Source organism: Lithobates pipiens, unplaced genomic scaffold (genome assembly GCF_037356315.1).
Source record: "Lithobates pipiens isolate NorthernLeopardFrog02 unplaced genomic scaffold, aLitPip1_a1.2 Scaffold_30, whole genome shotgun sequence".
Classification (NCBI taxonomy): domain Eukaryota; kingdom Metazoa; phylum Chordata; class Amphibia; order Anura; family Ranidae; genus Lithobates; species Lithobates pipiens.
The window spans coordinates 39,315,762-39,387,850 of NW_027507791.1; the positions used below are offsets into that span (position 1 = coordinate 39,315,762).

Consider the following 72,089-nt stretch of genomic DNA (forward strand, 5'->3'; position numbering starts at 1 on the left):
AAGCATAGGCACAACAGCAGAACAACAGTGAAGCAAGCTACAGTTCAACTTAACTTTTTCATAATAATCTGCTGCTATTGTGTTAGTGTTGTGAACTTGATAGTGATACTAGTGTTGCTAGTTTTGTGATAGCCTCAGAGGCTGCCCGTGTTGTGGGGGGGGGGGGGGGGGTTTATTATTATAGATTCTATATTTTAGATTGAGATTCTATATACCCTATCTTGTTACCTGTCTGATCAGTGATCACTATCACCAGTCCATTTTCTGTTTGAACTATATACATTCAACATGAACGACAAAGATTCGACAAAGCAGCGAAAAACATACAAACGTCGAATCTTTGGCTTATGGTGTCTGTAGAAAGTTCTAAGAAGATCCGACAGAGCAGCTAAACTATACGGAGTCGTACAGTTTAGCTGCTCCGTCAAATCTTCTTTGAACATTCGACGGACACCATAAGCCTTCAATTACAGATTCAACCTTAATTATTTTGGATTTTCGAACGAATGCATTTTTTTCATGAAAAAGTAAATAAATAAAAACGAATTTCGGGAGTAACTAAATAAATTTATTTTTCGGATGAAAAGGAAATTCCGAAACAAAATATTTCAGTGTGCACATGTCTAGTAAGCACAGCCTTTTTCAGCCCTTAGCTAGGAACTCCTTTCTTTCCTGCGTACTGTATTAGTTTATTTTTTACTGTTTATTGAAGGAACTTTTAAGGAACTGGGGGCTTTAAGATCAAAATGTATTTCCACATGCAAACCCCCACCCCCCAAAACATCCATTGTATTTGCCAGTCTGGAACAAATTACAATGGACTCTCTTCTCCATTGTCTTGATGGTCTAACAGTGCCTGTGGATCTTCTAAAGTCAGCAAGTTGTCAAACTATCTATACAGACTGGGTCTCAGGAGGTATTTATTTTCCATACAGTGATATTAGAGACAGAACATGTACAGATCAGAGGCTAATTCAGTTCATTAAGCTCACCGTGTATCCGCATTATCTGGATATAGAGCCCATCACTCATCTTCTTCACAGTGCCGGACGCCGTCCTCACTTCACAGGTATATTTCCCAGAATCCTCCAGCTGAGATGACGGCACTCTGTATGTATCAGATACATCGTATCCCCGCACAGTCCGTCCATCTCTGTAGAAGGCAAAGTGCAGCTCTGTGCCGCCTCTGAGCGGATCCAGTCTGATGTCACATCTCACCGTCATCTCATCTCCTTCTATTACCCAATAAGCAGTTATTTTTATTTCCGGATGGGAGAAGAGCTCTGGAAGAGGAAATTGTTAGAAATGATAAATTATGGGAATACATTATTTATTCTCTAAATGTTGATAATCACACAATGCTGTGCAGTTGGCCTTTTGTATCCACCACAATAATACACGTCATTAGAGAACCCAGTAAGGACAGCTTTGTCACAAGTCATTTATTCTATTTGTTTGTATATTTAAATGGTGAGTGGTAAACCGAGACACGGGAGGAAGCCAACACAATCATACAAATTTCAATCGGGCAATCTACCGAATGATAACGGGGCTCAGAGCTCCAGTGCTGTAAGGGAGTCCCCCTGTATAAAGTATTAAAGTGGTTGTAAACCCTTCCATATACCCAGTGAAGGGACTGGTCTCAGGTGATACACAGAGATGAAACAAATCCTCCTACATAAGTTGTAAATGTTTAATGCGAACTTCTCTTCTCTACAGCTGTTCAAAGTCCAGAATTTATAAAGCTTGTAGAGCAATAAAAAGGGGGGTGGAGCTGAAGATACATCAGTGAGGAGAGCTCTGAGAGCTGATTGGAGGGAAAGGACACACCCCCTTCACATAGGATCAGAGCTGAGGCTGTCAATCAGCATGGATCATCACACATTGGATGTTGGCAGATCTGAGAGTATTTGGGTTTTCTGCTCATACAAGAAGACCCGATCAAATGCTGGATGTGCTCCACTGATATGCTGATAAAAATGAGGACATTTGGAAGCGAATGAGGAAGGTGGTGATTAACCTCCTTAGCGGTAATCCCGAGTCTGGCTCGGGTTGGAATTTTAATTACAATAGCGGGAACCCCGAGCCAGACTCGGGCTTGCACCGCTCGATGCAGGGGAGGACACAGGTAACGTTACTTACCTTGTCCCCTGGATCCAGCGATGTCCTCCGCGCTGTGTGATCGAGCCGTCCTGCGCTCGATTCACAGTGCCAAATGCCGCCGAGCTCCGTTCCCTGCGACGTAAAAGACACAAAACACACACAACACTGTAATCTTACAGATTACAGTGCTGTAGTAAAAAATACACACCCCCTTTGTCCCTAGTGGTTTGTGCAATGCCCTGCATGCACTTTTATATTATAAATACAGTTTTTTACTGCTTGGAATTTGGAGATTGTCCATAGCAACCAAAACATGTCCCTTTTTCATTTTTTTTTGGATTTGATTACATTATTGAATAATTTTTAGTATTCTTTATTATATTATAAACTTTATCATACCCGGGATGTCTGCTAGACTCTGGTTTGAAGAGATTTCAGAGCGTTATTCCTAAGAATTACAGGACTACAAAATAAAAGCCAGATTTCCATGCAAAATAATTGTACCGCTTTCAGCACCTTATTCCAGACTGAATCATACCGCCAGGGAGGTTAAAGGGGCTGTAAAGGTACATTTTTAAAAAAATTTTAAGGCTGTGTTCACACCTGTGAATTTGATGTGAGTTTCGACGCATTCAATTCACATGATAGGAGATTGTGACCGTCTCCCTATGGAGCCGGTTCACATATCTCCATTGTGGTTGCATAGGAACGCTGTGCATCTTTTACTCCATTTCACGGCCAAATTCCGGCAAAAATTTTACCCTGATTCATACCTGAAACAGAGATGAGGGACGCATCAGACCCCCTGCTGCGAGCCGCATCCGTTGGAGGTGGGAACCCAGCCTTACATAACAAACACATCTATACTTGCCTACTCTGTGCAATGAAATCACACATAGCAGGGGTGGGAACCTCCGCCCGCCGGCGCTCCTGGTCCCTCTTCTCTGGTCAGTGCCCCCCATAAGAAGCTGCTTCCCATGGGGGGCACTTGTGTGTGATCACACCTGAGTCCTTTGATACCAACGGTTCCTGGTGCCCCAGAAAGGCCAACGAGACTTGGAAGTGAGGGGGGAAAAGATTTGCAGACGTGCACAGCTCTGAGGGCTCAGGAAATTAAAGGGGGGCTAAGGATCCTGTGTTTTCTGCTGTATGGAGGAGCACTGTTATCCCAGCTCCCTCCTCACTGACACTTCTCCTATCTGGGCTTGTATCGGGTGTGGGTACAATGTTCATGGGGGGCAGCCTGGGGGGCACAGAGAGCTTTCCAACCCCTTACTACTCCTGTAAGATTGGAGGGGGGCTGTTAGTGCTAGGAAGGGAAGGGTAATGGGGGGATTTGTGCTAGGAGGAGGAATGGGGGATGTATGTATTAAGGGGCTGAATTTGGAAATTTGTGCTAGGAGAATTGGGGAGCAGGGATTTGTGCTGGGAAGGGAGATTTGGAGAGGGTTGTGCTAAGAGGACAGATTTAGGGGATTTGTGCTAGGTGTGGGGATTTTTGGGAGAGGATTTGTACTAGGAGGAGAATTTGGAGGGGGGTTTACATCTAGGAGGGGGCTTTGGGGGAGAAGATTTGAGCTAGGAGGGGAATTTTGGGGAAGAACATATACCAGGAGGGGCATGGGGGGGGTATTTTGGGGAGAGGATTTGTGCTAGGAGGGGGTTTTGGTGGAAGGATTTACACTAGTAGTGGGGATTTGGGGAGAGGGAGTTTACACTAGGAGGGGGGATGTGGGGGAGAGGATTTGTGCTAAGAGGGGGGTTTGTGGGAGAAGATCTGTGTTAGGAGGGGTGATTTGGAGGAGAGGATTTGTGCTAGGAGGGGGGATTTGGATTGGGGAATTTTTGCATCTTTGTTTGGGGAGCATTTTAACTTTCAGAAGGAATTTATGTTTGGGGTGAGCGTATTGATTAGAGCTGTTTTTTTGGGGGGCAAGGCGGCACTTCAGAATTCTCTGCCTATGGGCTCCTGAGATGTAAATTGGGGCCAGTAGATGGAAGAATAACACATGGAGGGGGTGAAGATTCAAGAAATGGGGGGTGATATCTAAAGTGATTCCAAAGCTTCATTTTTTTATGAAATAATAAACATGTGATACTTACCTGATCTGTAATAATCTCTCTCCTCCTCTTCTGGGGTCCCCTGCTGGCGCTCTCGGCTCCTCCTCCCTTCTGAGTACCCCCATAACAAGCTGTGTACTATGGAGGGGTTCATGTGATTACACCCCCACTGTCCATAGACACACACCCCACTCCCTCCTCACAGAATTGGATTGGCTGCAGCAGGAGCCAATGGCTGCCTCTGTGTGCTGTGATTGGAGGAAGAGAGGAGAGAGGAGTGCTGGTGGGGTCAGTGCTGGATAGAGAGAGGTGACAGGTAAGTGTTTGGGGGGAAGCACAGAAGGGAACGTTCTTTTACCTGAATGCCGAGAATGGAAATCTTTAGTCTTTACAACCAATTTTCTTCTTTTTATTTCTGCAACAGAATCACTTCACAGATCATATTATTTCTGGGAGTTCACCTTCCTCTGGATCTACTAATATTTCTAAGAATACAGTTTATATACGACATTCATTTACCTTTCACAGAGATAAAGGATTCATCTGAGTCCTCTATCACAATTGACTCATCATAACGTAATTGTATTTGTTTAGTACATTTGTACCGTCCAGACTGACTCCTCGTTATATTAGGAATATGGAATGTGGAGTCGGATTCTGATGATTTTATCTCCTGATCATCCTTGTAGAATTTTGGGTTTATTGCCTTAAAATATTTCATATGATGACATCTCAGAGTCAGGGGGTCTCCTTCATAGATGGCAGATGGAGGTCTCTGCAGGAGGACAAGATCTGAAATGTAATAAAATGATACTTTAGGTTGTTCTATTCACACCCAACAATCTGTAATGATGGAGATGAGATGGACGACTCACGTTCTGTAACATTTAGGAAGACGGGATCACTGATATCACCACCGATGGTCTGGCACTGGTAATCTCCTCTGCCCTCCTCTATTGAAGATCTAATGATATGAAGTCTCTGTTGATCTCCAGGTATTGGTCTCTTATCTTTGTACCAGTGATAGGTCCGGGGCTCCTCTGGTACAGTAGACGGCACATCACATGTTAGAGTCACATTGTCATAGAATATTATATTCCCCCAGTTGGGTGTGAAGGTCACCATAGGTTTGATGGCCCCTCCTATAGAAGAAAAGAGATCACACAGAACACATAGAGAGCACAGTGTGCAGCAAAACACAGAGAGGTGAACACATCTTGTATGAGAAAAATAAATTCTCTATAGAAATGGGAATGTTTGTAGTCCTGGGCACAGAGATTTCCTCGCACGTTGGTAGATCTTTATTTTAAACAATGAAAACGTCTCCTCTTAAAGTGATATTAAAGGCACATATTTTTTTTTTTTATCAATTGTATTTTTATTGAAAATTTTCAGAGAGAATATACAGAGGGAAGTATAACAACAAATGATTGTCAGTGTCAACAATGTTACAGACCATAGGCCAAAGAGCAAGAAAAGAAAAATAAGCAGAAAATAAACAGAAAATAAACACAGTAATATAATGGTCAGGCAATATCAAGTCACAGGCTCAGTTAAAGCAATAATGCATCTGGCAACGGGGGGGACGGGGGGGAAGAGTCAGGAGGGGGGGGTGTAGGAGAGAGTCCAATGGGTGGGTAGGCCAGATAGCTACGTGTCTGCAAGAAAAGCATAGCCAACCACTGGATCTGGGGTACGCTCATTTCCGGGAGGAGCCTATACCAGACTGAGGCATCCTCGGGGAGAGACATATACTGGCGAGGGGGGGGGGTAAGGAAAGACATCAGGTAATCCTTAAGGGGGGGCTGTAGGGAGTCCCGGATTAAGTTGGGAATGGTCCCATAAGTCCCAAACTTGGGAAAAGCTAGGCAAAGTATCATGAATAACAGCGGTAAGGTGCTCCATCCTACAGATCTGTTCCAGCGTTTGCAATATCTGTGGGAGTGTTGGCGGGGACTGCGACAGCCATCTGACTGGTATGGCCCGTCTTGCTGCCAATAGAATATAGCCTAAGAGTTTCTGAACATTGGCAGGCAGGTCGGGAAAGAGTAAGCCTAACAGAAAGTGGATTGGGGTTAGAGGAAGGATGGTGTCGGACAGTTCTTGCAAATATACATGGACCGAGGACAAAAAAGGTTTAATGACCGAACATTCCCAGAAGATGTGAAAAAGAGATCCAATAGCCTTCCGACATCTCCAGCAGAGTGGGGAAGCCCGGGGATCGTATTTATGTAGGAGCTGTGGGGTCCTGTACCAAAACATCAGGATTTTATATATTGTCTCTTTCTGTTCTACACATCGAGACGATTTAGAGGCAGTCTCCCAAATTTTCAGCCACTGGGGGGTGGTAATGGTCTAGCCAAGAAGCCGAGACCACTTACGCATATAGAGGTGACCTGGGCCAGAAAGAGAGGGAGAGGCCTGTAAATACTTGTAAATCTCAGAGATGAGTCTCGTTTGGTGTGGACCTTGGGAGCAGAGAAGTTCAAAAGGGGTAGGGTTATTCAAGGTAAGGGTGGGGTTTTTGGAGCTAAAGTAATGTCTGATTTGAAGATAGGAGTAAAAAAACCCTTGGGGACCTGAAATTTACGTTGAATGTCAGCGAAGGATAGAAGCGAATGCGTAAGTGGATGTACCAGGTTACGAAGTTGGAAAACGCCCGCACGTGTCCAAGGGAGCATGTGTGGGTAAGACAGGCTGTCCGGGATGTCAGGGTTGAACAATACGTTTAATAATGGCGAGCACAGAGAGGTCAGGGAGAAACGTTGGGCACATTTCTTCCAAATAGAAAGGGTAAAGAGCATGGGGCGGAGAGAAAGGTTCCTAAGTTGATGTATGGAGGTTTCCAATTCTGCCCAAATCAGCGAGCAGGGGTGGACCGGGGTAGTAATGCTCATTTCAATGTCAGACCACACACTGGATGACATTCTATGGGACCATACTATGACCGGTTTCAAGTGTGTAGCATAATAATATTTAACCACTTGCTTACTGGGCACTTAAACCCCCCTCAGTCCCAGACCAATTTTCAGCTTTCAGCGCTGATGCACTTTGAGTGACAATTACGCGGTCATACAACACTGTACCCAAATGAAATTTTTATCATTTTTTTCCCACAAATAGAGCTTTCTTTTGGTGGTATTTAGTTACAGCTCGGAGTTTTATTTTTTGCTAAACAAACAAAAAAAGATGCAAAAAAAAAAAAAAAAAAAATCATGTTTTAATAGTTTGTTATAAAATTTTGCAAACGGGTCATTTTTCTCCTTCATTGAAGTGCGCTGATTAGGCGGCACTGATAGGCTGCATTGGTGGGCACTGATGGGCTGCATTGGTGGGCACTGATGGGCTGCATTGGTGGGCTCTGATAGGCTGCACTGGTGGGCACTGATAGGCATAGTTAAGGCGGCACTAATAGGCACAGATAAGGCGGCACCGATGGGCACAGATAAGGCGGCACTGATGGGCAAAGATGGGCACAGATAAGATGGCACGGATGGGTGGCACGGATAAGTGGCACGGATGGGTGGCACGGATGGGCACTGATAGGTACCACAGATAGATGGGACTGATGGGCACTGATAGGTGGCACTGATAGGTGGCTCTGATAGGTGGCACCTCTGGGCACTGATGGGCGGCACTGCTGGGCACTGATGGGCGGCACTGCTGGGCACTGATGGGCGGCACTGGGGTGCAGCACCTTTGAGGCAGATTTTGGGTGGCACTGTGGGTGGCACTGTGGGTGGCACTGTGGGCACTGCTGGGTGGCACTGTGGGCACTATGGGCACTGCTGGGTGGCACTGACAGGGGGGCACTTACTTTATTTCAGGATGGCACTGCGGGTGGCAGGTGTGCACTGGCAGGGGGCAGGTGTCCGTTTGAATTGCTGGCCGTGATCGGGACTGATGTCCCGAACACGGCCGCCGGCGATCGGCTTTTTTTTTTTCTCCTCGCGCTGTCAGCGCGAGGAGGAATACTAGCCGATTACCGGCTCCGTTTTATCACATGATCAGCTGTCATTGGCTGACAGCTGATCACGTGATAAGGGGTCGGGATCGACCCCTTACACGGATCGGTGATCAGGCGAGTCTCACGGACTCGCCGATCACAGAGCGCGCCGCGCGCGCCCCTCAGGGGGCGCGCAGGCCGCTCGTAACCGGGACCACGTCAATAGACGTAGTCCCGGAAATGTGGGTCCGCGCTGTTGCCGTAATTTTGCAATAGCGCGGATCCCAAGTGGTTAAGGAGGTCCGGGGCCCCCAGTCCACCTCTAGCTCTGGGAGTGAGCACTACGGACTAGCTATCCTGTGGGCCTTCATATTTTTTAAATAACAAACACGTTATATTTACTTGCTCTGTGTAATAGTTTTGCAGAATCCAGATCCTCCTCTTCTCAGGTCCCTTCCAGGCACCCCTGGCCCCTCCCTCCTGCCAAGTGCCCCATAGCAAGAAGCTTCCTATGGGGGCATCCAAGCAGGCCTGTTCCCAAGCCGCGGTTCTGTGTCCATTCACACATGTAGCACAGCTCTACCCCACCCCCACTCTCTCCTAATTGGCTCATTGGCTATGACTGACAGTAACAGGAGCCAATGGCTCAGCCAATGAGGAGGAAGAAACCTGGGAGAGCAGCTGCTCTCATGTACATTGCTGGATCGGGATAGAGTAAGTATTGTAGGTCTGATTGGGGAGGGGGACTGCTACATGCTGAAAGTTTTTAAAGTTCATGCATAGAAGGCATTAAGGTAAAAAACCTTGAGGATTAACTTTCCCTGCCTGAGCCATTTAAAAAAAAAAAAAGCTGACACCTAAACATTTTATTACCTTAGAGCAAGGAATGCTTTAAGGTAAAAAAATGTTTAGACTTTACAACCACTTTAAAAAAAAAAAAAGGTTACCCTAACCTTTCATATTCCTGATATGTTCCTGCTGTAGCATGTACTTGTATGAGGAAGTCTCCTGCTCCCTTTGTATTGCTTTCTTTATGTGAAATCCCTGGTGATCCTACCAGTCCCTCTGCTTTCCTATAACAAACTGAACACACTAAAGAGGAGAGCAAAGCATGGTCAGTTCCCTAGCTGTGCTGGGAACCAGTGGCAGCTGGCAGTATATTTTTTTGGGGGGGCACAAACCATGCACTCATATCCAGCCCCCTCAGTCAGTCAGTCATCAGCCCCACAGTTACCCAATCTAGGTCGCGGGCAGCGCCTCCTCTGGGTGGCAGGCAGTGACTTCCACTGCATCTCCTCCTCTTAATTGGTGGCCATTAGGATCACTTCTCCTCTCAGCCAATTGGGTGACAGGTCTCAGGGCCCGTAACCTGATTGGCCAGGGGGTGAATCAGGAAGACAGCAATGAATATTCATTTGCAAATGTCACACAACTGGGTGGGCTCGGGGCACAGTGCTCTGCACCCCAAGCCCATCCTTTTTTGAAGCCCTTTTAGAGCCTCAAGCTCTAATCATTTAATTCCAAAAAAAAGAAAACCCCGATTGGAATCCATGTGACCGGTGCCCTGCATGTAGATTAGGGGCTGGGCCCATGGATTAGAGGGGCAGCGCCCTGTACCCTGTATGGATGGACCACCACTGCTGGAATCTCAGCCTGCTCTGGGTTAGGGGGTGACGTCACATCCGGTTGAGCACATGACGAGTCTCCGGAGAGGACGGTGGGGCGGTTTCTCTACACACATAGAGGATGATTGGGCCGGTGGAGCTGACTGTGGCTGCATACAGGCCGATCGAGCTGATGCTGGTCTGGGCACTTTAGAAATTCTATCAAATTTGAACTTTAAAAAATTTTGTTGAATTTAAGTTCAACCCAAATTAAAATCTCAGCACTGTGGACCTTCCCAACAAGCATTTCTGTGATATATTCAAACAAAAGTTTAAGTGTAATTGTGTGCAAATTTTGGCTTACCCGCGCTGATTTTGAAAACTTCTTGAAAATGGTAATTAATGACCCAAACCCCTTCACATAGATCACTCAGAAAACTTTAGGCTCACATGGATTTTTTTTTATATTATTAGTGATATTTATGGTATCGGTTTTAGTTCTGTACTCACCAGATTTTCCCATGTTTAAAGCTGAAAATAAAAAATACACGATTTAGGAAATATCATGTACAGTATATGTCATTATGTGTTTTTGTCATTTTGTTCTCTTCCAATTTCAGTGAAAATGTATACAATTCTAACAAGAATATTGTTATGATCCAGATTTTCTCAAGTCAGAAGAACATTGGAACTGTCACTCTTTCTTCACAAATACAATTTAAAAAACGAAAGCATGGTTTGGTGAGGTTGGATTAAGCAATCAGACCTTATGTAGCCACTCCACAATAGTGTAGGCATCAAATGCCCTCATATTCACCCCATAAGCCCCCTTATAACAGTGATTGGGCATATTACCCTTCAGATCCTCCCATGCTTCCATCGTAACCTTCTTACCAAGACTCGTCTTTTATGCCTTATGCATCCACCATCCAACCCACCACCATCACTTATATGAAGCTCTTTTTTTATCATCAACTTCCTCTTCACCCTTGTTCGGTTCAAATCAAACTTTGAAGTATGTATTCACCTTGTCCCCAAACCAGGCACCCTCATTCAGCTCCCCTAAGGAGGGATCAGACCCCTACCTCTCAAAAGCTGTATAAGTTAACCTGAGTGGTGGAGATACAAGGCTGGGATCTACTAGGAAAATATGAAATGAGACAAGGGCCACTCAGCAGAAGAATGAGGACACATACCCCCGTGATTGGGAGCCTTCTAGCCTGTGTGACAAGACCATGGACAGAGCTTACAATCAATAGTTATAAAGCAGCACTAGTCAACAGATACAAATATAATAAGTGTATCTTGTGTAGAACCTTCAACAGGTTCAAAGAAATGAGATGATTTGTGTATTCCACATAATCTCAAAGAAAAGACACTCTACCAATACTCACATAATGTAAAGAATAAAAAACGTTCTACTTACACAGGAACATGATGGCGAGGAAGACAGACATGGTAGCTGGTACCTGAAAGTTATGACTGCCTTTCTGAGAATCAGAAGTTTTGACCATCTTCTCACTTCCTGAGTGTTATTTATAGACATTTTACCAGAGTTAAAAACCAATCTCGACAAAGTAGGTAGAAAAAGTAGGTAGAAACAGTATAGCGGATCAGATGTCATTTCTGGTTTATATGATATGATAGTCTAAACAAAACTCATAATACATTTTAGGGAGGACAATGCTGGCCTTGTACCCGGTAGAGTTGGGCTGAACACCCCCTCCTCCGGTTAACACCAAAACTCCCAAACAGAAAAAAGTTCTGACCCGAACAGAAAACCCTATTAAAGTCTATGAGACCCGAACTTGAAAAATCAAAAGTCCCCATTTTCAAAGCGAGTATGGGGGCCTGGGTACTGCCCTGGGGGACATGTATCAATGCAAATTTTAATGAGGAGAAATTATTTAAATGATGCTTACAGTGCAACAATAAAACAAAAAAATCCTTTAAATATAGTGTCTTCGGGGTCCCCTTAGTCTGCCTGTAAAGTGGCGCATCTGTGCCATGTATAGAAATGAAATTTCTAAAGAAAAAAAAAGCACATGAAATGACATTTAAATTGGCAGCAATACAATACCATTGCTGGCAATAGAAAATTTTTTAAAATGTAAAAAAAAATGTTGACAATTCCGCTGCCCGCCCCCACCGCCGGACCCCAAAGATAAATAGAAAAATGCTCCACGGTCAACTAAGCCAAACCGCCTGACTACATTTACTAACTTCATATTTATTCAATCAAATTTTTTAACACCCCAGCTGGTAGGGATGAGTTGAGTTACTTTTGCAAACAGTTTTTCAGCAAAGTTACACATTTTCCTAAAATTTTCTATGCAAAGGCTGTCAATTATGTTCATTTTGCTGCTTAAGTGAAAGTTGAATTTTACTGAAAATGTATTTAGAGGGTATTTTTGGGGAGGGTGATGTTTAGTTTTATTTTTTATTTTTGGTGCATTTGATCACATCTTGTCGGTCTAAATTGTTTTATTTTCTTAAACTATAGAGGCAAATAAGGGGGCGATTTTTGATGCAGGAATAAGTTCAGAAATTGCTGTCATTGACAGTTAAAGGGTTAAGGCTCACTTTGGATATTTACCATTATAGAGTTGGGCTAAACCAAAAAAAGAGAGCAAGAAAATTGTAATTAAAAAATGAAAGAAAGGAAGTCCAAATGTGATAAAATAGTTCTTCAGAAATAAATACACCACCCGTCACCAGAAATGGTACGTGATCCTTAGAGAATGCCTTCACCTTACACAATGCTTGCTTACCAGCTTGTGTTGACCTCCTATTACAGAAGGTCAATATGGCTTGTGGCTCAAAACCCAGCCAGGGCCTCTATCCATCCAAAGGGACTTAGGTTGAAGTAAGACCTGAGGGTCTTTTTGACCCCAGATCTCACATTTAAGAGGTTCTGTCATGCTTTCTTTCTATTACAAGGGACGTTTACATTCCTTGTAAATAGGAATGAAAGTGACCCATTTTTTTTTTTTTTTTTTTGAAAGGCTAGTGTAAAAATAAGAAATAAAAAGTAAAATAAATAAGATATTTTTTTTTCTTTTAACCACTTGCTTACTGGGCACTTAAACCCCCCTCAGTCCCAGACCAATTTTTAGCTTTCAGCGCTGATGCACTTTGAATGACAATTGCGCGGGCATACAACACTGTACCCAAATGAAATTTTTATCATTTTTTTTCCACAAATAGAGCTTTCTTTTGGTGGTATTTAGTTACAGCTCGGAGTTTTATTTTTTGCTAAACAAACAAAAAAAGATGCAAAAAAAAAAAAAAAAAAAATCATGTTTTAATAGTTTGTTATAAAATTTTGCAAACGGGTCATTTTTCTCCTTCATTGAAGTGCGCTGATTAGGCGGCACTGATGGCTGCATTGGTGGGCACTGATGGGCTGCATTGGTGGGCACTGATGGGCTGCATTGGTGGGCACTGATGGGCTGCACTGGTGGGCACTGATAGGCATAGTTAAGGCGGCACTAATAGGCACAGATAAGGCGGCACCGATGGGCACAGATAAGGCGGCACTGATGGGCAAAGATGGGCACAGATAAGATGGCATGGATGGGTGGCACGGATAAGTGGCACGGATGGGTGGCACGGATGGGCACTGATAGGTACCACTGATAGATGGGACTGATGGGCACTGATAGGTGGCACTGATAGGTGGCTCTGATAGGTGGCACTGCTGGGCACTGATGGGCGGCACTGCTGGGCACTGATGGGCGGCACTGCTGGGCACTGATGGGCGGCACTGGGTCGCAGCACCTTTGAGGCAGATTGTGGGCACTGTGGGTGGCACTGTTGGTGGCACTACTGGATGGCACTGTGGGTGGCATTGTGGGTGGCACTGTAGGTGGCACTGTGGGCACTATGGGCACTGATGGGGGGCACTGATGGGGGGCACTTACTTTTATTCAGGATGGCACGGCGGTGGGCAGGTGGGCACTGGCAGGGGGCAGGTGGTCAGCTGTATTGCTGGCCGTGATCGGGACTGATGTCCCGATCATGGCCGCCGGTGATCAGCTTTTTTTTTCTCTCCTCGCGCTGTCAGCGCGAGGAGGAATAATAGCCGATTACCGGCTCCGTTCTATCACATGATCAGCTGTCATTGGCTGACAGCTGATCACGTGATAAGGGGTCGGGATCGACCCCTTGCACGGATCGGTGATCAGGCGAGTCTCACGGACTCGCCGATCACAGAGCGCGCCGCGCGCGCCCCTCAGGGGGCGCGCAGGCCGCTCGTATCCGGGACGACGTCAATAGACGCCGTCCCGGAAATGTAGGTCCGCGCTGATGCCGTCATTTGGCAATAGCGCGGATCTGTAGTGGTTAAAGTACCCCATCCCGCCAAGCTTGCGCGCAGGAGTGAACACATAATTAAGTTGCGCCTACATATGAAACCGGTGTTCAAACCACACATGTGAGGTATCACCACGATTGTTAGAGCGAGAGCAATAATTATAGCACTAGACCTCCTCTGTAACTCCAAACTGGTAACCTGTAATGTCGCTCGTGGAGATTTTTAATGGTTAAAGTTTGTCGCCATTCCACGAGCGGCCATAAATTTAAAGATTGACATGTTGGGTATCGATTTACTCGGCGTAACATTATCTTTCACAATATTAAAAAAAATGGGATAACTTTGAGAAATGAAAATTAGCATACAATTTTATCTGCTGGCTTAAAAATAAGAATACAATATATTTATATATAATAATTCATTTTTACCTGACCATTATTAAAAAAAAGACAATATATACAAAACCCACTTCATACTTTTTTTTAGTTTTCAGAACTTTGAATAAACAACATAATCAGTAAAGTGTGACATTTGTGTTTTGCAGCTTAGTTTATTTTTTCAAAGAAAACCACTTTATTTCCTTCCTGACAAAGAGTCCTCAAGGTGAGCTCAGTGACCTCTTTTACTTTGTCGACACCTCACTATATTCAGCGTATAAACTCCTTAGTTTAATCTTTATATTTTTTCAAAATTAATATCAAGTTTTTGGGGAATGTAAAGAAAAAGGTGAGGGGGGGAGACAACGTATAGCCCCCCCCCCCTTTCTTCATGGGATCTGAGGCAGCGACAGTTGTTTTTAAATCTATTCAAAAAGTTTTGAAAAGGGGGCAATTTCATTTGACAGCAAAAAGTATCCAATAAAAACAAATAAATTGTAAATTGAATATAGGATAGGTCAGTTAAGCCATGCATTCCACCAATGAATGATTGAGAGTAGCAGGGCAACCCTATAAATATGGGCTATTAGCTATAGACCGTTGACATAAGAAATTGAAGATGACAGCTTCCCCCCCCCCGCTTCCTTGTCGCAGCTTTTTTACGTGGTAAAGCTTTATCTTATTGGGGTAAATTTGTTTTGCTTATTCAGAAGATAGATTATTATTCGGCCTGAGCTGTAGTGGCTAGGTTGTTATACTTCTAATTGATGTTATATAAAGAATTTTAATATGGATTCAGTAAAAGTTTATAGATTGTAACTTTTTTAATTTTATAAAGCAATAAAATAGCCACGGCCTAAAATATTTATCCAATAAAATATTATTACAAATTATAAATTGCTTGTCTGAATTGAATTTTATATATATATATATATATATATATATATATATATATATATATTACAAAAAATATTTTCTTAATTCTCCCAAAAAATTTGACAAAAAATGTAAAGAAATCAAAAAAATCTCCATGCCTCTTACTAAATACCTTGGACTGTCTACTTTTCAAATAAAGGGTAATTTGGGGATATTTGCACAGTCCTGGCATTTTTGGGCCTCAAGAAATAAGATCAGTACATCAGGAGTAGAAATGCCTGCTGTCTTCTATCCCATATTAATTTGTTGAAAATTGATGAATTTCCTTTAAATTCAACCAAGACATTTTCCATGTTTTATTGAGGTCCTCAGATTCCTAGAAGTTCTTCTTCTTCTCTACCACTTGTTGTGGAAGTAGGTGAAACATACGGCAGCCGATAATACAAATACAGAGATCACCAGGCGTATAATATTCTACATCGTGTAATCTGAGGAGAGAACCAGAGATGGAAGTTATATGATTTTTAGAACATAGTGTGTGATTGTGCACTGTTCCAAATTCATATAATGTTTATATGAAGGGTCTGGATCAGCTTCCATCTTATTGGACAGAAGCAACGATGTTGTTTTATGTTCTAATGGTCCTCCCGTAGGAGGAGAGAGGTGACATAGAAAGTAACAAAACTGAACTGGGAGATAAGCGCATCACCTGCTGAAGAGGAGCGTAAGTTGGTGAATGAATAAGGGAAGTAAATAAAGACTAAGGGAAAGAGAATAAGGGAAGAGAGGAAAGGAATAAGGGAAAGGAATAAAGAGTAATAGAAAGAGAATAAGGGAAGGGAGTAAAGATTAAGTTAAATATAATAAGGGAAGTAAATAAAGACTAATGGAAAGAGAATAATGGAAGAGAGGAAAGGAATAAGGGAAAGGAATAAAGAGTAATAGAAAGAGAATAAGGGAAGGGAGTAAAGACTATGGGAAAGAGTATAAGGGAAGCAAGAAAGAATATATGAAAAGGAATAAGGAAAGGAAATAAAGACTACGAGCTAATCTTCAAACAGGTAAACAACATTATAGCTCAATAAGCAAACAATGACGATGGTAGATCAGAACAATCCCCCCCTACACTGGAGAGATCTCGCGATGGACTATCCATCCTTTCTCCCTTCTTTCAAAATTTATCTTAACCCTCATCTGTTCCCTCCATTTTTCTTTTTTTTATTATCAACAGTCATCAACCTACAGCTTCACCCCCTCCTCTACAGATTTATTACCAGTTAGGAGAGCTAAATTGGCCATTGTATAGAACATTCTGTTTGTACTTTTTATTCCCCCGACCAACCCTCCTAACCCAATTATACACACTCTGGGCTTACTTCATAGTACCTTCCCCATTCCTCACCCCCTCTCTCCCTGTTTTTCTTTATTCCACCAAATACCCTCTTTCATACCTATTGGTTTGGGATTGACCCAGATATTTGATGTTCATTATCAGTTGCTTGATACAAAAAGCCTTCTTTGGCTTTGGGCACTGATAGCCCAGAGGCAGGCAAACTGTTGTACCCGTTACATCCCCCCAACAAATTGTTAGTAGACTTGTGCACAGTGGAAAATTTCATTTCGTTTCAGTTCGCTGTCATTCAAAAAATACATAATTTTGTTCTGTTACATTCCTATATGCACTATACCCTTAGTAAATGGGGTTTTGGCCCTCATTTTTTACAATGGATTTCAGCACTGTACCATAAACCCAAAGCTTACATTAAATACGAAGGCTACAAATTTTAGACATTCAACATAGAGAGAGGTACACGTCAAGGATTCCCACTTTCTCCACTGTCGTTCGCTCTACTTATTGAGCCTTCGGCACAAAGAATAATAATGAAGCCTTCTATAGAACTGGGAGCATATCATCACAAATGATGCTTATTTGCAGATGACACCCTTATATTTTTGTCTTTGCCTCAAGTTTCTGCTCCTAACCTTATGGTTATGTTAAAAAAATACTCAATCATTTCAGGTCTTACGGATAATATTCAAAAATCTACAGCATTGAACATCTCGCTAACTACTGCTGAAAAATTAGTTGTACAGGAGTCATTACCCTTTAAATTGGCTACACATAGTATCCCTTGTTAAAAAAGGAAGAAAAAATCTCGCCCTACCCCTCTCTTCTTATCTCAGTGCTAGTGAGTGGCAGATGATTTCAACACAGGTAATGATATGGCGAACGCCGAGATCATTCCGATCTCCATAGAAGCACACTCGGTTCCTTTAGCCTTTGGGAAAGAGTGAATAGTTTCAAGCTCACATAATAACAAACTTGAGCTATATGACCCCTTTTGAAAAGGCACAGTGTCATTTGCATTTTGTTGAGTTTTTTAAATAAATGGTGAAACAGAGTTATACTATGTGGAGTCTCTCTTCCTATGTCCATGGATTTCAGAGGTTTTTTATAAAGACATCTGGATCAAACACATTGCAGGATGCTGATTGAGGCCTGATAACCTTCGGGTAACCTCCCTGGGGGGAGTGTGGAGCACGTGGTGGAAGAAAGAATTTTTGGTGATAGGTACACTCATCAATTATCAGCATTAAAACTCCATCTGTGTACACTAGAGACTGTAGACTCACCATTATCCACATATCTATCTGTTGTAACCATTCTTTCGTACTTGGAAGTAACCATATACTAGCCTGTCAGTTTGTTTATTAACAAATGTCCTTACAAATATGTAAACATTCCATCAATTTTGAGCTTTGGAAATTTCAGATGAACTTAAGTTTGATCCGAATTCAAATCGAAGCTCTATGGCCTTTCCCCACAAGTATTTCTGTGATACATTCAAATAAATATTTAATCTCAATTATGTGCAAAATGTAGCTAAAGCCCCGTACACACTATCAGATTGTCTGCTGAGTTTTTCCTTCAGATTTACCAAAACCATATAATATGAGGTCAAACCTTAGGAGTTTCAATGTGTATGCAATCAGGCAGGCCCTTTTACTACATGGTTTTGGTAAATCTGAAGGAAAAACTCAGCAGACAATCTGATAGTGTGTACGGGGCTTAACCGGCACAATAGTAACCCACACTGTTTTTGTATAGACCTTTACAGCTGCATTAAAGCAAAGCTATTGGCAAAATGATATTCAATGACCCAAACTCATTTCTCAGAAAACTTTAAGATCACATTTTATTATATATATATATATATTATTATTTATTATATTATATTATTATTGCATTGCATTTATGGCATATTATCAAGTATCGGCTCTGTACTCATCAGATTTCCCCACGTTTAAAGCTGAAAAGCCATAATGCACTTGTTAGAAACTATCATGTAAAGTACATGTCATTAAAACATATATATTTTCTTTATAAAAGGGATGTTTTTAGGATCCCAATTTTCTCGGGTCTCGAGAAGATTGGACCTGTGACTCTCACTTAATGTAGGTAAAAAAAGAAGACATGGAAAAAATGAAACCTATGGCTTCAGAAGACTGAATTGAACCATCAGACCATATGTTGACACACTCTGCCATTGTGTAAGCATCAATTGTCCTTATAGTCATCCCAAAAGCCCCCTTACACAATAATTATAAATGTTCATTTGCCCATCATTTTTCCATGTATCCATCATGACCCTTTACCAAGCTTCTTCTATTATGCTTCATGCAACCTCCAGACAACCCACCACCACCTTTATGAAGCTTATTTCAATCAGTAGCTAGACCTTTCCCCATCCTCCTTATGCAGTTCCAGTCATCAGACTCTACTATGTATGTTATCCATAAGCCTCTGAAATATGCATCCACCAGAATCCCCCTTTACTCAGATTCCTGATGTAGTGACTCCCAAATTCCCCATGAGCTGTGTGCTGTTAGTCGAAGGGTGGAATTACAATTCTGGGATATACTGTGAAAGAGAATATAACGTAAAACCATATCTTAATGATGTGAGACAAGGGGCGCTGAGCAGTAGACCCAGGATACATACCCCGGTACCCAACCCTACATTGCCCCAAATTTTAACTACATTTTTCTTCCTAGATATGACATTCAGCTGCCTTCATCATTGACTTTGGCAATTCAAATGAAACTCTTCTGAAAATCACAAATGTTGTTCTGACTTATCTAGGTAAATAGGAACCTTCCAGCCTGAGTGACAAGACCACAAGATAGCGTACAATCAATACTCATAACACAGCACTAGTCAGATGCTCCTCTCTGGGAAGTGTGATCCACCAGAAATGAGCAGATTATGTTAAAAAATTGTGACATAACATACTTCTTATGAAGCAGGACAGCTGGTACTTGGCATCCTTAGTGGATAGGATAGAAGAAAAGAAAGAAGAAGGAGAAGTTAAAGGAGAAGGAGAAAAAAAGAATAATAATAAGAGGGGTCATCATACTTTGTCCACAACAGATGTAAATAGAAGGAGTGTGTTTTATATAGAGCCTCCAACAGGTTGATAGTAATGAGTTGTTTTATTTGTTTCACACAAAGGAAAGACACTCAATCGATATAAAGATAATATTAAGTATAAATATGTTTCTACTTACACAGAAATACGATGGTGAGGAAGATCGACTAGACATGTGCATTTCATTTCATTCCGATTCGAAATTCGGATGAATTTTCATTATTTGAACATTTGGATGCATCCGAATTACCGAATTACAATGCTAACGAATTAAAACGAAATTCAAATCAAATTCGAAAAATGGCATTTTGTGACCCGACTTTGGGGCCATGTATCTCGGGGCCACTTATAGCTAGGAACCCCACATTTGGCATGCAAACACAGTAGAACTAGCACTACAACATAACCAAATTCCGAAATTCGAATTTAGTATATAATGATTTCGATTTTAATAGAATATAAAAGAATAGACTAGAAAAACAATAGAACAGAACAGAATAAAATATAATATATTCTATTCTGTTCTGTTCTATCGTTTTTCTAGTCTATTTTCTATTTTATTATAATCTTTTCTATCCAAATTTAAAATTAATTAATTAAAAATTTTGAATTCATACTATTCGAAATTCTAATTTATTCTATTTGAAATTTGAATTTCAGAAGATGGTTGTATATTCTTTCTATTTTATTCTATTACATTTTTTTTTCTATTCTGTTCTAATCTTTTCTATTTGAATTAGAAATTTTGGAAGATGGTTAGTTAGTTACTTATATATATCTGTCACATCAACTTCTCATACTTGCAGTGTACAGTGCAAAACAACACACACATCTTATTTCATTTATATTACTTTTCTTCAGAAGAGAATGACATTTTCTGACCTGAAATGGGGCCACGTATCTCAGGGCCGCTTATAGCTAGGAACCCCAAATTTGGTATATCAACACAGTAGAAATAGCACTAGAACATATCCGGGGGTTCTAGTACCAAGTGACCCCGGGTTACGGCGCCCCAAATTCGGGTCACAAAATGTCATCCTCTGCTGCAGAAAAGTGCTTGATATTTTGCGACCCGAATTTGGGGCCCCATAACGCGGGGTCACTTGGAGCTAGAAACCCTAAATTTGGATATGTTGTAGTGCTATTTCTACTATGTTTGTATACCATATTTGGGGTTCCTAGCTATAAGTGGCCCCGAGATACGTGGCCCCAAAGTCGGGTCGCAAAATGTCATTCTCTTCTGCAGAAAAGTAATATAAATGTTTTGCACTGTACACTGCAAGTATGAGAAGTTGATGTGACAGATGTATAGAAGTAACTAACCATCTTCCAAAATTTCTAATTCAAATCGAAAAGATTAGAACAGAATAGAAAAAAAAAATGTATAGAATAAAATAGAAAGAATATACAACCATCTTCTGAAATTCTAATTTCAAATAGAATAAATTAGAATTTCGGATAGTATGAATTCAAAATTTTTAATTAATTAATTTTAAATTTGGATAGAAAAGATTATAATAAAATAAAAAATAGACTAGAAAAACGATAGAACAGAACAGAATAGAATATATTATATTTTATTCTGTTCTGTTCTATTGTTTTTCTAGTCTATTCTTTTATATTCTATTAAAATCAAAATCATTATATACTAAATTCGAATTTCGGAAGATGGTTTCATATACAGTATATATATATTTCCGACATTTGAACTTCGAATTTGAATAGAAAAGATTAGAATAGAAATAGAGAATAGACTAGAACAACAGAACAGAATAGAATATAGATACTATCTATTTCATTTTAATTTTTTTTGCAGATTACCATTTGTTTTAATAGGATCTCCTGCAGACTATTAGCATCTATTTCATTTTTTTCATACTATTCGAAATTCAAATTTATTCTATTTAAATTTGAATTTCAGAAGATGGTTGTCTATTCTTTCTATTTTATTCTATTGAATATTTTTTTTTCTATTCTGTTCTAATCTTTTCGATTTGAATTAGAAATTTTGGAAGATGGTTAGTTACTTACTTATATATATCTGTCACATCAACTTCTCATACTTGCAGTGTACAGTGCAAAAAAACACACACATCTTAGTTCATTATATTCATGGTATCAATGAAGTTGTCAGCATGCCTGATTGAAGATGTCGATCTCAAGGCAAGTGCATATGCTGTATGTCATTGTCCACTTGCCAAAAGTTGTGTATTGTATTTGTCCACTTGCCACGTGACCTGCCACAAGTTGTGTATTGTCCACTTGCCACGACACCTGCCACGAGTGCCACGTGACCTGCCACGAGTGCCACATGGCCTGACATGAGTGCCACGTGACCGGCCATGAGTGCCACGTGACCTGACAGACACGAGTGCCATGTGGCCGGTCACGAGTGCCACGTGACCTGACACGAATGCCACGTGACCTGACACAAGTGCCACATGACCGGCCACGAGTGCTACGTGACTTGACATGAGTGCTATGTGACCGGCCACAAGTGCCATGTGACCAAGTTGTGGATTGTCCACTTGCCACGTCACCTGCCACCAAGCGACCCCAGATATGGGCAATATGAAAGTACTTTTCTGCAGCAGAGAATGACATTTTGCGAGCCGAATTTGGGGCCACATATCTCGAGGTCACTTATAGCTAGAAACACCAAATTTGGTATGCAAACAAAATAGAACAACATATACAAATTTGGTGTTTCTAGCACCAAGTGATCCCGAGATACGTGGCTCCAAAGTTGGGTCACAAAATGTCAAGCACTTTTGTGCAGCAGAGAATTACATTTTGCGACCTGAATTTGGGGCTACATATCTCGGGGTCACTTAAAGCTAGAAACACCAAATTTGGTATGCAAACACAATAGAACTAGCATACAACATATCCAAATATGGGGTTTCTAGCACCAAGTGACCCCGAGATACATGGCCCTAAAATCGGGTCGCAAAAATATTTTCAAATCCGGTTGAAATAGTTTTGAATGTGGTTGAAATCATTTCGAATTTGGTAGAAATATTTTCGAATTTGGTTGAAATATTTTCGAATGTGACCGATTTTTCGAAATTCAGCAGAAAACTAAACGAAATACGAAAACAAATTTAACGAATTTAACTAATATAACTAAACGAAATTAATTAATTAACGAATTAAAACGAAACGAAACTAAACAAATTTTTTCCTTTTGCACATGTCTAAGATCGACATGATAGCCGGGACCTTGAAGATACGACTGCCTCACTAAGAAGCAGAAGTTATGAACATCTTTTCCCTTCCTGAGTTTTATTTATAGATGTTTCACCAGAGTTAAAATCGATGTTGTGAGATTGTAGAAAGAGGACTAATGTGTGTTTGCCAATCATATCTCAGATCAGTGTAGCCAGTTCTGATAAAAGTGCCTTGTCGTGTATGAAAGCCTAAACAAAGTTCAAATGACATTTTAGGGTGGACACTGTTGGCCTGTTAACTTGGGTCACTTGCTAGTAGTGATGGACGAACTTCCGACGGGACGTTTCGCGAACGCGAAACGCGAACGGGCACAAACGTTCGCGAAAACGACCGTTCGCCGCGGGCTCCATTGACTTCAATGGGAGGCGAATTTCGCAAACCTTTAGGTCGAATTTGCGGCCACGGGGTAATTATTAGGGGGTAGCACGTAGTCCCACCACCTGGACAATAGCATAATACATGTATGAGGTGAATTTGGGATCGATAACTACAAGCATTTTTTTTTTATTTGGGAAATTGTTCTGACAATTCAGGACTATGGAGCTAATGAAGGCAATGGAGGAGAGGGAAGGTCAGGGACCAGGGTAGGCAAACAAGAGGGTGCAGGAGATACAGAGCACTGACAGCAGCACCGTAATACAGAGCACTGACATCAGCACCGTGACATACAGCGCTGACAGCAGCTCCGTGACATACAGCGCTGACAGCAGCTCCGTGACATACAGCGCTGACAGCAGCTCCGTGACATACAGCGCTGACAGCAGCTCCGTGACATACAGCGCTGACAGCAGCTCCGTGACATACAGCGCTGACAGCAGCACCGTGACATACAGCGCTGACAGCAGCTCCGTGACATACAGCGCTGACAGCAGCTTGACAGCAGCTCCGTGACATACAGCGCTGACAGCAGCTCCGTGACATACAGCACTGACAGCAGCTCCGTGACATACAGCGCTGACAGCAGCTCCGTGACATACAGCGCTGACAGCAGCACCGTGACATACAGCGCTGACAGCAGCTCCGTGACATACAGCGCTGACAGCAGCTCCGTGACATACAGCGCTGACAGCAGCTCCGTGACATACAGCACTGACAGCAGCTCCGTGACATACAGCGCTGACAGCAGCTCCGTGACATACAGCGCTGACAGCAGCACCGTGACATACAGCGCTGACAGCAGCTCCGTGACATACAGCGCTGACAGCAGCTCCGTGACATACAGCGCTGACAGCAGCTCCGTGACATACAGCGCTGACAGCAGCTCCGTGACATACAGCGCTGACAGCAGCTCCGTGACATACAGCGCTGACAGCAGCTCCGTGACATACAGCGCTGACAGCAGCTCCGTGACATACAGCGCTGACAGCAGCTCCGTGACATACAGCGCTGACAGCAGCACCGTAAGCAGCCCCAGGAGGAAGTCAGCACAGCACAGGGATGGTGTGATCCCCTCATAATAAGAACCCCCAGGAGGAAGTCAGCACAGCACAGGGATGGTGGGAGCCCCTCATAATAAGAACCCCCAGGAGGAAGTCAGCACAGCACAGGGATGGTGGGAGCCCCTCATAATAAGAACACCCAGGAGGAAGTCAGCACAGCACAGGGATGGTGGGAACCCCTCATAATAAGCAGCCCCAGTAGAAATATGACACCGCTCAACCTCTTCAAAGAGGAGGGTAGGGGCATATAGTACGGTGTGCTTTTTTGGGTCAGGGAAGTGAGCCAAATGAATTAAGAAGGTCTGTGTGCTTGATTCCAAAAATTGTTTATAGACATATACATGGTCTACTGATCACATGTGTTGAATTCCTCCGAGATCCATGCCTCATTCATTTTTAGAAATGTGAGGTAGTTAACACTGTCGTGAGCTAGGCGAGTACGCTTATCGGTCACAATCCCCCCTGCTGCGCTGAACGTCCTTTCGGACAGGACACTGGATGAGGGGCAAGCCAACAGTTCGATTGCAAATTGGGCAAGCTCTGGCCAGAGGTCAAGCCTGCCCACCCAGTAGTCTAGGGGTTCATCACTCCTCAGAGCGTCCACATCGGCCGTTAACCCAATGTAGTCGGACACCTGACGGTCTAGGCGTTCCCTGATGCTGGATCCGGATGACACCTGTCGATGGGTCGGCTGAAAGAATGACCTCATATCCGAAGTCACCAACACATCTTCAAACCGGCCTCTTCTTGCAGGCGCTGTTGGATTGGTACCCGCAAATCCTTCTCTGGGAGTGGGAATTGCTCCTCTGCCAGCGCACGCAAAAGCAGAATGCAGCATTTCTCGAAGCAAGGCCTGGAAGTGCTGCATTCTGACAGCCCTCTGCGACGGCGGTAACATTTCCGCCATTTTGTGTTTGTACCGGGGATCTAAGTACGTTGCCACCCAGTACTGGTCCTTGACCCTCATGCTTTTTATACGGGGGTCCCTATTAAAACACTGGAGCATGAAGGCCCCCATTTGCACTCAAGCGGAAGGTATGTGGTGGTGGTGGTGTTGTTGGTGGTAGTGTCTTTGGGGGTGCACATAGCAGAGAGTGAAGAAGAGGGTGCAGATCGAGAGGATGAGGAGGGTGCAGAAGAATAAGGCTGAGTGAGCCACTCAACCAAGTCTGGTGCGTCCTTTAAAGTAATTGAACGCACCTTCTGCAACTTCCCACTTTGGCTCAAGGCTGTTGCTCCTGCCCTACCCCTACCACCCCTGCGGAAGGGCCTGCCTCTTCCTCTGCCTGTCATTTTTTAAATCACCCTGTGACAAAACTCTTAGTCCCTATACCGCTGAAGGACTGCTGCAGTATAGGGCAGCGGTCAGCAGTAGTGCACGTCAACCCTATGTATTGTGGACCGATAGCGGTCCTTACAGAACAGCAGACTGTACTGCACTCAGGCCTATGTACCGTAGCACCCTATACCAAGTTACCAGTCCTTATAAAAACTTTTGTGGACCAAGCAGGTTGTGTGTTAGTGATTAGCAGACTGTACGTCAGTCCCTATACCAATGAAGGACTGCTGCAGTATAGGGCAGCGGTCAGCAGTAGTGCACGGCAACCCTATGTATTGTGGACCGATAGCGGTCCTTACAGAACAGCAGACTGTACTGCACTCAGGCCTATGTACCGTAGCACCCTATACCAAGTTACCAGTCCTTATAAGAACTTTTGTGGACCAAGCAGGTTGTGTGTTAGTGATTAGCAGACTGTACGTCAGTCCCTATACCAATGAAGGACTGCTGCAGTATAGGGCAGCGGTCAGCAGTAGTGCACGGCAACCCTATGTATTGTGGACCGATAGCGGTCCTTACAGAACAGCAGACTGTACTGCACTCAGGCCTATGTACCGTAGCACCCTATACCAAGTTACCAGTCCTTATAAGAACTTTTGTGGACCAAGCAGGTTGTGTGTTAGTGTTTAGCAGACTGTGCGTCAGTCCCTATACCGCTGAAGGACTGCTGCAGTATAGGGCAGCGGTCAGCAGTAGTGCACGGCAACCCTATGTATTGTGGACCGATAGCGGTCCTTACAGAACAGCAGACTGTAACGCACTCAGGCCTATGTACCGTAGCACCCTATACCAAGTTACCAGTCCTTATAAGAACTTTTGTGGACCAAGCAGGTTGTGTGTTAGTGATTAGCAGACTGTACGTCAGTCCCTATACCAATGAAGGACTGCTGCAGTATAGGGCAGCGGTCAGCAGTAGTGCACGGCAACCCTATGTATTGTGGACCGATAGCGGTCCTTACAGAACAGCAGACTGTACTGCACTCAGGCCTATGTACCGTAGCACCCTATACCAAGTTACCAGTCCTTATAAGAACTTTTGTGGACCAAGCAGGTTGTGTGTTAGTGTTTAGCAGACTGTGCGTCAGTCCCTATACCGCTGAAGGACTGCTGCAGTATAGGGCAGCGGTCAGCAGTAGTGCACGGCAACCCTATGTATTGTGGACCGATAGCGGTCCTTACAGAACAGCAGACTGTAACGCACTCAGGCCTATGTACCGTAGCACCCTATACCAAGTTACCAGTCCTTATAAGAACTTTTGTGGACCAAGCAGGTTGTGTGTTAGTGATTAGCAGACTGTACGTCAGTCCCTATACCAATGAAGGACTGCTGCAGTATAGGGCAGCGGTCAGCAGTAGTGCACGGCAACCCTATGTATTGTGGACCGATAGCGGTCCTTACAGAACAGCAGACTGTAACGCACTCAGGCCTATGTACCGTAGCACCCTATACCAAGTTACCAGTCCTTATAAGAACTTTTGTGGACCAAGCAGGTTGTGTGTTAGTGATTAGCAGACTGTACGTCAGTCCCTATACCAATGAAGGACTGCTGCAGTATAGGGCAGCGGTCAGCAGTAGTGCACGGCAACCCTATGTATTGTGGACCGATAGCGGTCCTTACAGAACAGCAGACTGTACTGCACTCAGGCCTATGTACCGTAGCACCCTATACCAAGTTACCAGTCCTTATAAGAACTTTTGTGGACCAAGCAGGTTGTGTGTTAGTGTTTAGCAGACTGTGCGTCAGTCCCTATACCGCTGAAGGACTGCTGCAGTATAGGGCAGCGGTCAGCAGTAGTGCACGGCAACCCTATGTATTGTGGACCGATAGCGGTCCTTACAGAACAGCAGACTGTAACGCACTCAGGCCTATGTACCGTAGCACCCTATACCAAGTTACCAGTCCTTATAAGAACTTTTGTGGACCAAGCAGGTTGTGTGTTAGTGATTAGCAGACTGTACGTCAGTCCCTATACCAATGAAGGACTGCTGCAGTATAGGGCAGCGGTCAGCAGTAGTGCACGGCAACCCTATGTATTGTGGACCGATAGCGGTCCTTACAGAACAGCAGACTGTAACGCACTCAGGCCTATGTACCGTAGCACCCTATACCAAGTTACCAGTCCTTATAAGAACTTTTGTGGACCAAGCAGGTTGTGTGTTAGTGATTAGCAGACTGTACGTCAGTCCCTATACCAATGAAGGACTGCTGCAGTATAGGGCAGCGGTCAGCAGTAGTGCACGGCAACCCTATGTATTGTGGACCGATAGCGGTCCTTACAGAACAGCAGACTGTAACGCACTCAGGCCTATGTACCGTAGCACCCTATACCAAGTTACCAGTCCTTATAAGAACTTTTGTGGACCAAGCAGGTTGTGTGTTAGTGATTAGCAGACTGTACGTCAGTCCCTATACCAATGAAGGACTGCTGCAGTATAGGGCAGCGGTCAGCAGTAGTGCACGGCAACCCTATGTATTGTGGACCGATAGCGGTCCTTACAGAACAGCAGACTGTACTGCACTCAGGCCTATGTACCGTAGCACCCTATACCAAGTTACCAGTCCTTATAAGAACTTTTGTGGACCAAGCAGGTTGTGTGTTAGTGTTTAGCAGACTGTGCGTCAGTCCCTATACCGCTGAAGGACTGCTGCAGTATAGGGCAGCGGTCAGCAGTAGTGCACGGCAACCCTATGTATTGTGGACCGATAGCGGTCCTTACAGAACAGCAGACTGTAACGCACTCAGGCCTATGTACCGTAGCACCCTATACCAAGTTACCAGTCCTTATAAGAACTTTTGTGGACCAAGCAGGTTGTGTGTTAGTGATTAGCAGACTGTACGTCAGTCCCTATACCAATGAAGGACTGCTGCAGTATAGGGCAGCGGTCAGCAGTAGTGCACGGCAACCCTATGTATTGTGGACCGATAGCGGTCCTTACAGAACAGCAGACTGTAACGCACTCAGGCCTATGTACCGTAGCACCCTATACCAAGTTACCAGTCCTTATAAGAACTTTTGTGGACCAAGCAGGTTGTGTGTTAGTGATTAGCAGACTGTACGTCAGTCCCTATACCAATGAAGGACTGCTGCAGTATAGGGCAGCGGTCAGCAGTAGTGCACGGCAACCCTATGTATTGTGGACCGATAGCGGTCCTTACAGAACAGCAGACTGTAACGCACTCAGGCCTATGTACCGTAGCACCCTATACCAAGTTACCAGTCCTTATAAGAACTTTTGTGGACCAAGCAGGTTGTGTATTAGTGTTTAGCAGACTGTGCGTCAGTCCCTATACCGCTGAAGGACTGCTGCAGTATAGGGCAGCGGTCAGCAGTAGTGCACGGCAACCCTATGTATTGTGGACCGATAGCAGTCCTTACAGAACAGCAGACTGTACTGCACTCAGGCCTATGTACCGTAGCACCCTATACCAAGTTACCAGTCCTTATAAGAACTTTTGTGGACCAAGCAGGTTGTGTGTTAGTGTTTAGCAGACTGTGCGTCAGTCCCTATACCGCTGAAGGACTGCTGCAGTATAGGGCAGCGGTCAGCAGTAGTGCACGTCAACCCTATGTATTGTGGACCGATAGCGGTCCTTACAGAACAGCAGACTGTAACGCACTCAGGCCTATGTACCGTAGCACCCTATACCAAGTTACCAGTCCTTATAAGAACTTTTGTGGACCAAGCAGGTTGTGTATTAGTGTTTAGCAGACTGTGCGTCAGTCCCTATACCGCTGAAGGACTGCTGCAGTATAGGGCAGCGGTCAGCAGTAGTGCACGGCAACCCTATCTATTGTGGACCGATAGCGGTCCTTACAGAACAGCAGACTGTACCGCACCCAAGCCTATGTACCGTAGCACCCTAGACAGACCAAGTTACCAGTCCTGATAAAGAGCTTTGTGGAACAAGTGAGTTGTGAATGATTAGCAGACTGCAGCAGAAGGGCAGCAGTCAAGTATAATATTCTTTCTATATTTGGAAGAAAGAATATTATACGTGTACAAGCCTATTACCGTACCACTGATACCAGTCCTGAAAAGAACCTTTGTGGAACTAATAGTAACAGCAAGTCTTTAAAATTATCCTCACTGCCTGACACACTGCTTCCTGCCTGTCCCTATACAAATTGGCAAAAAAGAGTAGGCTGGAACGATTAGCTGGAACAGCTCTTTTGTGGACCTGATAGTAACAGCTAATGATGATGATGATGATGATGATGAAGAAAGACTAATCTGGCTGAGCTGTCCCTAAAATAGCAGCATACAGCGCTCTGTCCCTTTATCTAAACTGACAAAAGAAACTCAGGCTGCTGACCTAACACCTATACCAGTCCTGAAAAGAACTTTTGTGTACCAAATAGCTAGCGTTTTCTCTGTCCCTACTCCACACAGGATCCTTTCCCTACAGTGACAGAAGAAAGAATGTAAAATGGCCACCGGATCGGGTGTATTTATAGGTTAGGGGGAATGTCCAAGTGTCCATGAGCTGTCATGTCTCAATTGGTTGTCCTGTAACACATGATAAACGTGTCACGAAAGGTTAAAGTTCTTGTATACATTAAACACGTAAGTCCGCCGGGGCGAACGACGGAAAAAGGCGTTCGAACCCGCGGACGGCGAAAGTCGGAAATTCGCCGCGAAACGACCGCCGGGCGAACCGTTCGGCCATCACTACTTGCTAGTCTAGCTGGGATACACAATAATGAGGAAACTTGCGTAGAGTCTAGTTTTAGCTGTCATCGCTCCAACTATCCACTGCTGCAAATCCAAATGAGTACTAGGCTAAGGTGCCCTCGTGAAGCTAACACTGACAAAAAAAACATACTCCACATACAGGGAAATAAATCACAACATTGACTCCTCCCATATCTGGCAGCTTCATCTGAGGTTTCAGTCAGACAAAATAAGCTTTAAAGCAGGCTCCAGAGTGCTCCAACATAGAAACCTTGCCACTAAGTGAGGTGTATGAAGCACTTAGCTACGCCTCACTGCCAAAACCTCCATCACCAGCCACCGTCACCACTTCTACCACCTCTGACAGTTGGCTGCTTTGCCTTCTTGTTTGATTCTTCTTACACCATTAAAATTATTTTTACCATTCACTCTTTTACTTTTTAACTCTTTTACTTTTTAACCCAGAAGAATAACCACAATTCTAGCTCACTGTTTACCTGTTCTCTTGGATACACCTTGACTACACATTTATGTCCTTCTCCCCACCTCAAGTAAATGACACGAGGCAATTTCTTCTTTGAACAAGAACTCAGTTTACTGGATCAATTTGCAGAATACAGTTGATGTAGAACATTATTACATAGAATTCCTTTACATAAAAGGTTATACTTATACTTACAACTGATTATAGATTTAATTTGGCCCATATGTTGGCCTGGCTGTGCTGCAGGGTTGCAGCATTTTTTACTGACAAAACATGGAACATTTACTGGCGGAGCACATTTTTTTACTGGCAACGTGAGAAATTACAGAACTCCTATTGAAAACGAACACAGTGAATATTTAAACAGTATAAACATGATATGGAAACACTGACTACACCTATAACAAAGTAATTTGCTTGAATTACACTTAAAAAGTCAACACAGCATGAAATTATCAGCATCTGATATTTACTGGCAGCTGTAAAAAAAACAGATTTTTACAAACTGTCAGTAAATTTACTAATGGTTGGCAACCCTGCTGTGCTGTTTCCTTAGTGGTGCTGCCCCTACCCTAAAGTTAGGAAAGTCCTCATACATGTGGTTGTCCATAAGCTGTCCCCAAAGGGTGAATGGACACACAGAGCTGTGGCTCAGATTGGATGCCCCCATAGCAAGCTCGGCAGGAGGGAAGGGCCAGGAGCGTCGGTGAGGGACCCAAGAATAGGAGGATCTGGGCTGCTCTGTGAAAAACTACTGCACAGAGCAGGTAAGTATAACATGTTTGTTATTTTTAAAGAAAAAAAAAAAACAAGACTTAAGTATCACTTTAAATTCAACCAAGACATTTTCCATGTTCACTTAGATGTTTCATTGAGGTCCTCAGATTCACAGAAGTTCTTCTTCTTCTCTACCACTTGTTGTGGAAGTAGATGAAACATACGGTAGCAGACAATACAAAGCCAGAGATCCCTAGCCGTATTATGTTCTGCATCTTGTAATCTGAGGAGAGAACCAGTAATGAAAGTTATATGATTTTTAGAACATATTGTGTGATTTTGAGCTAATAAAAATTCTGAGTCTATATGAAGGATCTGGATCAGCTTCCTTTTCATTGGACAGAAGCAATTATGTTGTTTTATGTTACAATAGTCCTCCTGTATGAGGAGTGGTGACATAGAAAGTAACCAAAAATAACTGGGGGGCAGAAGTAGAACGAGGCTAATGCTGCGTACACATGATCAGATTGCCAGACTTTCCGAACGAGTGGACTTGTCCACCCACGCCCACACATGACCGGACTTTTGAAATGAACGGACTTGCCCACACATGGAGAAAAGTCTGTTCATTTTGAATGTGACTCCAGGTAGACAGGACTGTTAGAATATTAAAATTTATAAATGGTTTGGGTCTTTTGAAAATGATTGATTTGCTTATGTATATCATTATATATTCTAGATATGGATAAAGTGAAATAAATATATATATATATATATAGATTTTTATGTATATTTATGTAAAAGTCTCTTTGAAGCTTCATATGCATTTCATGGGAAAGCAGTTCTATGTACATTTCACATATGGCTGTAATTTAGAGTGAGTTGACCATTCAAATCCCTCATTGTAAGAGATAAGGTTACATTATTGTCCAAAGACATAGAGTTTCAGTATGATACAAGTTATTTCTTTATATTACAGTATTTCCTGATTAGGATTATCATTACGTACATAGCATTTTAAACGTATATAATCTATCTACTGATATATGTAGTATTTGGTTTATAAGATAGGAAACTTGTATTGTATAAGTTAAATGGTTTAATACATGGCAGTTTTGCCATCCCAATGGAATGTTTTGATTAGAGACGGTTTTGTATTTCAACATCCTGTTGGATGAGGTGGGAGGGAATTTGCTCATTCAGAATTTGCGGGCTTTTTCCTGTGGTACAACAGAGCTCAGAAAAACTGTTAAAACATCCTTAATTGGGAAAAGGGTAGGGGTTTAGTTGTAGGAGTAGAAATACACAGACAGGTTTTCTTGAGAGCAGACTTGCACTCCGGCAGACACGAGCAGAGATTGGAGGAAGCTGACAAACCTTCTCACACACACAAAGATACATTTATACAATCTTCATTTTAAGAATAAGAAACTTATCAATGCTATTTTATATTCTACATTTTGACACTGTTTTTGTAATATTTTGCTATTTTTATAATTAAATAAATTTTGGTGTTTTTACACAAGAACTGAACTGATTTTTTTGGAACTTTCTTCATCAATATGAATTACTGAAATAGTTATTAATACAGTAATAACTCAATTTCTACAAGGACTAGCGAAGGAAGGGAATGTCGCCACCTCCATCAGCGAGACAGACACCTCGCTAGCCCCGTCGCCTGGTATGGATTTAAAGGGGAACCCCATACGCTTAAAAAACAGCGTGGGGGTCCCCCCAAAGTCCATAGCAGACCCTTATCCGAGCACACAGCCCGGCCGGTCAGCAAAGGGGGTGGGGACGAGCGAGCGTCGTGTCGTGTCAACATCGGAATGAAGAAGAAGAAGAAGAAGAGAAGAAGAAGAAGAAGGAGGCGATGACAGCGACAACGCTAGTTAAAGAGCTGGAAGATGATAGCGGAGGCCTGGCAAGAAGAACCGAAGAGTGGGACAAGACCCCCGAAGTCGGAAGAAGATCCCCGGACGGGGCGGCAACGCAGGAGAAAGCCGGGCTCCTCCGCTAGTAAAAGAGCTAGTAAAAGAGCAGAAGATAGCGGAGGAGCCCGGCGAGAAGACCCCATGAAGACGGAAGAAGACCCCCGGAGCTGTCTAATAAAGTACTTTAAAAACCTGTGTTGTGTTTTTTTATGTACACTTTTTTCCCCAGGTGAATGGGTATGGGCACACCATATCCCATACTCATTCACATGGGGTAGGGGGCCGGAAACTGGGGGCCTCCTTACTAAAGGGGGCTCCCGGATTCTGATAAGCCCCCCTCCTGCAGACCCCAACAACCAACGGCCAGGGATGCCGGAAGAGGCCCTTGTCCTCATCAACATGGGGACAAGGTGCTTTGGGGTGGAGGGCCACAGGGCCCCCCTTCCCCAAAGCACCCCCCCATGTTGAGGGCACGTGGCCTGGTACAGTTCAGGGGGAGCACTCGCTCATCCAGATCCCTTTTCCTGACCAGCCGGGCTGCGTGCTCGCATAAGGGTCTGCTATGGACTTTGGGGGGACCCTTTAAATCCATACCAGGCAAAAAGGCTAGTGAGGTGTCAATCTCACCGATGGAGGCGGCGAAATTCACTTCCTTTGCTAGACCCGACCCAGGAGTCACGTTCAAAATGAACGGACTTTTCTCCATGTGTAGGCAAGTCCGTTCATTTCAAAAGTCCGGCGGACTAGCACACAGATGGGTGGACAATTTTGAGTCAAGACTTCTTTCAAAGTCCGCTGGACTTTTGGGAAGAAAAAGTCCGCTGGAGCCCACACACGAGCAAGTCCGCCAGATAGTCCGATCATGTGTACGCAGCATAAGGACTAATGCCCCGTATACACGGTCGGACATTCCGGCCACAAAATTCATCAGATTTTTTCAGACGGATTTTGGCCGAAATTTGTCTTGCATACACACAGTCGTACAAAGTTATCGGAAAATCCGATCCTTCGGAACGAGGTGACGTCCAAAACCAAAAACGGGACTACGTAGAGGCCAGTAGCCAATAGCTTTCGTCTCCAATTTTTTTCTGAGTATGCGTGGCACTTTGTGCGTTAGAATTCTCTACACACGATTGGAAAAAGTCAGATCGGATTTTGTTGTCGGAAAATTTTAGATCCAGCTCTCAAACATTTTCCGTCGGAAATTCCGATCCAGTCCCCACACGATCGGATTTTCCGACAACAAGCACTGATCACACATTTTCCGTCTGAAAATCCGACCGTGTGTATGGGGCATTAGAGTAAGAGGAGAATAAGAAGGAGAGGAGGAAGAGAAAAAGGAAGATAAGGAGGAGGAGGAAGAGAAAGAGGAGGAGGAGGAAGAGTAAGAGGAGGAGGAGAAAGAGGAAGAGGAGGAGGGGAAGAGGAGGAAGAAGAGGATTAAGAGGAAGAGGAAGAAGAAGAAGAGGAGGAAGATAAAGTTTTTATTTAGAGAGCTGAGGGTTGGAGGGGCCAGAATTGACAGTAATTGATACTCTTAGAAGAGAAGGCAATAATGTGCAAGCGAGGAGGGGGCTGTGTTAGGGAATTGACACTCCTGGAGTAGTAGTAGAAAATTCAAAGGCAAATTGGAAGTGAATAAAACATAATTTACAGAAAAGAGAAATGTTGATTTGTCTGCGCTTTACCTGCAATATTTTGAGTTAACAGGGGTTCTTTAATTTCACATGTTTCATTGGACAATGTGGAACTACACTGAATCTGAGCACCACAAATTAAAAATGCTATTTAATTCATTTTTCACATTCAAAGAAAGCCCCCCCATCCATCCCTGTCTCCATGCTTATTTTGCTGAGAAATCACTTTGAACCCTGCCCCCCAGCTTTTTTGGCCACGGCCATCTTGAGTAAGGGCAGATGATTTATGTAGAATTTACTTCTGGTGGCATAAACGGGTGACCACGCCCCTCTGACACCACGTGACATCAGAGGAAGGCGGAGTCGCCCGTTCACGTCACCGAGTGGCCCCACCCTCAGCTATATAACAGCTGCCATTGAAAAGAAGCGTTACTCGGCGAGAGCCTCCAATGGAGGCAGGGCTGTTGCCCCTTTTTTTGTACTTTTTTCGGCTCGTCGGGCGGCGTGAGATGGATTTACATGGTGGGACATATTTTTTTTAAAATAAAGAACTGATCCCAAAATGTCTCCTGTCCTTTATACTATTTTCGACACTTTTTTTGTGACATGGTAGGGGTACAATGTACCTGTTACCAATTCACATAGAGGGGAGGCCCCTTGTTAAAGGAGGCTTCCAGATTCTAATAAACCCCACCGTCCACAGACCCCCAAAACCACTGGGCAAGGGTTGTGGGGATAAGGCCCTTGTCCCCATCAACAGGGGGACAAGGTGCTTTCTCCATGTTGAGGGCATGTGGCCTGGGACAGTTCAGGAGGGGGGGGCTCTCTCGCCCCCTCTTTTCCTGCGGCCTGCCAGGTTGTGTGCTCAGATAAGGGTCTGTTATGGATTTTGGGGGGACCCCTACGCCATTTTTTTACATTTTGGTACAGGGTTCCCCTTAAAATCAATACCAGACCTTAAAGGTCTGGTATAGATTTTGGGGGGCCCCCTACGCCATTTAAAAAAAAAATTGGGGCAGGGTTCCCCTTAATATCCATACCAGACCTGGAGGGCCTGGTATGGATTTTGGGGGGACCCCCACCCAATTTTTTTTACATTTTTGATTCAGGGTTCTCCTTAATATTGATACCAGACCCAAAGGACCTGGTAATGGACTGGGGGGGGACCAATGCCATTTTTTTCAATGAGTTTTAAGTATATTGCCGAGACCGCGACCAGTTTTAAATGACTTTTTTTGCTTTAGAAATTTAATTTTGCTGTGGTAATGTTCTAAATGCGGGAAAAATAAGTCACTTTACAGGCATATTATAGACACCCCCCAGGAATATTTCATTTTTATTGTTTCACTATAAGCATTATTAAAATCACTGCTCCCGAAAAAACTGACGTTTCTAAAACAATTTTTTGCATTGATAAATGACCACTGGGGCAGGACCCGGGTCCCCAACAATTTTTTATGAGAATAACTTGCATATAAGCCTTTAAGATTAGCACTTTTGATTTTTTATGTTCGTGTCCCATAGACTTTAACGGTGTTCATCTGTTCGTCCAAATTTTTTGCCTGTTTGCATGTTCTGGTGTGAACCGAAACCGGGGGGTGTTCGGCTCAACCCCACTCACCATCAATGGTCATGGCTTTGGAATGAGATGTCCAACAAACCCATATAGCTGTGATGGCTCATTGCTCACAAACTTTTGGCCATAAATATTTAGAGGTGCTTTTTTGGAATATGGTGTTTTTTTTTTAATAGGTGAAAATGGGCATTTGCCCAATGCCCCTACATTGAGAAGGATGTTTGGGGTGCAGTTTTTCTTATTATGGGATGGATCACGTGATCTCAGTAGAAAGTTTCTATTTTTTACATTTACTTAGCATTAATTTTCCCAGAGTCCAGTGGCGTGGTCTATGTCTGTGTGTGCAGAATAGAAAATGTTTGCAGCCACCTTGTAATATATTGTACATATCATAGATCCAAAGGGATTTTTTACCTTAACAAAGTTGAAGTTTATTGCTTTAAAAGTAAAAGTTATGGATATCTAAATGGTAGCTAAGCTTGGTTTGATCTTGGCTGCTCTCAGCACGGCCAACAAACACAATACTTTTCCGATTTGGATGTTGTATATTTCACTCTGGAAACAGCCCAAAGCTAGATAGACTTCAATGGACTGTAGTCAGGGTCAGCCGGAGCATACAGTATGATCACATAAAGGTATTTTATGCTTTCAAGTGTTTTATGTGGTTTCTATGTAGAATATTCCCTCTGCTGTTTGCCTCATCTTGTAATGAGGGGCTCACATGTTGTAACTGTAATTTGTAGTGCCGATCAATCCCCTAATGTCCATGTATTCATTCACCTAGCTTGTCCTTATCCAGTAAAGAGGCAACTTCTTGTGTCAGGTCACACAGCCTCCAATCCAGACCTCACCATTTCCTCTGTGTTGTATCACAAATGTGGGAGTGATAATGTGATGAAAGTCTGCATGGTGATCTCCCTGTTAATTGCTCTGTCTGTGTCTGTGTCAGATATAATTACTGTGTGGCCCTCACCTGCAGAGCACTAGTCTGAGGGACCCAGGGATTGTGAGACATATAGTTTCTTCACAGGAAGTGTCAGTTCTCGGACTACAGACAGAGGTCATGCTTTAACCTGTGCAATGCTATGCCTCATGTTTGAACACAAACAAAAACTTCTGACACCAGAATGTGAAGATTTCCTTTACTATAGGCTGTGTGTACAGGTCAACCAAATGACACCAAGACACCACATGGCTCAACGCACATCTTATTCAGATGAAAAACATAAAGTGCGGGTATGAATGTTGGTGACACATTAAATCCACCCTTAGACTCCAGAAGGCAGTGCACCTAATCTTGTGAAATCACACATTGAATCCTGGGAAAGCTGGAAGTGTTTTCTGCCAATGTTTGAAGGTCTCATTGACTTGATTTACTTTTACACCCTTACCATGTATCTGTATATAGAGTGTAAGGGCTTACCTAGATTGGAGTCCATGTTGCAGAGATGTAGGCTCACCCTTGCAAATAAACACAGCCCACAGTAACAAACAGATAAGCTACCTGGGCTGTGAATCTGTGCACGGGGGCTTGACAGGAATTTGCCAAAGGATTGTCCAGGTAAAGCCGTAGTCAGGGATTCCAGAAGACAGAATAAACTATATACAAGCCAGGGTCGGTAGCCGGGGTCAGTCTTGGAACTCAGGAACTCAGGAACTCAGGAACTCAGGAACTCAGGAACCTTTGGCAACAAGAGACAATGAACTGACAAAGCCCTCAGAGTGAGGCAGTGTTTTATACCCTAGCTGATTAGGTAACCTGCCACAGCTGATCCAAGAGTGACAGGTACAAACAGAATTGCCCACAGTACTTATGCAAAACTAGACATGGCTGGAAAGCAGGCAGAATAGAACTGAGGTGTGGCTCAGAGGTAAGGTAACAACTACTGGCAGTCATGAGTTCAATACCACCCAGAGCCACTTGAGGTGTGACTACACCTGGCTGTCCAAAATACACGGTAGGGACCGTGACAGTTCCCTCCCCTTAGGAATGCCCTCAGAGCATGGAACATCCTATTTCTTTTGGGCTTTCTTAGTTTTAGAAGTTCCAGTTGGGTAGGCTTTCGTCGCTCGCAAGGCTCTTTCGAAAGTCTTCAGGTCCTGCTTACGGACTATGGTGCCATTTGAGGCATACGTACAGTCAGGAGATAGCGGGATCACCGGCACAGGAACTTCAAGCGGGGTCACCGGCACAGGAACTTCAAGCGGGGTCACCGGCACAGGAACTTCAAGCGGGGACACCGGCACAGGAACTTCAAGCGGGGACACCGGCACAGGAACTTCAAGCGGGGACACCGGCACAGGAACTTCAAGCGGGGACACCGGCACAGGAACTTCAAGCGGGGACACCGGCACAGGAACTTCAAGCGGGGACACCGACACTTCAACTGGGGAAACAGGCACCGACACTTCGAGCTGGATAGCAGGCAGAGATTCAGGGACAGCAGGAAGGATCCTAGAAGTACCCACTTGGAGAACCTTAGACCGAGGTGGGCGAATTGGACAGAGAGATATAAGATGCCCTCTCCCCCCACAGTAAAAACAAAGACCACAGTCTCTCCTCCGCTCTCTTTCACCTTGGGATAGCTTGAGCCGGATGGCCCCTATCTCCATGGGTTCTACGTCTCCCAGGGAAGGTGTGCGTGTGACCTTAGGAGCGTCTAGGCTTTGTGGGGTAAGGACTTCAGCTTCATGACTTGGAACATACTGTGATGGCATGGAGTCGTATCTGTACCGGGTACTTCTGTCCTTGGATTCCCGCAGGCCACGTGAGCAAAGAGTAGACTTGGGAACTCTGGTCTTAGAAACACGAATGTAAGAATCCAGAGCAAACATGAATGCCTCCCAGCTATCCAAGACTGGACTCCTTTCCTGTAAAAGCTGATGAGCCCATGTTTTGCATTGTCCAGTGAGCAGGTTGATGGAAGCACGAATCTTAATAAAGTCAGTGGCATAGGTCCTAGGCTTAAGGGCAAACAACAGCTCACAATCCATCTTAAAACAAAAGAAGGATGCACGATTACCATCAAACTTCTCAGGCATCAAAACAAACGGTTCTGGACATGCAGGTTCCAGGGTTGGGTGTACTGTGCCTCTAAACAAACGGACTTCTTGCTGCAGCTCAGCAATGGTCTGGCCCAAGCTGGAGATTTGTAGAGCAAGGGAGGTGAGCATCCTGTACATCTCTGCGGACTCCCTGTTGGTCAGTTCATTATGTAAGGGCTTACCTAGATTGGAGTCCATGTTGCAGAGATGTAGGCTCACCCTTGCAAATAAACACAGCCCACAGTAACAAACAGATAAGCTACCTGGGCTGTGAATCTGTGCACGGGGCTTGACAGGAATTTGCCAAAGGATTGTCCAGGTAAAGCCGTAGTCAGGGATTCCAGAAGACAGAATAAACGATATACAAGCCAGGGTCGGTAGCCGGGGTCAGTCTTGGAACTCAGGAACTCAGGAACTCAGGAACTCAGGAACTCAGGAACTCAGGAACTCAGGAACTCAGGAACTCAGGAACTCAGGAACTCAGGAACCTTTGGCAACAAGAGACAATGAACTGACAAAGCCCTCAGAGTGAGGCAGTGTTTTATACCCTAGCTGATTAGGTAACCTGCCACAGCTGATCCAAGAGTGACAGGTACAAACAGAATTGCCCACAGTACTTATGCAAAACTAGACATGGCTGGAAAGCAGGCAGAATAGAACTGAGGTGTGGCTCAGAGGTAAGGTAACGGGAACAACTACTGGCAGTCATGAGTTCAATACCACCCAGAGCCACTTGAGGCGTGACTACACCTGGCTGTCCAAAATACACGGTAGGGACCGTGACATAGAGCCCATCACTCATCTTCCTCACAGTGCCGGACGCCGTCCTCACTTCACAGGTATATTTCCCAGAATCCTCCAGCTGAGATGACGGCACTCTGTATGTATCAGATACATCGTATCCCCGCACAGTCCGTCCATCTCTGTAGAAGGCAAAGTGCAGCTCTGTGCCGCCTCTGAGCGGATCCAGTCTGGTGTCACATCTCACCGTCATCTCATCTCCTTCTATTACCCTGGACGGGGTCACTTTTATTTCAGGAGGAGAGAAGAGCTCTGGAAGAGGAAAGGATGACAATGATTGGTTAGTATGAGTTTTATTTCCTCATCATGTGACTGTCCGGGAATAAAGAAATTAAAAGTGTATGTGAGGATAATAAATATCAAGGTGGTAGTTATGGCGCTCTCCTATGACAGTGCAAAAATTGCATACTATTTATGAGTTAAAAATTATTCCAGCCTTCTTAAGGTGCTAACATTGCATATGTTCTTATGTGTTAAATCACAGTGCAAGAAATATCTGCAAATTATTAAAAATATAAAGGAAAAGATATATGAAAATTAATAAAATTAACAAAAAAGGTGCTTACATGCAAAATACGTGCATATGGAGCCTATAAAGCTTATATCATCTTCACACAAACAAACATTTCAAAAACACAAAATAAAAATCCATTTCAAATTTTTTGAAGAAAAATCCAAAAAAACGGGAAAACGAAACAAGACAAAAATCCTCAGGAAAAGTTTTCTCAGAAAAAGTTTTTTTCAGAAGAATTTCACAAAAGTTCAATAAAAGTGACTTGTGCTCAGTGCCTGGTGTATTCTGAATCACAACCGGTGCGTTTTCCATGCGTAAAGCAAATTGCCGCACTCACCAGCTCCCCTGCCCCTACAAGGGTTAACTCGCCTCCACAGTGTGAGCCCCTGTGCCGCTGTATAAAGCTGGTCCGGTTTACTGTTAAGTTATTCCTCATTTCCTCGTGTTTATATAAAGAAATATAGAACATCCATAGTGTAGTACTGTTTAAAATGAGCGCCTTTATTATATTCAAAAAGTGGCTACTCACATGATCACAGATTAAAAACGTTCGTAAATATCACAAAACACCGCCGCCGCCTTGTAAGAGAGAGTGTGTACGTTGGGCCACTCCCTACGTGTTTCATCATTGGACGTCGTCTGGAGCGGCCATCTTGGTGCACCTCTCTCTTATTAAAGGGTGTAATGCCTGTACCGCGCATGCGCGAGCGCAAAAACGCCATATTGGTATCTGGAATAGGACCTCACGACGGAGTCCTTTGTGTTACAGCATGCAAGCACATACATCATTACATCCGCCTTCTTATTCTTATTCTTATTCTTATAACTTTTCCTGAGGATTTTTGTCTTGTTTCGTTTTCCTGTTATTTTTTTGGATTTTTCTTCAAAAAAAGTCAAATGGATTTTTATTTTGTGTTTTTGAAATGTTTGTTTGTGTGAAGATGATATAAGCTTGATAGGCTCCATATGCACGCATTTTGCACGCATTTTGCACGTAAGCACCTTTTTTGCACAGTCGTTAATTTTATTAATTTTCATATATCTATTCCTTTATATTTTTAGTAATTTGCAGATATTTCTTGCACTGTGATTTAACACATAAGAACATATGCAATATTAGCACCTTAAGAAGGCTGGAATAATTTTTAACTCATAAATAGTATGCAATTTTTGCACTGTCATAGGAGAGCGCCATAACTACCACCTTGATATTTATAGTTCTTTCCAACCCATTAGGCTGCGATTTTTTGGTAGTGGCAGCCTCCCTCCCTTACATGCGATTTAACTCATTTTTGGCCTTTTTATCATAATATCTTTTGTCTCCATAGCGCAAACCCGACCCTCTCTTTTATGTGAGGATAATGTATGATTGGATCAAAGACATTCTTTCAGGTTTACATCCTCACCATGCATCTGTATATAGAGCCCATCACTCATCTTCCTCACAGTCTGAGACGCCGTCCTCACTTCACAGGTATATTTCCCAGAATCCTCCAGTTGAGATGACGGCACTCTGTATGTATCAGATACATCGTATCCCCGCACAGTCCGTCCATCTCTGTAGAAGGCAAAGTGCAGCTCTGTGCCGCCTCTGAGCAAACCCAGGCTGGTGTCACATCTCACCGTCATCTCCTCTCCTTCTATTACCCTGGACGGGGTCACTTTTATTTTTGGAGGAGAGAAGAGCTCTGGAAGAGGAAAGGATGACAATGATTGGTCAGTATGAGTTCTGTTTCCTCATCATGTGACTGTCCGGGAATAAAGAAATGAAAAGTGTATATAAGGCTAAAGTATCATTGAAACAAAAGCATTTAGGTTTACATCCTCACCATATATCTGGATATAGATCCCATCACTCATCTTCCTCACAGTGTCAGACCTTGTCCTCACTTCACAGGTATATTTCCCAGAATCCTCCAGCTGAGATGACGGCACTCTGTATGTATCAGATACATCGTATCCCCGCACAGTCCGTCCATTTCTGTAGAAGGCAAAGTGCAGCTCTGTGCCGCCTCTGAGCGGACCCAGTCTGGTGTCACATCTCACCGTCATGTTATCTCCTTCTATTACCCTGGACAGGGTCACTTTTATTTCTGGAGGAGAGAAGAGCTCTGGAAAAGGAAAGGATGACAATGATTGGTCAGTATGGATTCTATTCCCTCCACTTGTGAATAGAAAGAAATTATTCCCTTCTATTCTCGCTCTATACCTCTTCCCTGGGCCAGTTGATAAGCTCCCATGGTTTCCAATACCACCTCTATGCCAACGACACTCAGATCTGTCTCTCCACTCCTCAACTCACCCCCTCAATCTCCTCACAGATCTCCAACTTACTGAATGACATATCAGTATGGATGTCACACCACTTCCTCCAACTCAATCTTTCTAAAACTGAGCTGGTTATATTTCCTCCTTCACGATCCCCTCCCCCCATGACTTCACCATTAATATCAACAACACAACCATTGGTCCCTCCACACATGCCAGGGTCCTGGGTGTAATCCTTGACTCTGACCTCTCCTTCAGCCCCCATATCCAATCACTGGCTAAATCCTGCCGCCTTCACCTCCGCAACACCTCCAGAATTCCACCTTCCTGACTAATGACACCACCAAGCAACTCGTTCACTCCTTGATTATTTCCCACCTTGACTACTGCAACTCTCTCCTTAATGGCCGACCCTTACACAGGCTCCTCCCCTCTTCAGTCTATTATGAATGCTGCTAGACTAATACACCTCACTAATCGTTCCGTGACTGCTGCCCCCTCTCTGCCAATCCCTTCACTGACTTCCCCTCCCCCACCGTGTAAAATTCAAAATGCTAACCATAACATACAAAGTAATCCACAACCTCGCCCCCATCTACATCACCAACCTCATCTGCAGATATCACCCAAATCGTCCCCTCCGCTCCTCCGACGACCTCCTGCTTTCTAGCTCCCTTGTTACCTCCTCCCATGCTCGCCTTCAAGACTTCTCCAGAGCCTCTCCCATCCTCTGGAACTCCCTGCCCCAGTCTGTCCGCTCAGCCCCTACCCTGTCCACCTTTAAGAGTTCCCTGAAAACTCATTTATTCAGGGAAGCCTATCCCACACCCCCCTAACTGTCCCCGAGCCGCCCCCCATCAAATCATTCTCTGTAGCTATTACCTTTTGTACCACCACCCCCTCCCTTTAGAATGTAAGCTCTATGAGCCGGGCCCTCCTGTACCTTTTGTATTGTACTGTAATTGTGTTGTCTCCCCTATACATTGTAAAGTGCTGCGTAAACTGTTGGCGCTATATAAATCAATAATAATAATAAAAAATTTAAAGTGTATATAAGGATAATATATGATTGGACAATAGGCATTCATTTAGGGTTACATCCTCACCATATATCTGTATATAGAACCCATCACTCAACTTCCTCACAGTCTGAGACCTCGTCCTCACTGCACAGGTATATTTCCCAGAATCCTCCAGCTGAGATGACGGCACTCTGTATGTATCAGATACATCGTATCCCCGCACAGTCCGTCCATCTCTGTAGAAGGCAAAGTGCAGCTCTGTGCCGCCTCTGAGCGGATCCAGTCTGGTGTCACATCTCACCGTCATCTCATCTCCTTCTATTACCCTGGACGGGGGCACTTTTATTTTTGGAGGAGAGAAGAGCTCTGGAAGAGGAAAGGATGACAATGATTGGCCAGTATGAGTTCTATTCCCTCAACATGTGACTGTCAGGGAATAAAGAAATTAAAAGTGTATGTAAGGATAATGTATGATTGGATCAAAGCCATTCTTTTAGGGTTACATCCTCACCATGTATCTGGATATAGATCTCATCACTCATCTTCCTCACAGTGTCGGACACCGTCCTCACTTCACAGGTATATTTCCCAGAATCCTCCAGCTGAGATGACGGCACTCTGTATGTATCAGATACATTGTATCCCCGCACAGTCCGTCCATCTCTGTAGAAGGCAAAGTGCAGCTCTGTGCCGCCTCTGAGCGGATCCCGTCTGGTGTCACATCTCACTGTCATCTCATCTCCTTCTATTACCCTGGATGGGGGCACTTTTATTTCTGGAGGAGAGAAGAGCTCTGGAAGAGGAAATTGTTAGAAATAGAAATTAATGGGAAGACAATTATTCTCTAAATGTTGACAAATCACACAATGCTTTGCAATGGACAGGATAATTTCCATCCGTGTTTGGCTAAGCAGGGGGTCAGCATGAAGGGCTAGTAAATGAAGATAACATTACACAGCCCCCACAGCTCTGGACACCTTTACATTACACATGCCCCTGCACTTCTGGACCACTTTACATTACACAAGCCCGTACATCTGGCCCCCTTTACATTACACAGCCTCGCACCTCTGGACCCCTTTATATTACACAGCCCATACCTCTACACCCCTTTACATTACACAGGCCCGTACCTCTGGACCCCTTTATATTACACAACCCTGCACCTCTGGACCGCTTTACATTACACAGCTCCCGTACCTCTGGACGCCTTTATATTACACAGCCCACCTGCATATTACACAGCCCCCCGCACATCAAAAGTAATCGCACATTTTATTCTGAAAAAAAAAATGTTTTCATCACTTTTATTACTTTTATTGCTGTCAGAAGGAATGTAAACATCCCTTGTGACTATAAGATGGGGTCTATAAGACTCCAAATTCCTCCTTTGCACTTAAAAGTATTCAAAACGTAAAGTTTGGGAGTTTTGAATGCTGCAATTTTTTTTTTTATTTGGCGCCTTTAAGTCTTCTGTAAACCGGAAGTGATGTCATGACTAGAAATGAGACCCGGTTGTTTTCAGCTTCATTCAGGTCTCCGGCCAGCCGGCGGATGTGCCAGCTGGATGCTCTGACCTCCTGGTGGAACGGGAGAGCCTGGGAGTACCGTGGAAGGTGGAGGGAGGGGGGATGTCCCCTCACACTGTTTGGGATAACAGCTGAGTGGCTTCTTAGCCGCATCGGTTGTTATCCCAAGAAAGCCGACCGTCGGCTCTAAAAAAAATGGTACTGGGGTGAAGCTGAAGCTGCCGGCATCACCCCGGTACAACCCCCTCAAGCCGAAGAAGCATATTTGGTCAACGCAAAGGGGTTAAAATGTCCGCGGACTGGGTGCGCGTGAATTCACCATGTGCACTGACAGGCCGGACAATTAGCAGCGGCGGGCCATAGGTTGCCGACCCCTGGGCTATTGTACAGCAATACACGGTAATAGAGAACCCGGTAAGGTCAGTTGTTCTACCTGTATATTTAGATTGTGAGTGGTCAACCAAGACACTGGAGGAAACCAACACAAACATACAGACTTCAAATGGGCAATGTCCTGGGAGGTAACTAGGCTCAGAACCCCGGTGCTACAAGGGGAGGCTGGTAATAAGTCTACTTGATTGCATTAGGGCTTATCAGTCTACTATCAATTGAACCAGTCAGTCACTCCTCATATTATTTCTCAGTTATATTTCCTGCTTCTTGGCTGTAAAGTGATATTACACCCTACATTGTTTAGCACTTTCACTACCGGATTTAACCTCTTAGGCCGCGTACACACGCGGGGACTGTTCGCTCAACTTTGTTCGTCAAACAGTTTCAGCGGACAGTCCGCTCAAAATTAGCATGGACGGACTTGGCCACACACGATGAACGAACAGTCCGCTGAAACTTGCACGATGACGTGAACGGCACGTACGACGGGACGAAAAATACGACGTCCTATACACTGCAATACAACCTTCGGCGTGTAAATCCTTTCTGAGCATGTGTGGAACTTAGTTTGATGAACAAGCCTACACACGAGGGGACTGTTCGCTGAAACAAAGTTTCAGCGGACAGTTTTTCGGAAATTCCGAAAAACTTTGTTCAGCAGACTGTTCGCTGAAACTGTCTGCTGAAGCCCACACACGAGCGGACTGTCCGCCGAAACACTGTTCAGCGGACAAAGTTGAGCGAACAGTCCCCGCGTGTGTACGCGGCCTTACTGAGTACGCAGCTTCTTCATCTTTTAATCCTTGCCTATGCTCCACTTCATGACCAGGTCATTTTTTGCGATTTGGCACTGCATTGATTTAACTGACAATTGCACGGTCATGCGACGCTGCACCCAAACAAAATTGACGTCATTTTTTTCCCCACAAATAGAGCTTTAATTTGGTGGTATTTGATCCCCTCTGCAGTTTTAATTTTTTTCACTATAAACAAAAAAAGACCAACAATTTTAAAAAAAATATTTATTTTTACTTTTTGCTAATAAACATTCTTCATCAGTTTAGGCCAATTTGTATTCTGCTACATATTTTGGTAAAAAAATCCCAATAAGCGTATATATTGATTGCTTTGCGCAAAAGTTATTGTTAACAATCTATGAAATAAATTTAGGGACTTTTTATTTTTTTATATTTTTACTAGTAATGGCAGCGTTCAGCAATATTTAACCGGACTGCAACATTGTGACAGAGAAATCCGACACTAAGTGACACTTTTTGGGGACCATTGACACCAATACAGTGGTGTAATGTCACTGTATAAATGACACTGGCAGGGAAGGGGTTAACATCAGGGACGATCTGTGTTCCCTGGGTGTGTTTTCTTATTGTGTGGGGGATGGGTGCAATTGAGGAAGAGAGACATCTGTGTTTCTGATTAGCATAAGGGCCGCCCTGCCACAGTACATGTATGTGGAGCGGTCCTTAACCACTCTTGGCTGGGCGGTGGTTCAGTTATCCTGACTAGACATCATACGATATATATTTCAGGATAACAGCCGGTGCACACCCAGGGGGCACGCAGCATTGCCATCGGTAGTGCGTCACCAATCTCGGTAAAGAGCCTCTGATGGAGTAAATAAGCATGTCTTCCATGCTGAGCCACTTTTTGTTGTGTTTGCATCCACCTCGGAGATGCTTTTTTTTGATGGGGAGGGTGATGCAGCTAGGGGAAAAATGGGCTTTAAATGGTTTATAAAAGTTAGGAAAGCACACTTTTGCAACTCTAAAGAGCATTTTTTGTGGGAGTTCATCTTTCTCTGGCTCAACCAATATTTCTAAGGATTCAGATTTAAATAGAACTTTAGTTTACCTTTCACAGAGATAAAGGATTCATCTGAGAGCTCATTAACATTTGACTTATCAATGCGTTGTATTTGTTTAGTACATTTGTACCGTCCAGACTGACTCCTCGTTATATTAGGAATATGGAATGTGGAGTCGGATTCTGATGGTTTTATCTCCTGATCATCCTTGTAGAATTTTGTGTTTATTGAATTAAAATCTTTTAAATGATGACATCTCAGAGTCAGGGGGTCTCCTTCATAGATGGCAGATGGAGGTCTCTGCAGGAGGACATAACCTGAAATGTAATAAAAATAATTTAGGTTGTTCTATTCACACCCAACAATCTGTAATGATGGAGATGTGATGGACGACTCACTTATTGTAACATTTAGGAAGACGGGATCACTGATATCACCACCGATGGTCTGGCACTGGTAATCTCCACTGTCCTTCACTACTGAAGATCCAATGATATGAAGTCTCTGTTGATCTCCAGGTATTGGTTGGTTATCTAAGTACCACTGATAGGTCCGGGGCTCCTCTGGTACAGTAGACGGCACATCACATGTTAGAGTCACATTGTCATAGTATAATATATTCCCCCAGTTGGGTGTGAAGGTCACCACAGGTTTGATGGCCCCTCCTATAGAAGAAAAGAGATCACACAGAACACATAGAGAGCACAGTGTGCAGCAAAACACAGAGAGGTGAACACATCTTGTATGAGAAAATAATACATTCTCTATAGAAATGGGAATGTTTGTAGTTCTGGGCACAGAGATTTCCCAACATGTTGGTAGATCTGTGTTTGCAAAAATGAAAACGACTTCCCTTACACAACACACGTCTTCTGGTTCCTGCATAAGATGTTCTGATCAAACCAATTACCTGAAGCAATCAAACTCCATTAAAAGGATTTCAGGATTTTTTTTTGTATCCATTGTGGAAGGATTAGACCTTCCGTCAAGGTTTTATAACTATCTGTGACCCCCCACTGGGGTGATTCACCCTCTTTGTCCAGGCGACCAATGTCACCATTCTAGTCTATTTGTTTCTATTATATTCTCGTCTTTTCTGTTCTTTTATTTTCTATTCTATTTTGTTCTGTTTTACGCTATTATATTATATTCTTTTATTTTATGTTATATTCTTTTCTAGTCCATTATTTTTTTTCTATTCTATTCCTTTATCTTCTATTTTATTTTTTTCTCTTTGGAAATTGGAATACTTTTTTGAATTTGAATTTGAAAACTATTTAAATTTGAAAACTTTCTGAATTCGAAATCTATTAGAATTTGAAAACCATTCAAAAATATAGACAAGTTCAACGATACCTGGCAACCTTGGATCATTTTCAGGTATTCTTCGATATTTGATTCAGTCTCTGATACAGACCTAAAGAAGGACCAAACAAGGGTACCCAACCTATTACTGGCTCTCTTCCTCTCCCCTGACCCCCCCACCTTTTCTTTTTTTCTCTCTTTCTCAATGTGTCATCCATTAAAAGGTTGACACTCTATCTCTATCTTTCACCTCTATTACTGGTTCTATAGGGCTACTTATGCCGCATACACGCGACCAGACTTTTCAACATCAAAAGTCAGACGGAATGATTCCGGCAGACCATTCGATCGTGTGTGGGCTGCAGCAGACTTTTGATTTGCAAAAGTCTGACAGACTTTAGAAATGGAACATGTTTCAATTTTTTCCGATAGAACTCCGCCGGACCCAGTTCCTACTGAGAAATCCGCTCGTGTGTGTGCTAGTCCGACGGACAAAAACCGACGCGAGGGCAGCTATTGGCTACTGGCTATGAACTTCCTTATTCTAGTCCGGTCGTACGTCATCACGTTCGAATCCATCGGACTTTGGTGTGATTGTGTGTGGCCAAGTCCTATCATTCGGAAAGTCCGTCAGAACTCTGTCAGAACTCCATCGAAAGTCTGTCGGACCTAAGTCCGGTCGTGTGTACGCGGCATAAGGCTCACTTAAAGCATTCATAGATGATATTCAAGATATATGATTGATCACTAGTAGTTATATCGGGAAACATCCCATAAAGGTGAAAAATCCACCATTAAAACCTTCATAGTACAAATTGTTCTGTTTTATGCTGATGATAAATATATTCTATAAGGTTTATACAAATGCTTTACTGATTGTGTCCATGCTTACTTTTGAAATAAACTTTTAAATGATAAAAAAGAAAAACTATTCAAAAACTATTCAAATTTGAATTTCGTCAGAATTTTTTTTTCGTTATTTCTAATTCATTTAACCACTTCAGTACCAACACTTGAATATCAACACTTGTACACCTTCCTACCCAGGCCAATTTTCAGGGCTGTCGCAAATTGAATGACAATTGTGCGGTCATGCTACGATGCACCCAAACACATTTTTTATCATTTTGTTCCCACAAATAGAGCTTTTTTTTGGTCGTATTTGATGACCTCTGCGATTTTTATAACAAATAAAAAAAGACTGAAAATTAAAAAAAAAAAAAGTTTTTCTTTGTTTCTGTTAATTTTTTTTGTAAATAAGTAAGTTTTCTTCTTCAATGATGGACACTGATATGGCTGCATTGATGGGCACTGATAAGGCGGCACTGATGGGCACCAATGATGTGTCACTGAGGGCCACTGATGATGGACACTGATAGGCGTCACTGATGGGTACTGATAGGTGGCACTGGTATGCAGAACTGATGGGCACTCATAGGTGGCACTGATGGGCACTTATGCTTGGGCACTGATAGTCATGTATGGGCACTGATAGGTGCCACTAATGGACACTGATGGGTGGCACTGATGACACTGATGGGTGGCATTGCTGGGCATCACTGATTTTTATTGTGCTATAGAGGTGCCAGTCAGTGCCTATTTGTGGGAACTGATTGGCATATGCTGGGCATTAATTTTCACATGTGGATGGCCATGGGGGATGTATCTGGCCATCCACATGTTAGGTGCTTCCCTGGTGGTCCTGACGTCTTTCCCAGTGGTCCAGTGTGGGCATCCGAGGGGGGCTGCGCTGATAAACAATCAGCACAGACCCCCCCTGTCAGAAGAGCCGCCAATCGGCTCTCCTCTACTCGCACCTGTCAGATGCGAGTGATTAAAATCCTCTTCCTGTTTACAACGTGATCAGCTGTGATACGACACAGCTGATCATGTGGTAAAGAGCCTCCGACGGAGGTGCTTTACTGAGATCGGTGTAGCGATCACACTGCACCACCGTTCGCCATGATGCGCCCGGCCACGAACTTGACCACCAAAGAATTGGTGCTAATATGGGGAAAATGGGGTAAGAGTTCACAATAGAAAGTCCATAGATATAAACTAAGGTCCACATGAAGAGAAGCTCACTGTTGTGGCAGCTCAGTCTGGGAGTAAGAAGCCGCTCTGTGAGGGTACAAAGAGGAAGAGACAAATGCCAACTAATTGTAGCAATAAAGTTCCTTAAATAAAGGTAAAAAAATATCACTCACAGAGTCAAATCTCAGCTCTGTATAAAAGGGTCCTTGCCATCACTAAACCCAGTCTCGGCATGAAGAAGGAGCTCTGCAAACGCGTTGCCACGTCTTTGCATCACAACCGGTTGTGACGCAACATCTGCCAGGCTCTTTGTTCCATGCATCCAGGAGGCCTTGAGAGCCTCCAAGGCTTCTAACAGCTTGGACCACAGCCCTCGAACCCCAGTTGGATGTAGCCCGGGTTTAGTGATGGCAAGGACCTTTTTATACAATGCTACATGCTTGAGGATTTACTCTTTTTGTGAGTGATATTCTTTTGCCTTTATTAAAGTAACTTTATTGCTACACATAGTTGCCGCAAAGTAGGCTTCTAAACATTAGGGCTAAAGCCCTCAGGTAAGGACCTTGACATTGACTAGTGGCAGCAACATTTACTGACAGTATCAACAAGTCCAAATACAAAGACACAATCCACAGTAAAATGTCCTTACAAATGTGTAAACATTTCATCAGTTTTGAACTTTGGAAATTTCAGATGAACTTAAGTTTGATCCGAATTCAAATCTAAGCTCTATGGCCTTTCCCCACAAGCATTTCTGTGATACATTCAAATAAATATTTAAACTCAATTATGTAAAAAATTTAGCTAACCCGCACAATAGTAACCCACACTGTTTTTGTATAGATCAACCTTTCTCAACCTTTTCAACAGAGAGGAACCCTTGAAATAGTTCTCCGGTCTCGGGTAACCCCTGCTAAAAATGAGAAATCTCATTCTCATGATACATTAGTGTGATGGTCAGTGGGACGAATGGTCCTTACACTTGTGGTCATTGGGAAGAATTACCTCCTTACAGATAGCTAGATAGATCAATGGTGTCAGTGGGAACTTATCTGAGAGGCAGAAATTGCCCAATGCTGAAGGAACCCCTGGCAACCTCTGGAGGAACCCTGGTTGAGAATCACTGGTATAGACCTTTAGAACTGCATTAAAGCAAAGAAAACACACGATCTGTCTCCTCTCGGCTCCAGAGTGATGCCGTGTGGGCACGCACCCTTGACCGCCGGGAAGCCGAGGACCTCATATGCCAGCCGTTCGGGATGGCAGAGCCACTTTGCAGCCCTCATTTTACAATACACGGGACGGGAAGTGGTTAAACCTGAAGATTAAAAATGGATGTGTTCCACAATTTTTGTCATACCACATTTCTGTGGTGTTTTGGATTTTTTCCCCGTGATCAAGTTTTTCACATATTGTGTATGGACTTGTTTGGATCTGTTTTTCTTTATCTGTTTTGTCCATCAGATATCACATGCTATATGGACTCACTTTTTTGTTCTTTTTGTCAATCAGGATTCAATTGTTTATTATTGCATTTTGTCACTAATGTTTTTTAACTACTTCCCACCCGGCCAATGTATATATACGGCCGGGTGGGAGCTCTCTACCTCTGAGTGGACGTTCTTGAACGTCCTTCAGAAGTAGAGGGGAAAACTTTGAAGAACATGAGGAGCACTACATGAACAAGCAAGGGAGGCCCGGCTTACATGTTTTTCACATGAATTGTACTTTATCAAAGCCCACTGGTGAAGAATCTGGGCAAAATTCCAGCGACTCCTACGGGAGTAAGCGCTGCATATCATATATTGCAGCTTAACAATTTAGTGGCTACATTTGTTTTCTTTTTAGGCTTTATTCCCTCTTTTCTCTCCTGGTTATGCGGTCAGTAACATGCCTCCTGAATTAGAGCGCCCCCCCACTCTGGATGAAGGAGAGCACAAGGGGCAGATTTGGACAACAGCCTTGTCAGTCTGGGGGGGGTTAGAAGTACTAGAAGATTTATATACAGTAAAACAGATTGTAGCCAAACTCCAGTTAATACTTTATATTTAGTTACAGCAAACATATTTTTCTTTCTGGGATAAAGGTTTTACATAAATAAATAAAAGCTGATCATTGTAAGGACTCCTGTCTTTTTTATATGGTCTGTCTCATCCTTGTAACTTCAAGAGAGCTTTTCTGTTGAAAAACAACTGACCTTACTGACCGGATTACCAGATGAAAATACCGTATATACTCGAGTATAAGCCGAGATTTTCAGCCTCTTTTTTGAGGCTGAAAGTGCCCCCCCCGGCTTATACTCGAGTCGCCGCTGTCTGACTGCTCGATCAGCGTATCGAGCAGACAGACGGCGGACATTAATTTTCAAAAGCCGCGCCTCCTTCTCCGCCTCCGCCTGTGATAGGCGGAACACTGAATTTCCCAGCAGTCAGTGTTCCGCCTATCACGGACATCCGCTCATTCTCATACTACGGACGAGTATGAGAGGATGTCTGTGATAGGCGGAACACAGGCTGCTGGGAAATTGAGTGTTCCGCCTATCACAGGCGGAGGCGGAATTTTGAATTGTAGAATGGCCGCCGAGAAGAGCGGCGATCCATCGGCACGGGACGGAGGAGGCACGGCACGGCACGGGACGGAGGAGACACGGGACGGAGGAGGCACGGCACGGGGGAGGCACGGCACGGGACGGAGGAGGCACGGCACGGGACGGAGGAGGCTCGGGACGACGGCGGCTCGGGACGGAGGCTTGGGACACAGGTAGGCTGGACACACACACAAGGCTGCACGGACACACACACACACACACACACACACACACACACACACACACACACACACACACACACACACACATAGGGATGGATGGATGGATGGATACACACACACACACACACACACACAGGGATGGATGGATGGATGGATGGATGGATACACACACACACACACACACACACACACATGGATGGATGGATGGATGGATACACACACAGGGATGGATGGATGGATGGATGGACACACACACAGGGATGGATGGACGGACACACACACAGGGATGGACGGACACACAGGGATGGACAGCCATGTCTCACCCTCGGCTTATACACGAGTCAATAAGTTTTCCAGTTTTTTGGGGGTAAATTGGGGGCCTCGGCTTATACTCGGGTCGGCCTATACTCGAGTATATACGGTAGATTAAAAATCCTAAACTAATACAACCATTGTATGTAATTAGCAAGCTGCAATATAATAAATGTTTGCTTTGGGGTTTAAATACTGGATTATTGCAAAGTTATCAACAAGATTATAATCAATGATCCAAACATGTTCATTAACTATTTTTCACTAGTATTATTGTATTTATGACACATTGTCCAGTATCAGGTTTGTACTCACCAGATCTTCCTACATTCAAAGCTGAAAAGCCAAAATGCACTTAGAAAATATTTTGTACAGTACATGTCATTAAAACATATCTAATACATTTCAATCATTTATCTTTCTTTTATTTTCAGTTAGAAATTATAAAAAAAAAATTATAACAAAGATGTTTGGATCCCAATTTCCTCAGGTCACCAGAAGAAGATCAGAACTTCCACTCTCTCTTAGATGACAAGCTATGGTTTGAAGAGGTCGTGTTAAGCAACCAGACATTTGTGTTGCAATTCCACCATTGGGTAGGCATCAGCTGCCCTTTTATTCACCCCATAAGCCCTCTTACACAGTGGACATGTTTATTTACCCATCAGAACATTCTATGAATCCATCATAACCCCCCTTACCAAGACACTTCTATTGTGCCTTATGTAGCCACCAGCCAACCCACCACCTCTTTATGAAGCTTATTTCAACCAGCACCTTTCCCTTCACCCTTATGCAGTTGCAGTGGCATAACTACTAGAACCGAACTATGAAACCACCAGATCCCCCCTTACTAACCAAGCAACCAGTCCGCCCAACCCTTCATAAGCTGTAAAAGTTCAGGAGTGGAGTTACTGGAATTCTGAGATGTACTGTGGATGTGAATATAACTTAAAACAATATTTCAATGACATGAGGTAAGGAGCACTCAGCAGTAGACCGAGGAGACATACCCCGGTATCATGCCCTAGCATTGCCCCCACCTTACTACAGTTTTCTCCTTAGAGCTGACAGTCATCTTCCGTCATCATTTACTTTGGCAATTAAAACAAAGCTCTTCTGAAAATCACATTTGTGGATCTGACTTTTCTAGATAAATGGGAAACTTGCAGCCTGTGCGACAAGACCACAAACACAGCTTACAATAAATACTTATAAAGTAGCATGAATCACAAATATGCTCTGCCCAGACGCCAAGAGCTCATTTTTACAATATGCAATCCACCATCACTGAGAGTGGATTATACTAAACAATTGTAACATATTGTATTTCTCGTGGAACAAAATAAATCATACATTCCCCTTTAGATGGTGAACACAAAGTAAGAAGAAGAAGAAGAAGGGTCGTCATACTTTGTCCACAACAGATGCAACTTAAATGCTTGTGTTTAAAGGAAAATCCTCCAACAGGCTCATAGTAATAAGTTGTTTTTTTGTGTTTCACACAATCTCAAAGGAAAGACACTCAGCTGACACTCAGAATATAATAATAAAATACTCAGAATGAAAAAAAAAGCAAAAAAGATCTTTCTACTTACAAAGGAGCACGATGGCGAGAAAGACAGACATTGTAGGCGGGACCTTGAAGTTGTGACTGTCCTTCTGAGAAGCAGAAGTTTTGTCCGTCTTCGCACTTCCTGATCTTTATGGAAAGACATTTTACAAGAGCTAAAACCAATGTCGTGAGAAGGTAGAAAGAGGAATAATCTGTTGTGGCCAATCAGATCTCAGGTCTGCCTTATGTGATATGAGACATGCTAGACAAAACTCATATTACATTTGGACACTGCTGACCTTTTACACAGGGTTGCTGGTCTAGTTAGTTCATATGATAGTAAAGACCTTGTTTGGAGTCCATTGTTGTCACTTTGGCAAGGTTTGGCTTCCATTGCTATCTTACTGAATAGTACACTCGGGTGACACCATACAAACAATCCTTTTTGCAGATGAATTGTAAACACAGACTGGAGCCTACAGGCAATTCTTTGGGGCAGATGTACAGATAAAAATAGAAACAGGTGCTATTTTTGGTTGGGTGTACCAATATGAATTGTAAACTCGGTTACAACCTACAGGAAATCCTATAATGTAGATGTACCAATAGAAATTGTAAACTCAAGTTACAACCTACAGGCAATACTTTGGGTAATATGTACTGATAGGAATAGAAATGAGAGCACCCTTTTGGGGGAAATATGCTGATAAGACTAGTAAAGACTCTATAGTATTCCTCTTTTGGCTGCTATATATACTGGGCCAGCATAGACAGTAACTGTTGCTACCAGAAGAGAGAGGGCTATGATGTGCAATGAGGGAGGGGGCTGTGCTAAGGAATCAACACTAATGGAGTAGTTCATTTTTTTACCAAATTCAAAGGCACATTGAAAGTGAATAATACATGGGGCGCATGCCCCCTATCGCGGGAGATGGCTGCCTGAACTCCACGCTCCACGCCACCGGGTGCTAAAGACCCAGCTCACAGAGCACAGACTCCACTCAGACATGAAAGCTCCAGCCCCTATGATCGCGCATACTGTCAGGCACCCGCGAGTATGTACAAGGGACACAAAAATAAACAAAAAGTAAAGATACAGCCAAAAGCCTCCCTCACTGTGGGGAAAGGCAAGATGGAGCCTGAGCCTCCTGAGCTTGATGATATCACGAGGCTCTCGACGGCTGGTCCAGCTTCCCCAATGGATAGCCTGCTGCTGCAGTTCCCCACTGATCTTGTAAGTCCAGCTTATACTGACTCAATGACACTGCTCTCAAAATTCTGCTCTATAGTGCGGGGTGAAAGATCCACGGCCTCCAGCAAGCTCTCTTCTAATCTCATGCAAGGTCTTAAAGAGATAGACCACCGCACAAACCAGAGCAGCAGATGGACTTAACCACTACTGTGCTAGAGGGACATGAAGATGAAGTGGATAGGCTGAATGATGAACTTACAGTCAATGGCAGCCATAAGGAAAAGCGTTATTCGAGCCAGTCTTTATTTCAGATTTATTGTTGCCTTAAGATGATTTTTTTAAATAAAAAAACAATTAAAATTCTCCTTTGCATAGATGGTAGAATGGTGAACTTGAAGGCTTACATGATAAGCTTGAGGATGCTGAAAATAGGGCCCGCAGGCACAATCTCCGAATACACGGGGTCCCAGAGGTAATAACAGACCTGCAAGGTCCCGCCACAGCCTTTTTCCATTAACTAGCATCTGAGCTGCCATTAGAGCGCATGGAATTCAATTGGATTCACAGAACCCTTGCTCCTAAACCTACGGATGGCCCTCCCAGGGATGTTATTATAAAATTACACTTTACCGCACTAAAGAGAGGCTTCTGCAAGCGGCAGGAGAATGCCCTGATCTTTCCTTCCAGAACCATTCTCTCCAATTGTTCACGGATCTTTCTCCAGTCACGATCGCAAAGCGACGGAACCTGAAACCATATCTACAGATCCTACAGAAGGTGTTCAGAGTATGGTCAAGACAAGCTAGGTCAGTAAAGCAGGAGCCAATGGAGTAGACAGAAGCGGGGGTCAGGGGACAAGCCAAGGCAGGTGAAGGTGTTCAGAGAATGGTCAAGACAAGCCAGGTCTGGAGCCAATCAGTAAAGCAGGAGCCAATGGAGCAGACAGAAGCAGGGGTCAGGGGACAAGCCAAGGTCGATGTAGGTGTTCAGAGAATGGTCAAGACAAGCTGGGGCAGAAACCCGAAACAGGATATAGATTTACAGGGTCACAGGTTACACAGACAAAGCAGCACTGATGCTGAGCACTGGCTGAGTTTAAATAGCCTGTTTGTCACCAGCATCTGTCACAGAAGCATGCAAGTACCAGCGTGTAGGAGAATGCGCAAGGGCACGTGTGTGCATTTGCATTAGCCAGTAGAAAATTCCTTTGAGCACGAGAGGGAACATGTATTAGCCTGTGCACAAAAGTCCATCCAGAGAAGTTATCTCCTTTATTTGCAAGCCTTTCCTTACACATAATTTATCAAAAAGAAAAATGCAGTCTCCCGAACCTTAGAATGTATAATCTTGCTTGTCTTTTAAGGGTTGGTTTGGACTGGATCTCCCAAAAATCCAAATGTTCTAACTACCAACTGGAAACCGCAATGGTCCACCCCTACTCTCTACCAGCACTTCTCCACTGCAAATGGAAATCTCTACCACTACCACATCAACATAATCTTCTACTGAGAGACACTGCTATAGCATGGAGGGAGGTAAGGAAAAGCCTCAGACTCTCTCCTTCCATCTCCAAATTTCTCCCGATACAAGGCAACCCGGGCTTCTCTCCAGGTCTGGAACATAACCCCTACGACTCCTGGAGGCAAAAGGGTCTTTCCACCTTCTTCTCCCTTTGTGATCCTGCCACTGGCCAGCCTTTACCCTTCCATGTTCTAACTACCCGATTCTCCCTCAATGCATCCTCCTCGTTTCACCATGGCCAATGTCTCAGCTTCCTCCGCAACACATGCAGGGATGCATCTACGAGATTCACGTCATCATTCCTCGAGACCCTTATACAGAAGGACTCATACAAAATCTCGGATATCTATAAACCTCTACTCCTCCAAACGACGCCCCCCTTGGAATTCTCTTCAGTGTCCAATTGGGCAAAAGACTTTCCGAACGACGACATGGTGGACAAAATTCTTCAAGGCCTTCGCACTGTTCACAACTTGGTTCCCAACGAATCCTGGAGGGAGACTCAACTTAAAATCGCCCACCGGGCACACATCCCTTTTCTCTATGCTAAACAAACAGGGTCCACGCCGTCTCCAATATGCCCTATGTGCCAACAGCCTAAACCCTCTTTGGCGCACCGATACTGGACTTGCTCCCACATCTCGACGTTCTGGGACCAAATTCTGGCTTTCATCTTTAAGATCACATTGCTGAAGCTACCCAAAGACCCTTTACTTCTCATTTTTGGATATTGGGACGCTACACTACTTCCCTGGTCTAAAGACTCTGGCTCACGAGACAAAGAATGGGCTTTGATATGCCTTCTCATGGCCAGAAGGGCCATACTTGCCAACTGGATAAGTACAGTTCCACCCTCAGTCATGCAAGTTCACAGAGATCTCCTGCACCTCCTGTTTCGCGACAAAATCAATGCAACTCTGGCCCACGGAAATGCCGTTCAGCGCTTCCATAACAGATGGGACTCTTTTGTAAAATCACAACTCACTCCTCAAGAACAAGCTCATCTAGATGACCACTCTTTTATCTACAAGGGCCAATGGTCCCCCGCAACCCCCTCAACCATTGGGTAAATACTCACGACGAGTCTACATCTATGGGACCCCTCCCCCCCCCCCTCTCCCCCCCCCTCCCTCCCCAATCTATACTCTATTACTGATCTGATATTGCTGTTATTCTGCACCCTGAGGTCGAACTAGTGTATAGTTGTTCCATGATCCATCCAGTTGTTGCTACCTCTTCTTTTGTTAGAGTGTCAGGGAGAGTGATACTCTCCATTATGTGGTTCATGGGTCGGTGCCTTGGCACCATTTGTCTCTCGATCTATTGTTCTCTTGTAGTCTGTACTTTTTCGAAAATGTGAAAAATTATTTGTACTGTTCACCCATTTGTATTGTACCATTTCCTTTTCTCAATAAAATTTTTTTGAAAAAAAAAAGAAAAAAAAAAAAAAAAAAGAAAAATGCTGTACGTACACATTTAAAATACTTGATTTGTCTGTGCTTTAGCTGCAATTTTTTGAGTTTGTGAAAGGGTCTGATTAGCCTTACATGTTTCATTGGACAATGTGTTTGAGTGTAATGTGAAATTCAGTAGACTGGCTCTGGGAGGAAGTCATTCCCACCACCTTTTCTATTAACTGCATTGTACTCATTTGTACAACAAAGGTGAACTTCAGGCAAACAATTGAATACACAGATGATATACATACTGTATATGGGAGCTGTTTTTCCATCCAAAGGATTTGTATTTCTCTCCATTCAGTATTGTGGCTTGTCATGTTTTGTGTATGATTTAATTGATTTTATTGGTTTCATTGGTTAAATTTGGCTAAGATGTCTGGCTAAGATTATTATTGTGTTATAGCCGAGAGTTCCTTTTAATCTTTACATCAACCAGTAAGTTTTTTCAGATCCTCAAAGTTTAATGGAGGTCATCAATTTCTTAGAGGTTCTTCCTGTGTTTGAGTTTTTTGCTTAAAAAGAAACCACTTCCCAGTCGTAGTCTATCATATGACATCCTGGACTTTAATTGTAGATATCTGAATGACCCCCCCCCCACACTGCCTTCCAGTGCTTCTACCTCCTCGCCTGTGCAATCGGCGAACCAGAAAATGAATCGGTTGTCGCCGGAAGTTGTGCATAGAGATTTCCGGTGACCAGATGGTCCCCAGTCATCTCTATGACCCTCGAAGCCCCGCGTGCGTCGTTATGATGCCATGTCTGGCCCAGCAGAAGTAAACAAGGCTGGGGACACAGCTGGAGAGGCAGAGGCAGTTTTTTTTATCTCGGTATTTCCAACCTGAAGGAGAGATGTGGGGTCTTATAGACCCCCCATCTCTCCATAAAGAGATATGACGAGCATATCCATAGAACACTGAGGACTATATCATTTCCAAATAGATATATTCATGTGATTATTTATAATGAATCTGTGAAAATGTGAAAAAAAAAGCCAATAAGCAAATGCATTTCAGGGATCAGAGTACTTCCCCTTTAACCACTTTGCGCCGGGTGGACGTCCAGGGACGGCCTCGACTTTCGGTGGTTATGTTTGAATGATGCCTGAGGCCACAGACGTCCCACCCCTCCCGCCACCCTCCGGTGCTTCTACCGTCTCACCGTTTCCATCGGTGAGTCAGTCACAGGATCCGCTGGCCCCCGGATGATACCATAGAGATTTCCGGTGGACCCGATGGTCCCCGGAGTCTCTATGATTGTTCAGAGGCCAGGCGCGATGTTATGACGTCACACCCGGCCTCTGCATTCAAAATAACGGCACCACCTTGGCTGGGAAGCCGTGATCGTTTTTTAATTTTTTTTATTTTAGGCTTCCCAGCCTAGAGGTGAGATGTGGGATCTTATTGACCCCGTATCTCACTGTAAATAGGTCCGATCATGCCATATTCCTATTACAAGGGATGTTTACATTCCTTGTAATAGGAATAAAAGTAATCAATTTTTTTTTTTTTAAGTGTCAAACAAAAAAAAAAAGTAAAATTAACAATAAAAATAAATAATTTAAGCGCCCCTGTCCCCGTGAGCTCGTACGCAGAAGCGAACACATACGTAAGTCCCGCCCACATATGAAAACAGTGTGCAAACCACACATGTGAGGAATCGCCATTAACGTTAGAGCGAGAGCAATAATTCTAGCCCTAGACCTCCTCTTTAACACAAAACATGTAACCAGTAACATTTTTTAAAGCGTCGCCTATGGGGATTTTTAAATACCAAAGTTTGGCGCCATTCCACGAGCGCGTGCAATTTTGAAGCGTGGGTATCTATTTACTCGGCGTATATCTTCATCTTTCACATTATGCAAAAAAATTGGGCTAACTTTACTGTTTTTTTTGTTGTTTTTTAAGCATGAAACTTTTTTTTTCTGAAAAAAACAAGTTCGAAAAATTGCTGCACAACAACCGCCATTGTATTCTCTTTGCTAAAAAAACATATATAATGTTTGGGGGTTCTATGTAATTTTTTAGCAAAAAAATTATGAAATTTGCATGTAGAAGAGAAATGTCAGAATTGGCCTGGATGCGAAGTGGTTAAGGGCTGCAAACACAAGCACCTAAAAAAAATCTATATATATATATTGTGGGAATTGGTTTCAAACAGTAGAGTTAAAAGATACAGTCACTCACCAACTCTTCTTTTAAGGGCTTTTCTTGCCCACTTTTATTACAAGAAGCTCACAAAGACACATGGGTTGACCTTGCAGGGGTTCCTTAACATTTCTTCTCCAGAAAAAAAAACGCACACACACAAATCCTAACATAATCCTCCTTTCTGGCTCTTGCAGAACTCTGCAACAATTTATAACAATCGTCAATCCCCATCTGTATCTACACAAGCCTCACACAAGCCCTGTGCTCACATACACACTCTATATACACCTCACAGGCTCCTTCTGAGCTGGCCCCTTCTCTGATATATGGACAGAGGCCACCTGTCTCCCAAGTGGAGCCATGAACACCAATCAGCACCCCAACAAAAGCCCTGTGGACACACATGTACAATCAGTGTGCTGGTTGTCCCCTAAATGTGGACTCACACCTGAAGGCTTCATCCCACCCTAGAGTCTACATACAGTAGCCCCTCGTCTCCAGGACCAAATCCAGGATTTACCAATCCCGGAGAAAACTGAAGATCCAGACACAAGCGTTCCAAAACCCCTGCTAGGGTGAGAATCCTGGGTCACACAAAAAAAATAGTAGATAGATAGATAATAGACTGATCAAACCCTAAAGATAGATAATTTGAGGGCTCTTCAAAAAGTTTTTGGACTTTTTAAACTCTTTTTTATTAAGAATTTAAAAAACAAATGACATCACTCGTACAAGGACAGCCAGCTTACCAGACAGACAGGTCACATGACACTCTTAGGCCGCGTACACACGGGCGGACTGTCTGCCCAACTTAGTCCGCCGAAACACATTTCAGCGGACAATCCGCTCGTGTGTGGGCTTCAGCAGACTTTTTCAGCGGACTGTCTGACGAACAAAGTCTTACGGAATTTCCGTAAGATTGTCCGTTCAAACTTGGTTTGAGTGGACAGTCCGCCCGTGTGTGTGCCAGTCCGCTGTACTTTCGAAATGAGCGGACTTTTCCCGCCCGGAGAAAAGTCTGCTCATTTCGAGCGGGTATCCAGGTAGGCGGGGCCCGCGACGGAGACGTCGCGGGCCCCGCCGCCTGGTATGTACTTAAAGGGGAACCCCAACGCCGAAAAAAATCGGCGTGGGGGTCCCCCCCAAGTCCACAACAAACCCTTGTCCGTGCACGCTACCCGGTCGGCCAGGAAAGGGGGGCGAGCGAGCGCCCCCCCCTCCTGAGCCATACCAGGCCGGGTGCCCTCAACATGGGGGGTGCCTTGGGGAAGGGGGGGCCGTGCGGCCCCCCCACCCCAAAGCACCTTGTCCCCATGTTGATGAGGACAAGGGCCTCTTCCCGACAACCCTGGCCGTTGGTTGTCGGGGTCTGCAGGCGGGCGGCTTATCGGAACCCGGGAGCCCCCTTTAATAAGGGGGCCCCCGGATACCGGCCCCCCACCCTATGTGAATGAGTATGGGGTACAATGTACCCCTACCCATTCACCTGTGAAAAAAAGTACAAAAAAAAAAACACAACACAGGGTTAAAATATTTTATTACACAGCTCCGGGGGTCTTCCGTCTTCGGGGGTCTTCTCGCCGGACTCCTCCGCTATCTTTTTGTAGCTCTTTTGCTAGCGGAGGAGTCCGGCTTTCTTCCTCCCCACTGCCGGCCTCTTCTCCCGACTTCGGGGGTCTTGTCCCCCTCTTCGGTTCTTCTGCCGGGCCACCGCACCTTCTTATAGCTCTTTTAGAGGCGGTGGCCCGGTCTTCTGTCGCCGCTGTCGCTGTCGCCGCCACCTTCCGTTCTTCTTCTTCTTCTTCTTCTTCCCCAGGAGATGTTGCCTCGACGATCTCTCCGGCCGGAATGCCAGAGCCGCGCTGCGCGGCCACTTATATAGTGACAATGGGGCAGTGTCACATGGTATATGTCACATGGGTTGGTCACATGGGTTGATGTCACATGGGGACTATGACATCGTAAGGGGGTGGGGTCACCATGTGACACCAACCCATGTGACATATACCATGTGACACCGCCCCATTGTCACTATTTAAGTGGCTGCGCAGCGCGGCTCTGGCATTCCGGCCGGAGAGATCGTCGAGGCAACATCTCCTCGGGAAGAAGAAGAAGAAGAAGAAGAACGGAAGGCGGCGGCGACAGCGACAGCGGCGACAGAAGACCGGGCCACCGCCTCTAAAAGAGCTATAAGAAGGCGCGGTGGCCCGGCAGAAGAACCGAAGAGGGGGACAAGACCCCCGAAGTCGGGAGAAGAGGCCGGCGGCGGGGAGGAAGAAAGCCGGACTCCTCCGCTAGCAAAAGAGCTACAAGAAGATAGCGGAGGAGTCCGGCGAGAAGACCCCCGAAGACGGAAGACCCCCGGAGCTGTGCAATAAAATATTTTAACCCTGTGTTGTGTTTTTTTTTTGTACTTTTTTTCACAGGTGAATGGGTAGGGGTACATTGTACCCCATACTCATTCACATAGGGTGGGGGGCCGGTATCCGGGGGCCCCCTTATTAAAGGGGGCTCCCGGATTCCGATAAGCCCCCCGCCCACAGACCCCGACAACCAACGGCCAGGGTTGTCGGGAAGAGGCCCTTGTCCTCATCAACATGGGGACAAGGTGCTTTGGGAGGGGGGGGCGCGCCCCAAGGCACCCCCCATGTTGAGGGCATGCGGCCTGGTACGGCTCAGGAGGGGCCGGCCGGGTAGCGTGCTCGGACAAGGGTCTGTTGTGGACTTGGGGGGACCCCCACGCCGATTTTCTTCGGCGTTGGGGTTCCCCTTTAAGTCCATACCAGGTGGCGGGGCCCGCGACGTCTCCTTCGCGGGTCCCGCCTACCTGGAGACGCGCTCGAAATGAGCGGACTTTTCTCCGCGTGTGTGGGCGAGTCCGTTCATTTCAAAAGTTGAGCGGATTGTATGGTGGACTTAGTCCGCTGTATTAGTCCGCTCAAAAAGTGCCGTGTGTGGGCAAGTCCGTTCATTCAAAAGTTTGGACTGACTGTCTGTCGGATTGTCTGACGAACTTAGTTGGGCAGACAATCCGCCCGTGTGTAGGCGGCCTTAGACGCGACCAATCACTACACCTCCCACCCTCACCATTTCCAACGATATTATAAAAGTGTAGAAACTTTTTTGAAGACCCCTATAGACAAACTGTAGATGACATATACGTCTAAGCTTACACTCTAAATCAGCACGTTCATTTACAGCCAAAACATCCTTAACAAAAGTTCAAAAAGTTCTGAATTTAACTACTTGCGGACCGCCCGCCGTCATTATTAGTAATGGATGAACTTCCGACGGGACGGTTCGCGAACGCGGCCGATAGTTTGCGAACCGGAACGTTCACGGCGAGCCCCATTGACTTCAATGGGAGGCGAACTTCGCAAACCTACAGGTCAAATTTGCAGCCACAAAATAATTAATAGCTGTGCAAACATAGTCCCACCACATGGCCAATGACATAACACATGTATGAGGTGAATCTGGGATCAACAACTACAAGCATTCTTTTTTTATATGGGAAATTGTTGTGACAATTCAGGACTGTGGAGCGCATGAAGGCAATAGAGGAGAAGGAAGGTCAGGGTAGGCAAAGAAGAGGGTGCAGGAGATGATCCCCAGCAGCGTGACATACAGCAATGACACCTGCACCGTGATAGAGTCATCTGACACCAGCACCGTGATAGAGGGCACTGACATCAGCAGCGTGACATAAAGCATTAACACCAGCACCGTGACATACAGCATTGACAGCAACAGCGTAATAGAGAGTACTGACATCAGAAGCGTGACATTAAGCACTGACATCAGCACCGTGATATAGAGCACTGACAGCAGCACCGTGATAGAGGGCACTGACATCAGAAGCGTGACATACAGCACTGACATCAGCACCGTGATATACAGCATTGACAGCAGCACCGTGATAGAGAGCACTGACATCAGCAGCGTGACATACAGCACTGACATCAGCACCGTGATATACAGCACTGACAGCAGCACCGTGATAGAGAGCACTGACATCAGAAGCGTGATATACAGCAATGACACCTGCACCGTGATATAGTCATCTGACAACAGCACCGTGATAGAGAGAACTGACATCAGCAGTGTGACATAAAGCACTAACACCAGCACCGTGATATACAGCACTGACAGCAGCACAGTGATAGAGAGTACTGACATCAGCACCGTGATATACAGCACTGACACCTGCGCTGTAAGCAGCCCCAGGAGGAAGTCAGCATAGCACAGGGATGGTGGGAGCCCCTCATAATGAGCATAGCACAGGGATGGTGGGAGCCCCTCATAATGAGCATAGCACAGGGATGGTGGGAGCCCCTCATAATGAGCATAGCACAGGGATGGTGGGAGCCCCTCATAATAAGCAGCCCCAGGAGGATGTCAGCATAGCACAGGGATGGTGGGAGCCCCTCATAATAAGCAGCCCCAGGAGGACGTCAGCATAGCACAGGGATGGTGGGAGCCCCTCATAATAAGCAGCCCCAGGAGGAAATCAGCACAGCACAGGGATGGTGGAAGCCCCTCATAATAAGCAGCCCCAGGAGGAAGTCAGCACAGCACAGGGATGGTGGGAGCCCCTCATAATGAGCATAGCACAGGGATGGTGGGAGCACCTCAAAATATGCACAGCAGAGGTACAGCCCCAGGAGGATGTCAGCACAGCACAGGGATGGTGGGAGCCCCTCATAATATGCACATCAGAGGTACAGCCCCAGGAGGATGTCAGCACAGCACAGGGATGGTGGGAGCCCCTCATAATAAGCAGCCCCTGTAGAAATATGACATCGCTCAACCTCTTCAAAGAGGAGGGTACGGGCATATAGTACGGTGTGCTTTTTTTGGACAAGGAAGTGAGCCAAATTAAGAAAGAAGGTCTTTGTGCTCGATTAAAAAAATTGTTTATAGACATATACATGGTCTACTGGTCACATGTGTTGAATTCCTCCGAGATCCATGCCTCATTCATTTTTAGAAATGTGAGGTAGTTAACACTGTCGTGAGCTAGGCGAGTACGCTTATCGGTTACGATCCCCCCTGCTGCGCTGAACGTCCTTTCGGACAGGACACTGGATGAGGGGCAAGCCAACAGTTCGATTGCAAATTGGACAAGCTCTGGCCAGAGGTCAAGCCTGCCCACCCAGTAGTCCAGGGGTTCATCACTCCTCAGAGCGTCCACATAGGCTGTTAACCCGATCTAGTCGGATACCTGACGGTCTAGGCGTTCCCTGATGCTGGATCCGGATGACACCTGTCGATGGGTCGGCTGAAAGAATGACCTCATATCCGAAGTCACCAACACATCTTCAAACCGGCCTCTTCTTGCAGGTGCTGTTGGATTGGTACCCGCAACTCCTTCTCTGGGAGTGGGAATTGCTCCTCTGCCAACGCACGCAAAGGCAGAATGCAGCATTTCTCGAAGCAAGGCCTGGAAGTGCTCCATTCTGCCAGCCCTCTGTGACGGCTGTAACATTTCCGCCATTTTGTGTCTGTACCGGGGGTCTAAGTACGTTGCCACCCAGTACTGGTCCTTGACCCTTATGCTTTTTATATGGGGGTCCCTATTAAAACACTGGAGCATGAAGGCCCACATTTGCACTAAACTGGAAGTGGTGTGGTGGCCTGGCTCCTGCTCATCATCCAGGATAATGTCGTCCTCTTCATTCTCCTCTCCCCATCCACGCACAACAGGGATCCCAGAAAGGTTTAAAGCATGCTCTTCTTGCTCCTCCTCATCGGTCCCGGCACCATCCTCCTCTGACTCCTCTTCAGACTCCTGTTGTTGACTTGTCTCAGATTAGCCCCCCTGGGAATTCATCCAGCATTGCGACTTACTCATCTTCCCGCTCCTGCTCCTCCACAGCTTGATCAATGACACGACGCAATGCACGCTCCATAAAGAAGGCATAAGGTACCATATCACTAATGGCGCCATGGCTGCGACTGACCAGTTTGGTGATCTCCTCAAATGGGCACAGAAGTCTGCATGCGTCGCGCATGAGCAGCCACTGGCGCGGTGAAAAAAAACCCAGCTCCCCAGAACCTGTTCTGCCGCAGAGTTCATACAGGTAGACGTTAACTGTACGTTTCTGCTGGAGCAGCGTATCAAGCATATAGAAGGTTGAGTTCCATCGCGCCAGGCAATCGCAAATAAGACGTCTGACCGGCAGATTGTGTCGCTGCTGAATGTAAGCAAGGCGAGCCATGGCCGTGTAAGATCTTCTGAAATGGGCCGAGATTTTCCTTGCCTGCCGCAAGATGTCCTGGACCCCAGGGTATTTGACAACGAATCGCTGCACGACCAAGTTTAAGACGTGTGCCATCCATGGCACGTGCGGAATTTTGCCCTGTTTCAATGTGCTAAGCAGATTGGCACCGTTGTCACACACCACTTTACCAATTGTCAAATTGAGCAGTGTAAGCCACTGATCTGCCTGTTTTAGCAAAGCTGAAAGGAGAGCCGGGCCAGTGTGGCTCTTGGCTTCCAGGCACAACAGACGCAGCACGGCATGGCAACGTCTCACGTGGTATGTCGAATAGGTTCTGGGGAGCTTGGGCGGCGCAGCGGAAGAGACGCTAGCAGCAGAAAAGGAGGAGTCAGCCAAGAAGGAGAAGGAGGAGGATGGAGTAGGAGGAGGAGGAGAAGAAGAGCCAGGCCTGCATGCAATCCGTGGCGGTAAAACCAAATCTAAACGGCTGCCACGGGTTACATGCTTGACGGCCGTCAGAAGGTTCACCCAGTGGGCAGTAAATGTGACATACCTTCCCTGCCTGTGTTTGCTAGACCACGTGTCTGTGGTCAGATGTATCTTGGCACCGACACTGTGTGCCAGAGATACATTCATTTGCCGCTGAACATGGCCATATAGCTCTGGGATGCTCTTCTCTGAGAAATACTTCCTTCCTGGGACCTTCCATTGTGGTGTTCCAATGGCCACAAATTTTCGAAAGGCATCCGAGTCCACCAGTTTATATGGCAGTAGTTGGCGGGCTATCAGTTCTGACAAGCCAGCCGTCAACCGTTGGACAAGAGAGTTATCCGGCGTCATCATTTTTTTACGCTCAAACATTAGGCCCATGGAAACCTGCCTTTTTGCAGAAAAACGTGAGCTTGGCGTGATGGAAGGTGGAGTGGGGGACAATTGTGAGGAGAGAGGAGAAGGAGAAGTAGAAGACTAGGCTGGAAGGTGAGAGCCTGGAGTGTGGCTTTGTGTGTTCCGTTGCTCCCACTGGGCTCGGTGATAGCTGCTCATGTGCCTTCTTAAAGCGGTCATCCCTTGGTGAGTGTTGGGCTTACCGCGACTAATGCGTTGACTGCAAAGATTGCAGATGGCAACGCTATTGTCAGCAGTGGACACGTTAAAAAAAGCCCACACTGCAGAGCCATGTGCCGGTGTCCTGGGAGCGCCAGATGTGACCGTACATGGTCGATGACTCGCTCCTGATACATTAGCAGTCTGCTTTGTCCCTCCTGTGCAATGTAAGTTATTCCTGCTTCTCCTCCCTATCTGCTGGTCCATAGCTCCCTCTGAACTTCCCTCCTCTTCCTCTCTTGTTGGCACCCATGTGACATCACTAGACACGTCATCATCGATGTCACCTTCCCCACCGCTATAAGTAGAGATCTCAGAGTAGGCAGCAACACCGGGGACCATCCTCCTCCTTGGGCTGATCTGGGTACTGTCGTCAGACTGCTGAGTGGCGGTTCTTGCTACCTCCTCTTCCTGATCCAATGCCAAGAGTGGCTGTGCATCAGAAATGTCTTGATATGGATCGGAAAATAATTCCTGTGACTCAAGCGGAAGGTATGTGGTGGTGGTGGTGGTGTTGTTGGTGGTAGTGTCTTTGGGGGTGCACATAGCAGAGAGTGAAGAAGAGGGTGCAGATCGAGAGGATGAGGAGGGTGCAGAAGAGTAAGGCTGAGTGAGCCACTCAACCAAGTCTGGTGTGTCCTTTAAACTAATTGAACGCACCTTCTGCAACTTCCCACTTTGGCTCAAGCCTGTTGCTCCTGCCCTACCCCTACCACCCCTGCGGAAGGGCCTGCCTCTTCCTCTGCCTGTCATTTTTTAAATGACCCTGTGACAAAACTCTCAGCCCCTATACTGATAAAGGACTGCTGCAGAATAGGGCAGCAGTCATCAGTAGTGCACCTCAACCCTATATATTGTAGATCTATACCAGTCCTTAAGGAATAGCAGACTGTACCTCACTCAACCCTATGTACTGTAGTACACTATACCTTACCAGTCCTTATAAGGACTTTTGTGGAACTAGTAGGTTGTGATTAGGGATGAGCCGAACACCCCCCGGTTCGGTTCGCACCAGAACTTTCGAGCGGACCCCACGTTCTTTACGAACGTTAGAACCCCATTGAAGTCTATGGGACTCGAACGTTCAAAATGGAAAGTGCTAATTTTAACGGCTAATATGCAAGATATTGTCCTAAAAATGGTTTGGGGACCTGACTCCTGCCTCAGGGGACATGGGTCAATGCAAAAAAAAAGTTTTAAAAACGGCCGTTTTGGCGGGAGCACTGATTTTAATGACGATTAAAGTGAAAAAAAAGTGAAATATTCCTTTAAATATGGTGCCTGGGGGGTGTCTGTAGTATGCCTGTGAAGTGCCACGTGTTTCCCGTGTTTAGAACAGTCCCTGCACAAAATGACATTAAACGGAAATAACACCATTTAAAACTGCTTGCGGTTTTAATGTTATATCTGGTTCCTGCAATATGGTTGAAAATCATTGAGAAAAATGGCATGGGTAGCCCTCCCTGCCCATTACCAGCCTATTTGGGTCTTGTACGCATATTAAGGGGAACCCTGTACCCATATTAAAAAAGGAAATGCGTGTGGCCCCCAGGCCCTATATACTCAGAACAGCAGTATACAGGCGGTGCAAACAAGACAGGAACTGTGTAGGTTTGTTGTGTTAAGTTGAATCTGTTTGTAATTTTCAACTGGTACATTTTTAAAGTGTAGCTCCAGTCAAAAAAACAATTTTTAAGCTTTTTGGAAAACATAGGGAAGGGTTATCACCCCTGTATAATTTGTTTTGTCGTCCATCTTTTTTCATCTCACTTGCTGCTGTCTCCTTGCGTTTGCAAGTAGGAGATGTTTGTAAGTTGGATGTTTGAAAGTAGGGGCCTGCCCTATATGCTCAGCAGAAATGGCGGAACAAGGTGTTGGTTTTGCCACAACATTGTAAGCCCTCAAAGTGACTCTTGGTGGGCGCTGGAGCACCCTGCTGTGAACGATTATATCAAGAATTGTAATTACATGCCATTGTTGAACAGTGGTAGAAAAATTGACCTTTGGTGGTTGTGGTGCTGGTGCCACAACACTATAAGGCCGCGTACACACGGGCGGACTGTTCGCCCAACTTTGTCCGCTGAACAGTGTTTCAGCGGACACTCCGCTCGTGTGAGGGCTTCAGCGGACAGTTTCAGCGGACAGTCTGACGAACAAAGTTTTTCGGAATTTCCGTAAGACAGTCCGCTGAAACTTTGTTTGAGCGGACAGTCCGCTCGTGTGTAGGCTTGTTCGACAAACTAAGTTTCGTGCATGCTCAGAAAGGATTTACACGGCGAAGGTTGCACTGCAGTGTATAGGACGTTGTTTTTCTAGTCCCGTCGTAC

General features: G+C 44.6%; 2 protein-coding genes across 2 annotated transcripts in view; both read right to left on the minus strand.

The window, feature by feature from the left end:
- LOC143942178 (Fc receptor-like B) overlaps positions 1-11,228 on the minus strand; it is a 16,562-nt gene extending 5,334 nt beyond the window's left edge. The window contains exons 1-5 of the mRNA XM_077463435.1: positions 11,141-11,228; positions 10,225-10,245; positions 5,040-5,306; positions 4,684-4,956; positions 993-1,283 (exon numbers count right to left, since the gene is read on the minus strand). Of these exons, the coding sequence (XP_077319561.1) occupies positions 993-1,283; positions 4,684-4,956; positions 5,040-5,306; positions 10,225-10,245; positions 11,141-11,228 (940 nt within the window). The remainder of the gene's footprint in view (positions 1-992; positions 1,284-4,683; positions 4,957-5,039; positions 5,307-10,224; positions 10,246-11,140) is intronic.
- Positions 11,229-31,736: 20,508 nt separating this feature from the next.
- Positions 31,737-49,089, minus strand: LOC143942179 (Fc receptor-like B). Its single transcript, XM_077463436.1, has 8 exons — positions 48,538-49,089; positions 48,187-48,456; positions 45,124-45,188; positions 44,907-44,997; positions 43,152-43,216; positions 42,935-43,025; positions 40,558-40,843; positions 31,737-31,881 (listed from the first exon to the last, which is right to left on the minus strand). The coding sequence occupies exons 1-8, from the start codon at positions 49,022-49,024 to the stop codon at positions 31,737-31,739; spliced, it is 1,500 nt and encodes a 499-aa protein (XP_077319562.1). The 5' UTR covers positions 49,025-49,089.
- Between the last annotated feature and the right edge of the window lie 23,000 nt (positions 49,090-72,089).

What these genes read in the sequence shown, in the direction of transcription:
- LOC143942179 (XM_077463436.1), bottom strand. Translation starts at nt 49,024, where the DNA reads ATGCAGGAACCAGAAGACGTGTGTTGTGTAAGGGAAGTCGTTTTCATT. An exon ending in CTTCCTAAATGTTACAATAA is followed by an intron (nt 48,457 to 48,537) that starts GTGAGTCGTCCA and finishes ATTACATTTCAG; the next exon opens with GTTATGTCCTCCTGCAGAGA. An exon ending in TAGAAGGAGATAACATGACG is followed by an intron (nt 43,026 to 43,151) that starts GTGAGATGTGAC and finishes CCGTCATCTCAG; the next exon opens with CTGGAGGATTCTGGGAAATA.